At 34.1% G+C, this 72,089-nt stretch overlaps 5 protein-coding genes and 2 non-coding genes across 7 annotated transcripts; 2 read left to right on the top strand and 5 right to left on the bottom strand.

Annotated features, from left to right (window-relative positions):
• Positions 1-4,897: 4,897 nt before the first annotated feature.
• Positions 4,898-4,971, bottom strand: Trnas-acu. Its single transcript has one exon. It is a non-coding gene; the product is annotated as a tRNA-Ser (tRNA).
• A 14,446-nt stretch (positions 4,972-19,417) lies between these two features.
• Positions 19,418-36,848, bottom strand: LOC106673739. The gene is made up of 3 exons (XM_014405950.2): positions 36,747-36,848; positions 21,005-21,280; positions 19,418-19,962 (listed from the first exon to the last, which is right to left on the bottom strand). Exons 2-3 carry the CDS (start codon positions 21,238-21,240, stop codon positions 19,524-19,526), a joined length of 675 nt encoding a protein of 224 aa, XP_014261436.1. The 5' UTR covers positions 21,241-21,280; positions 36,747-36,848; the 3' UTR covers positions 19,418-19,523.
• Trnae-uuc lies at positions 28,032-28,104 on the top strand. Its single transcript has one exon. It is a non-coding gene; the product is annotated as a tRNA-Glu (tRNA).
• LOC106673693 lies at positions 33,862-34,693 on the bottom strand. The gene is made up of 2 exons (XM_014405879.2): positions 34,439-34,693; positions 33,862-34,378 (listed from the first exon to the last, which is right to left on the bottom strand). Exons 1-2 carry the CDS (start codon positions 34,678-34,680, stop codon positions 33,940-33,942), a joined length of 681 nt encoding a protein of 226 aa, XP_014261365.1. The 5' UTR covers positions 34,681-34,693; the 3' UTR covers positions 33,862-33,939.
• Positions 36,849-41,491: 4,643 nt separating the features above from the next.
• On the bottom strand, positions 41,492-42,365 carry LOC106673683. Its single transcript, XM_014405873.2, has 2 exons — positions 42,050-42,365; positions 41,492-41,990 (listed from the first exon to the last, which is right to left on the bottom strand). Exons 1-2 carry the CDS (start codon positions 42,289-42,291, stop codon positions 41,576-41,578), a joined length of 657 nt encoding a protein of 218 aa, XP_014261359.1. The 5' UTR covers positions 42,292-42,365; the 3' UTR covers positions 41,492-41,575.
• Positions 42,366-47,275: 4,910 nt separating this feature from the next.
• On the bottom strand, positions 47,276-48,662 carry LOC106673958. The gene is made up of 2 exons (XM_014406365.2): positions 48,394-48,662; positions 47,276-48,336 (listed from the first exon to the last, which is right to left on the bottom strand). The coding sequence occupies exons 1-2, from the start codon at positions 48,633-48,635 to the stop codon at positions 47,898-47,900; spliced, it is 681 nt and encodes a 226-aa protein (XP_014261851.1). The 5' UTR covers positions 48,636-48,662; the 3' UTR covers positions 47,276-47,897.
• Positions 48,663-53,666: 5,004 nt separating this feature from the next.
• On the top strand, positions 53,667-54,528 carry LOC112127710. The gene has a single exon (XM_024229053.1). The coding sequence runs from the start codon at positions 53,706-53,708 to the stop codon at positions 54,363-54,365; it is 660 nt and encodes a 219-aa protein (XP_024084821.1). The 5' UTR covers positions 53,667-53,705; the 3' UTR covers positions 54,366-54,528.
• Positions 54,529-72,089: the final 17,561 nt, after the last annotated feature.

The raw sequence follows: 72,089 nt of genomic DNA, 5'->3' as shown, positions 1-72,089 counted from the left end.
GTTTAGGTAATACTCGTAACTCTTTTCGAATAAGTTTTTAGAATATAATATATTTAGCGTGTTTGTCTCTATAAAAATAAAAAAACACTAAAGCGAGTAAAAAAAAAATAATTCCTCACCGAACATAAGGATATATAAAATGAATTCATTTATCCTAATGGGATAAAAGAACGGGAAAATCGCGGAATAAATTTAAATTCGACCAGGCCAGTGAGTTGCAAATAAAACCCTCCCTGGGTGCCAAACTCCGTAATTTTCTGTTTGCCAGCTGCCGAGTTGGATCTGGACTAATTAGAGTGTTGAGAAAAAGGCGGTACTTGAAACAATGCAAGTCTCCCTCGACGCTCTTCAATCCCCGAGCAAAGCTTTCATCCGTCTTTGTACAACTTCGCTGTTCTTCACCCGCTTTTCACCTCGCACTTTAAATGCACGTATACAAAAATCAGGTATTTTCAGCGAAACGATGCCAATGTGAGGGAGATTTTTTGAAAAACTTTTCAAAATATACACCGTCGGTCCGTTTCCTCTACGAATTTTCCATCAGCGCATATAACACAAAAAAGTTAAAAATGGGTTCGGATGAATATGTGAGTTTACTATACCATGCTGGGCTGGAAAACTGTGTTTCGATTTTTTTATAAGTGGCCAGATAGTTTTATTTTATTTTTTATTTCCATCCCACAACCCACAAATAAGGTGCATTTGTGATGAACTAAATTAGCAATACAAAAACCGAATGGTGAACATACAGTTTTCAAAGCTTTGCGTTAGATAGATACATGATGGTGCCTTTGATTTTTCTACATTTATCATACATTCATGGACAGTGGGTGTATAAATTCCATAACCTGTGCAGTTGTTTTTTCTCTCCTAATTCGTGTTTCCTCCGACACTAATTTAATAGGCCGGAATATGAAAGGGAAAAACCTGATTGTAAAGGCATGCCTGCAGATTCCTAGTATAGCCAATCCTTCCGCCTCCTTTCTCACATTACCTCGCGTTTTTTTTCTTTTTTATTAACGTTCTTGCTAAATTGTTGTTATGTGTAATGTGGACACTTTTATTCAAACAGAAAAAATATTAATCGTGATGTTTGTATCGGTGGTGATGGGCTTATCGTTCGATGGTTGTTTGCATAAAAAAAACGACTTCGAATCTTGGCCGACGTTTCGATTTAATTTTAAATCTTTTTCAAGGCTGTCGCTTGATATCTAAGTGTCCTATTTTTTATTACGTTTGTTTTTTATTATGTTAACAATAAGTAAAACATAATAAAAAAAGAAGACACTTCGATAGCAAGAGACAGCCTTGAAAAAGATTTAAAATTAAATCGAAACGTCGGCCAAGATTCGAAGTGGTTTTTTTTATGCCAACAACCATCGACCGATAACCCCATCACCACCTATACAAACGTCACAATTATAATACAACGGACATCAAAAGTTACAGAAAAAATCTTGTAATGAAAATAAAATTTCTCGTACGTTTGCGATTTTATAATGTTTATTGCGTTAATTATGTTAGAATGAAAATGGAACTGATGAATGATACTGGGGTTCAATTTAATTCTGTTCAATTTTTTGTAATATCAACAGTATAGAAAATATTTTTGATATGTTCAATTTGTACAAAAGAGTCATTTATGTATACTTTGTTTTAATTTGTTATTTCCTAATAAAAGTAAAGTATCTTAATGTCTAAATATTTTCAATCCAGTGGTATCAAAAACATCTACTTTTATTCAAATAAATCTTAATTATACTCTGGTGATAACTGATATTTGATAAATTAAAATTTTATAGCTCATTAATGAAAAACACTTTTCTGGAAGCGGCATATCTGTCAACATTTACAGGACCAAGAAAATCCGACTTAATCTTTAGACAAGAAATTTTTAAATTTGTCAAAATTTATGTTCTAACTATGTTTATATTTAATTTGAATAAGGTTCAGACTAAATGTGAGATGTTTAGTGACCGTTAGTGAATGATTATTTGCACATCGTGAGATGCGGTCTGGTGTGATATTGGACACTTTCAACACGACACACAAGAATGACACAACTACGCAAAAAAAACACTTTGAGAACTGAAGATGATTTCAATAAAGATCGAAACGTTGGCACGATAAAGAAAATGTTTTTCTAAAACCTACTCACATCAGACCGCACCTCACGATCTCCAAATAATCAGTTCAGATTAAAGAGTAAGATGTATGGAACATTTTTTTACTCACGAATAATCTAGACCTCGGTATGGTCTGATGTAAAACAAATTCAATTGCTATCAACTTCGCTTTCGGACTTTTTTCTAAAGACATCATCAAAGGAAAAAGAATTTTAAATATGTCTACAAATTGACATAATTAAATTTTTATTAGGTGGTTTCGAATTTCTTTGCAGATATACTGAACTGGTTGGGATTGAGTCCATTAAACAAAATTAACATAAATATGTCAATTTGTAGATATATTTAAGTTCGTTTTGGTGTGATGATGACCTCAAAAATGGCTTGGTTTTAAGTAAAACCTCGTGTTTTTCCCCCAAAAAATTATAAATCAAGAAATATCTCCCTTATTATTTAGAGTTGGTAATTGGTGGTTTTTTAATGTTGTATTTCGTGTTGAAAATCAATCTCTGAAGTTTCACACATTTTTCTGAACCACTTCGTTTAAAAACAATAATAATTTTTGTATAAAAAAGTTGTGTTAATACTCTCCAAAGTAATAATTTATTTCTTGTAAAAATAACTGAATTTACATGTACCGAGAAAGAAAGAAAACAATATAAATTGCTATACTTTGTGGTTTGAGTACAGAAACTCTCAAGTTTAAAACATAATTTTTAAATGTATAGTACGTGCGTTTTGATAAATCTACACTTTGCTATAGTTTTTAACTCATTTATTTTAACTCTGATTTACAAAGTTAAAGTCTAACTGTATCAAATTGAATGGAAATTTATTCGGCTTTTTGCGATGTTGTTGTAGCATTAACTTTAAATGATATGGTTTTTTTTATGGAAAATCTCCCCCAAAACAAATTACAAAACAAGAAATATCACCCTTGTTATTTACTTTTACTATTTTAGTTTGTAAAAATCTTCTTGAGTTTGAGTTAAAAATCGATCTGTGAAGTTTTACATATTGTTTCAGAATCACACCGTTAAAAAAATTACTTTCTGGTTAAAAATGTTGTGTGCTTACTTTCCAAAATAATGATTTTCTTTTTGTAAAAATAACCGAATTTACAGGCACAGTATAAAGAATGAAATCAATATAAATTTATGTTTTTTACGATCAGCACTACCATTAAATTAATACTGCGCCCAGTTAAAAAAGTTACATATATAAACAAAATTAATTTATAAAAACTTTCTCAAACTCTATTTTCCGGGTATGTCCTCCCGTTTTCGTGGATTACCTGGATTATTCCAGGTCATTGTTGCATTTTCCTGTGTACCTTTTTGTTGTGATATGTATTTTCATCTTACTATTGATTTATTTTTATTATTTTATTTTCTAATCGGCACACTATATAGTGGAATACTTATGTTTTGACGAAATTCATCTGTGTTGTTTATTTTGTTAATAATATAGTATAATCCTGAAGGCCAAAGTAAAATGTTAATTAAAATAATCCAATAAAAAACTTAAAACACATAAATATCACCCTTATTATAGAGAATTTAAAAGGCGTGAACATAAACTTTCATGTTACAATAGACCTACAGAAACACTACCATAATGTTAACTTTGAGACAGTATTATCAAGTACGCTGTACAGGGGCTTAGGTTAGTTTTTATAACATTACACTGTCTTTTTTTATTTGTTAATTTAAAGTTTAAATTAAAAGCTAGCTAAAAACATTCACGATTTTCTTGAATAGCAAATTGTAATGAACGAATTTCCAAGTGAGCTGTAAAGTTTACGTTTTAATTAGAAAAGTGTTTCTGCAGATACAAAACGTTTTATTATCCAGCACGCCTCCGTTCTTAAACATTTTTAAACATTTATTTTAAAAATACTTTTTTTTAATATTTCCCACGACTACATAAATCATAAAGTTGGTTTTTGTTTTTCAGAAAAGCACCAGATGTTCTGCATTAATAACAACATTATCTTATTAAAATTACACCTAGACAATCTTTGGGAAAACAAATCCCGATTTTTTTTATTGCAGTTTGTTCGATCATTTGCATATTAGAGAGGCAATAAATTCCAGATAGCGGATGGAGGATGGATCTATTAGCGACCGGTGTGTGGCAGGTAATGACATCTCGTCGTTCATTATGCACGACTAATTGCCTAGCACGATTTCCCAGGGGGAAAGGGCACAAACAGAAAAGAGCTAATCGATCATGTAGAAAAAATAGACAAAATATCCATCAATGACTAAACTGGAACATAAAAATTATATCATTTTTAATAATAATAAAGTGAGAAATATTCAATATTTTGATGTATTAACGAACAACATTGTAGCTTCTGCAAGGACTTGGTTAGCGGATTATATCACTAATTGGCTTTGAGTTTGGCTTAAAAAACCAAATTTGGTTGTAATAGGAGCCCACTGAACAATACAAGACAAAAATAAATTTATTCGATGTACATTGAATACATTATTCTGAAGAATTAACAACGATTTGGCTGTGGGAGGAGGATTATTTCTGACTGTGAAATCCTGTTATCGAATTTGAACTTCGTGGACCAAACAGATTTTTAGTGGGTGTTGGCGATTATTGGTTTTTTTCCAATCTCCACCAATATTAATTCCATTAGTGAAGATTTACCTCGTTTTACTTATTCAATCCATTATATTTGGTGGTCCGACTGACCAAATAACTTCTTTCAATTAATTTATATTTATGTAAGGCATCGGTTGAAATGAAAAAGTGAGTGTCACGAGCGGGATTCGAACACACGACCTTCGGCTCAGTACGCCGCTACTCTAACCACTTGAGCTATCGTGACCTCTATCCACTCGGACACAAATTTCCCATGTCAATGTAATTTAATTATAAGTATTTTGTGACTTGGAGGAGTGTGATAGAAGTTATATTAGTACCTCATGTGATAATACTGCACGTCAAAAGAGATTGAAATAATGAGAGAGAGAGAGAATGAGAATGGCAAAACAGATAAAGAAAAATACTTAAAGGAAATGGAAGTAAAAAAATGAAAAAGAGAGAGACAGATAAACAAACAGACAAACGTAGAGACAGAGACATAGATCAATAAGTAGATAGATAGGTAGGTATAGAGAGAGAGCGAAATAGAGAGAGAGAGAGAGAGAGAGAGAGAGAGAGAGAGAGAGAGAGAGAGAGAGAGAGAGAGAGAGAGAGAGAATGAGAATGGCAAAACAGATAAAGAAAAATACTTAAAGGAAATGGAAGTAAAAAACTGAAAAAGAGAGACACAGATAAGCAAACAGACAAACGTACAGACAGAGACATAGATCAATAAGTAGATGGATATGTAGGTATAGAGAGAGAGCGAAATAGAGAGAGAGAGAGAGAGAAAGAGAGAGAGAAAGAGAGGGAGAGAGAGAGAGAGAGAGAGAGAGATAGAGTGTGAGAATGATACGTATAAATTAATATGTATAGTACCGTTTATATCTTGCATGGTAATATAAAATGTTTACATGTTAATTATATATACAAATTGAGAAACGTAAATAACGCATAATAATAATCTAACGTTTTGTAAAAGTTTAATTTAAAAATAAATTATGGATTAGTTATAATGAGAGGCGTTATAAATATTAACGCTTCCTTTTCTTTATGCATTTCTCTTTATTCAATTTTTACCGTTTTATATGCAGATTTATACACCGTTCTAAAAACCATTTTGATCTTTCTTGCTTGTTATTTACATAAGATTACACTACATAAATATTTTAATTAACAAGCAATCCTCAGCTTTACAAGTCTTGCTTTCCTCCGTTTTCTCTACTGGATGTTTTCATTGTGTAAGTTTTTGAAACGAGATTTTGGGACAATTAGGTAGTTGCGAGATGTATTAAAAGAATTAAACGTTCTAGCGAATTACATCTGTTAGGTTTCATAGTCCGATTGACCAAATAAATTATTTTTAATTAATTAAGGCATTAGTTGAGATAAAAAATCAGTGTCACGAGCGGGATTCGAAACCACGATCTTCGGCCAGATACGCCGCTGCTGTACCACTTGAGCTATCCTGACCTCGATCCACTCGACACTAACTTCCTATCTCAACCCCACCTTTTGAATTTTCCCTCCTTTTTGCCATTTTTCAAATGACGCGTAATTTATTCTCGACTACAAATGAAATGGCCACGTAAAGATTTAGTGAAGATATACTTCGTTTTACTAATTCAATCCATTATATTTCCTGGCCCGATTGACCAAATAACATAACTAATATTATGTGTTGTGTATGTACCTAAAAATACTGATGTGCTACTGTTTGAAAATCTAAGTCGATCGAATCTAAGCATTATTTACTTCATTATGGATGACTTTGATCTTCCAAAAAAGCTTCACTTCTGTCCCAACCAACTTATTTCGTTAGACCCTTGATAGGATATGTATATTTCAAAATATACTTCTAATTTTTATCTATCTCAGGCAATGGAATAACATCAATTATGATGATTATCTTTTAGGTTTTATATTTTCTAATGCAGTAGGCGGAAAATCAATGGTCCCAGGGAAAATCGCTCTCCCTGTGGACCTATTTCATCCACCTTTGGTATTCGAAGTATTTTTTGATTTTGATTCAGTACTGCAGCAACGAAACTTCACGCTATGTAGTTGTCAAAGAACTTTGAAGTTGTGAAAAAATTCGATGCTCAAATATCCACAAACAATATTAATTATTATTATACTCTACTGAGTACAAATACTTTGATTGAGTCTACAATTTCTCACATTATATAAATTCACTTTTTCACATCCACATGTATTTGTAAAATTTAAACAATGTTTATAAATCCAGGCCCTGAAGGTGATGTCAATAAATATCGAAACGTTGACACGATAAAGAAAATGTTTTTCTAAAACCTACGTCACACCAAATCGCATCTCACTATATCCAAATAGTTATTTCACAAGGTTGTCATACTACTTTTCACTACGTCATAGTTTCCATATTATTTAGCTATGGCTTATGTCACTTTCCTCTTCATTTGACCTTCAGCTTACTAGCTTCATTCTACATCATATTTTTTGTTAGCCTCCATATATTTTATGTAAGGTCCTTAGCTATTATGGACATGAAGATATGAATCGATATGAAAGATTTATGGATCTGTCGTAAAACCTTTCTTTTACACTTCTTACAGAAAGTACTACAGTTTACTTTTCTTCTAAAGACTACATAAGATATCTTCTGGCAACTCTTCTCTATTCTCCGAGTTTATTCTTTGCAAACTAACTATTAGATAACATATATCACGTGAGTTTTTATAAAAGATATGGCCATTTTTAGGTTTCCGATTTTATTGTAAGACCGAGGATGGTACGAAATTAATTTATCACATAGAATCTGCTAATTAGAATTTCAATAAATAGGGGCGTTAAACATGGTGATATATTTTGTTTTCAAATTAAATACTCTGGTTTTTTCACTCATTTTGATAGTCCTGTCCATTTAAAAAAATGATAACGTTAGATCAAAAATTCATAAGTTCTTATTGGAGATATTGAAGTTTTCCTTCAATACCCGATAATTTCAACTGGTCTTGTGTCACTTGTTAAGACAATGAGAAAATTGAAAATTTATTTGAATAAAATATAAAATAAGTTTTTAATTGGAAATGAATTTATTTTAGAGATTAGTGACTGTTAATCGATAATTATTCAGATGTCGTGAGATGCGGTCTGGTGTGATGTAGGTTTCAGGAAGATATTTTCTTTATCGTGCCAACTTTTCGATCTTTATTGAGATCATCTTCCGCCCTGAATAGACCGCATCTCACGATATCTGAACAATTAATTTATGTTATTTTTCAAACCTAACTATAAACCACAACACTCAATAAATTGAAATTATCGTGTTTTCAATAAAAACCTCATCCTACATGTACTTGTAAAATTTAAACAATGTTTGATGATCCCCCCAGGGCATGAAGATGATCTCAATAAAGATCGAAACGTTGGTGTGATAAAGAAATATTTCACAGTGAATAGTGATGCTAGTAGGGATACTCTTGTTTTTTAAAATAATTTCGAAACCTTTTATAACTAGGGCTGTGATAATATTTTAACCCTGAACAATTTAAGGCGGGCTGCGATACTGTACTATAAGTTTTATAAGTTTTGATAAGCATGTCACATGATTAATCTTTAAAGAATACAAATTAATTGGATTTGAAACCCGCTGGCATATCGCTTGTTCTAATTGGCGCATAGCTCAATGAAAACTGAACTACCAGGATAGACCATTATTTTTCTTTGTCCTTTACATTCTGAAAAATGATAACGATCGAAAGATACATGGGCGGTCTCACTTGTTGCTACGGCTAACGACTACAAACCTCCCTCCGAGGCTAATGCTTTATTCAACATTCCTAGCCATCTTCCTTCCCGTTGGCTGCTGATGTTTTTTTTCGTATGTGTAACGCCTTCATCACTATAAAAAATGAAGGATGATCGTGAAAAAGGGTATCTCTCTCTTTCAAATAATTGGATAAAATCAATTTATTTTTGAGAAGTGTTTTAATTTTGGTCGAGTTATTGTCGTGTATTTTTTCTTGCTTTCGTATAAATATGCTATCTACCTGATGGGTTCTTTCTCGAAGACGTTCACTTCACACTCACACAAACATACACACACACATAAAAACACTCACTTTGTACCTATCTATCTACCTATATATCTATCTGTCTCTCTTCTCCGTCCCTCTCACTCCCACCCATTATCCCACTATCTCTCTCTTCCCGTCACTCACACTCTCTCTCTCTCTCTCTCTCTATCTATCTCTCTATCTCTATCTCTCTCTCTCTCTCTATCTATCTCTCTATCTCTATCTCTCTCTCTCTCTCTATCTATCTCTCTATCTCTATCTCTCTCTCTCTCTCTATCTATCTCTCTATCTCTATCTCTATCTATCTATCTCTCTCTCTCTCTCTCTCTCTCTCTCTCTCTCTCTCTCTCTCTCTTTATCTGTTGCAACCCTTCACTATCCTCTCTTATCACATCTACACGTGTTCACTTCCAAGAAACCTCTCCTTCATTACATCCCCAAGCCTTTGCTAATATTAATATTTTTTTAATTGAATCCGTCTCGGGATTTCATCGAAGATTCCCTAATTGGAAGTGGTTATTCCAGTTTTGTATTTGTTTGCTGTGTAATAAGTAGTATTCTTTTTAAAAACTAGTTTAATACACGCAAAACCATAATTGGAGCAGTCGGCAGGACAATTTTCGGGTTCGCGGCATACGAACTTTACTGTTTCATCAGTCAGAAAATTGCGAACACAATTCACCACTTACAAACATCATTTAATCTAGTTATGAATTTATTTCAATATATTGAGTGTTCCATAACATTTTGCAAACAGGGAACGTTACACCCAAGTATAGTAAATACACATCACCTCTATGAGGAACTTTCAAAATTTTTTCTGTATTATGCAACCCATATGCCTTTCGAAGTAAAATTAGAAAATATTTTGGAATATGAATATTTAACAAAGTCAGTTGTAAAATCCATAATAATGAAATCATTTATTTATAGCTTGTCAATACCTCTTAATTCAAAAGTAGAATACGATATGTAAATTTCTATTCAATACCTTCTAAATTAGGCCAAACTTATGTAACTGTAATTCCTGAAAACAAATCTGTATTGAAAGCAACAAAAAGTAAATCTTTAATTTTATTAAACAATAAATGTAAACATGTAAATCGAGGATTCCAATGCTACGAAGACGACGTATCTTATAACCGATCCAGTTGCGTCGAAGAAATTATGCTGAACGAGACGTCGACTTCCTGCACACTTGTCAGTCTGCACACGACAAATAACCACATCGAGCTGATAAAATAAATAAACAAATATTTAATCGTCTTTATTACGCCTGACAAATTAACGATTGTCACACATAAAGAAACCGAAACGAAAAACCTTCATGGAATCTACCTAATGAAGACGGAGTCCGCGACGATCTACTATAAAGGAAATCATCTGGCCTACGAATCGACATCTAGGGGACATCCAAAAATTCTGCCTAAAATCGAACCGATAAATTCAACGGCGAACCAACAGCCTCAAATGGAAATTCATTTAAGGAAATTTTCTCTCCAAGATATACTTTTGAATCCTCTAATCCTTGTAAATATCCACAAAAGTATTAATGACGATAATACAGGTTCAACTTTTATATTGTATTGCGTGTTGAAAATCATTATGTTAATTACTGTTTTTATAATTATATATTATATGCTTAAGTTCCAAGTTTGTCGAAATAAAATAAATAGGATAAATTCCACAAATGTTAAAACAGATTCGAATATGAAAAAAGTCGAATTAAATAAAATTAATGTTTTATCACAATGTATGAAATACAATTTATTGTACTGTATGGTATTTACCGTATATATTGTATAAAATAAAATTAAATACATTTAAATAAAATTGATGTTTTATAATCATATATTATCGAATTATATTGTATTAGGAGAAGGACTGGAATCATGACAACTATAAGCAATGTAACATGTAGCTTATTGTAATGTTGTATTATAACATTGTAATAGGGAATCTTAAGGTCAAACTTCCAGGTGGAAGTTTATTTTTTCAAAGGGGGAGGTGTTACGTACTCGCTGGACCCTTATCTGTTGCAACCCTTCACATTCCTCCCTTATCACATCTACACGTGTTCACTTCCAAGAAACCCCTCCTTCATTACATCCCCAAGCCTTTGCTAATATTAATATTTTTTTAATTGAATCCGTCCCGGGCTTTCATCGAGTATAGACCGAAGATTCCCTAATTGGAAGTGGTTATTCCAGCTTCGTATTTGTTTGCTGTGTAATAGATAGTATTTTTTTTAAANGCTTCTGTCTCAAATTTTCTACCTATCCGTCTGTCTCTTTCCTTCTCTGCCCCTCTCCCTTCCGCCTACTCTCATTCTCTCTCACTCATTCACTCTCCCTCTCTCTCTCTCTCTCTCTCTCTCTCTCTCTCTCTCTCTCTCTCGTTCCTTGCTCTCTTGGCGTTAATTATGCATACGCTTTACAGTATCGTACTTTATGGGAACCTAGATGGTCTTTTCCTCCGTATTGTGTGTAGTGTGAAAATTTGTCTCTCAATTCTCGCTGGGTTGTTCTGTCGGACGCATTTCGGCATACTGTCATTTTTAGTAACACCAACCGCAACTATATACTTAACCCACCACAAACACAGCCTTACAAAAATACTTGTTGCACATAGCTTAACAGAAATCACACTGTTACACTGAAGATGTCAGACAAACAAATTCAACGAGGAAAAGCCAAAGACAAGTAACGAAGAAATTTTGGGAGAAAGAGAAAAGAGTTATTTTCAACAAATATATCAGTGATCTTTCAACATGTGTTGTTAACTAGCAACCCAACCGTCTCTATGAATTACGCTAAAGTCAAAATTGGAGGCAAATGTTTTTTTTTTAACCAACGTCAAGGAGTGGTATCAAGCAGATAGGTGTTGAATGAAAGTGAATCGGAATCAGTGCAATCAAACATTTTGCGTTCTTACATAATAATATAATAATAATTCTACAGGTGGTCGTTCCCTTTAGTTTAGTTCAAATTTGTCCGTTCTTGTTAGTGTTATAGTAAAATGAGTACAACATTGGCATTATAACACGAAAAAACATTTGTCATCGGCTCAAAATTCCCCAGGTGGAAAATAGAAGAGGATACAATTCTGTTTCCCTCTTAATCTAGATGGACCCGTTCTGAAAGGAAGGAAGCCAAGAGAGGTATTATCCGGGGGAAGAAACGCCGGTCCTCATTAGAGGGATGTTTTCATGCGTGCAAGATATACCCCTAACGGGCCACCCCCTGCTGGGTCCTATTCTCTTAAATCCTCCGTGCAAGGAACACCACTTTACACATCTTTTACCCCTTACATTTTCCCGTGGCCCCTTCCCAAATAAACCGATACACTTCTTTATTACATTTTAAGGAAAAAGGCATCGTAATACCAAAGAAAATATTGAAGTAATTGTCCTTTAAAATTTTTAAACCCAATAACATATGCATATTCTTGGATTAATTTTACAACTTAACAAATATTATTTTTTTATCTTTTTTATATACGACAAAAAAATTCTGTTCTAAAAAAATAAATATCTGTGAAACTGAATTTTATCCAATTTTCAACATCTTATGGAATATGGATTGCATAATAAAATAAAAATTTATATCACTGGTCAGTGCCAATAATATAAATGGGTATAGATGAAAAAATTATGAGAATTTTGTACCTCGTCGACTTTTATAAATAAATGCATAAAAAATTATAGAATGAAAGTTATGTATACTAAACGGCATTTTGTCTTCATATGTGTCTAGTCTGACAAAGAACCGAGCAACACAATTATTTCTCGGTTGTAATCGACTCCCCTTTTTAAAAAATCAAATTTCAAGCAATTAAATATAAAATTTTCTTGGTAAATATAATAAATTGTGTTGTAAAGGGTTTTAACAGATTTTTTAACTTTTTAAAACAAATGTAGAGGCTTAACTCAAAGGGTAAAAGCTACTGCCTTCCGAAACCGCGTTTTCACACGACCTGTTTAGGACATGGTTGGAAAGTACGACATATCGAACTGCCTTTCTTGACACTTTAGAAAAAATAGTGGAAAAAAGCGTAGAAAATATTTTTAAAAATATTTATGCGCCAAGAAAAAAGAAATAAACTTGATCATACACGCCGACTTGAGATACAAGTTCAAGCCGTACCGCAATATGACTTATCAGATGTGAAAGCCTAAAATATGATGCAGGGACGATCTCAACTTGGCATGATCAAAACGTATGATGAAGATTGCGGAAATGATCGATTTGTAACACGAGTAAGGATAAAGACACTTCTCTGAAATTTAAAATAGCAAAATTGGAGAAAACGCCGTTGACATTGAGGAGGCGATTGAGCAGATGGATAATTTTGCTACATCTTTTTTTTTCAAGGCATTGCTTTTATTTAATTTGAAACATTTGTTTGGCCAGTTTCTTGATTTTTCCCTAATTGTTCAATTTTTTTTTTTTAAATAAGTATAACCTACCTTTACCTTTTGTACATATAAAGACGTTAGCTTCCGGCATACGGCTAATTCCATGCTGTAACATTTATTTTATATAAAACAGTTATTTTATTTTATTGTATCACAATGCACAATAAGCCATTCTCATTTTTTAGCACACTATTATCGGAGAGTTTAATTTCTTGTTTAATTTTTTTCTTGCACTACTTACAGCAAATTAAACATATATACTAAAAGTATTTAAGAATTGTCAAATATTTACAAATCAAATTATTGGTAGCCATGCAATGACATAAAATTTAATGAAAATAAACATTTTTGTTTATAAATAATATATGCGTTCAAAATTTTCGCTGATTTTTGCTTGCAAATGTTTAAAACATCGACAACCTTTTTTTAATTCAAGCAATTTTTATATACTTTAATGTACAATGTTTGGTGATTATCTTGGAATCACTAATTATCAACTACATTATTCAATATTAAATTTAATTGCTTATTAATTAAAACGTTCCAATTTTTTTCTAATCAAGGAAAGGCTAAAATACCAATTTGTTGGTGGTACTATGTCGAGAAAATTTTAGACTCGTGTTCAAGTGTTCTTGTCAATAGGCTTTATTAACATAAAAAATATTTTAAATAAAATTTTGGTAAATATATTTTTATTAAGTACGGTTGTATACCTAGTGCAAGTATTTAATCGAAAATCATTCGAATTAATGACATTAAATAAACATAAAATTCTAAAAACCAATGGTTCCAGCAAAGCAAGCTTTATTATTTTGTAAAAGAATCAAATTCATTTTAAACACAATTGAAAACCCTTAAATACGAATTTTTATAGAAATTTATAAATTTAATTTTGGGCAGTATAAGGCAATTTGCATTTTATCCATTGTTGTTAGGTGTTTCATTTAAAAATTCATAACCCCTCTGGATTTTATCCAAATTTCTATATTTTTATGACGACTGTTGTAAAGCCGAACTTGTCCACTTTCAGCCTAGGTCAAAAAAGTTTAGGTATTATCCTTTTCTAAGTCAGAAAAATATTAATTATATGAAATCAACAAAAACTCCATAAACGTTTTATTTTATTTCGCCGGTATTAATTTATTTAGAAAAACCACGTTTATTCCATTACGATTAATTTATAAGTTGAGTTCCAAAGTTATCATGATTTTTGATAAAATATACAATTGCTAAAAATAAATATTAAAAATAACGTATTCAAATGTAGTTTTAATAGGTGCGGAAAATGAATATAATTGTTTCTCATAAAAAAATAATTTAATCTACTTTACTCTGTTGATTGGTAAAAAATGTAAATTTCAATATATAGGGTGGTGCATTTGTCATAAGAAAAATTTGGTTCTGGTGCAATTTTCCTAATTTTATCATTCAAACGAATATCTCCGTAAACACTGAAAAAAATACAATATAAATTTTCAAATATTAAAGGAACAAACAAAAAATAATTTTTTTTATAAATAAATAATTAATGCTACAAAATCCACCGATGAGAAATCGAATTGTTTCGTTAAATAAAATGGTTAAAATAAGTTAAATTTTTAAAGCAAATAAAAAACATTTTTAAAGTTTTGAAAAAATGTGTTTACCAACAAATTCGTTTTAATTAAAAAATTTCACCCAAATAAATTTAAACTGGTGGTTCATTTTTTTTCTTATGGTGCATAAGACTCTTCATTCGACCTCCCCAATCGGTACTAATACTAATTTTTTAAACCAAAATTTAAAACATTTATTTGTATTGTATTGTGCGGAATAAAGTACTTTCCATATATCTTTTTACATACAATTTTCTGCCAGTTTAGAAAAATTCTAGACCTAGTAAACAAAAAAAAGTTTAATTAAAATGCCACGTCTCCTCTTGTTAGTGGAAAAGCTCATTAAAATGCAAGGTATTCTAAACGGTTAATAGATTCTGCTGATTGTATTTGAAATACACTTGACTATAAATTTAACATCAGAGAAATGCATACATTAATAACAAAGAGAAACATTTGCTTGTGATTTCACATTCGTGATTCTAAAATTCAAAATGATTCTGCCTGTTATAAATTATTTCAAAAGGTACAATGATATATAAAATATTCCCCTAACGATATATAACCCTTTTAGTTTTTCAAAAACGCCTCATTAATAGAGAAAATTTGGTACATAGAAGGAAAAATATTGTAATTTGCCTTTTTATGGTGCTGAAATAAAAAAATATAAGATTGTAAATTATCTAGACATGAAAAATAGTTGCAATTTTAATATGAGCATTTTTATTAAGAACCTGAAGGAACAACATTACAAACTAAATTTATATGTTTATAATTATTTTGAGGGAAGTATCCTTATCTTTTTTCAGATAAATATATTTATTATGCATATGTTGTTTGTTAATTTTTATAGATAATCCAAAATCTAAATAAAACTGCATGTCAAAGTCTTCACAGGAAATGTAAAATTTATGCCTGCCAATCTTAATCGTCGGATACAGCCCATTAAAATGCATTATATTGAGGTTGGCTATATTATTATTTACCTATTAAAGAGGTAAATTGATTATTCACGTGTTTTTCAATGTTTAATGTCACAACATAATGTAAAATAAACAGTTGATTAAAAACAATTTTGACCTGTGTGTTTAGGACTGAAAATGAAATTATTTTTCCAGGGTTTCATTATAAATAAAAGAATATTTGTGTTGTTACACTTATTAAATACATTTTACAGTTAATAAAACTTCTTTATTGTGTACAGTGTCATAAAAAAAACATTCAAATTGAGTAATATAACAAAAATAATTTATAAATAATAACGAACTTGTTATGTTTGAATATTGGAGATTTTCCTTATAACGCGACGCTTAGGAATTAGTTTTTAAGGAGAAAATACGAATACTGGAAAATTTTACTTACCAATTAGCGCGATGTGTATGGGAGTGCGAAGCATCTTGCTTGAGTCACGCACTACAACTGTCACAGAAAGGGCGCCGGATGGCTGGACATGCGCCAAACCAAACCAACCCCTCCAGCCGACCACCCCTTGCAGGATCCAGTCCCTCTTTTTAAAGGGTTTAGTGTGATTGACCACAAAATCTCGCTTTTCCCTCGGCCAACCAGCATCACGCGGAAGAAGTGTTTTTTTCTTATTTAAACCACTCAAACCACTTTTCTTAAAATTCAAATGGAATCCGTTAAGTATCTGTGGAATCCTTCTGTGAGGATTTCGTATTTTGCAAATAAAGCTTGTGGACTAAGGGGCTATGACACGAAAACAATTCTCTTTCGTCCTAACAAAGAAGAGCCGAAGAATTTATCAAATAAGAAGTGCGACTTTGGGCCATGCCCTGGTTAAATTTATTCTCTTATTTGAAATTTTCCTAACCAGCTCTGAAACTATTATTCAAACGTTGAGAACCACAGTTCTCTTATTAAAAAACACGATTTAGTGGTCATGTTTTCCTTAGATTAAATAATGTTTATTCTCCAAAATTATTTAAAACAATATTTTTATATATAACTTTTTTTTTAATTTATTTAGAAATCGTGAGATGCGGTCTGGTGTGATATAGGTTTCAGAAAAACATTTTCTTTATCGTGCCAACGTTTCGATCTTTATTGAGATCATCTTCAGGGCCTGGGATATACAAAGCCTTCGTTGGCTCTTTTCACCTCAAAGAAGCCGACGCCTTATATATTTTATAATTTATAAAAATGTCTTTTCTATACCGACATCCTTCCCCACCCCTTCAAAATCCAACGTATATAAACACAAAATAGTAAAATCTCACTGGCACTCTCGACACGCAAGAATGGCACAATTACACAGAAGACAAACACTTTGAGTGAGTAGAAATACTTTGATTGAATATATAAAAAATTTATTTTGCATTGTCTAAATTCACTTTTCTACATCCAAAATGTAATTGTTATATGTAAACAATGTTTGTAATTCCCAGGCCCTCTCAATAAAGATCGAAACGTTGGCACGATAAAGAAAATGTTTTTCTGAAACCTACATCACACCAGACCGCATCTCACGATTTCTAAATAAATATCGATTAACGGTCAATAATCATCATACGTTTTTTTAAACATAAGGATTTTAAAAAAAATCATTTTCTTCGTTGAAATGTTACTTTTTAATTCAAATCATTTAATGGGCGATTTAATATCGTTTGGTTTTAATTATGATTTGTTTATATCTGGGATGAGGAGTCATCATAACACCCTTGCAGATTTTGCACGCAGATTTTTTTACACGAGGATTCACGGCTTTTATCCACAGTGGTCCATTTTTTTCAATTTGAGGGGGGAACAGGCAAAGTTTAACGCAGAAAACTGAAAAAAAAACCATAATAAGCGTAGAAAATTTTGATCATCATTTGAAATATCGTCTTTTATAATTCACAAGATGTGGTCTGATTTGATGCAGGTTAGAAATTTCTTTTTCGTTCGTTTCGACCTTTATTGAGATCATCTTCAGGGCCTGGAATTTATAAACATTGCTTACATGTAGCATGTCAAAAAATGAATTTTTATCAATATATAAATTCAATTTTTCACATCCTTCATGTAGTTGTATAGTGTAAACAATGATTATTCGGAGATCGTGAGATGTGGTCTAGTGTAGCGTAGCTTTTAGAAAAACATTTTTTTTATCGTGCCAACGTTTCGATCTTTATTGAGATCATCTTCAGGGCCTGGAATTTATAAAAATTGTTTACATGTAGGATGTCAAAAATGAATTTCTATCAATATATAAATTCAATTTTTCACATCCTCCATGTAGGTGTATAATGTAAACAATGGTTATTCGGAGATAGTGAGATGTGGTCTGGTGTGACGTAGATTTTAGAAAAACATTTTTTTTTATCGTGCCAACGTTTCGATCATTATTGAGATCATCTTCAGGGCCTGGAATTTATAAAAATTGTTTACATGTAGGATGTCAAAAATGAATTTCTATCAATATATATACATTAAATTTTTCACATCCTCCATGTAGGTGTATAATGTAAACAATGATTATTCGGAGATAGTGAGATGTGGTCTGGTGTGACGAAGATTTTAGAAAAACATTTTTTTTATCGTGCCAACGTTTCGATCTGTATTGAGATCATCTTCAGGGCCTGGGATTTATACATATTATTTAAATTAAGAAAATACAAGTCAGGTGTGAAAATGAATTTATACAATGATGTACACAATATAGAAATTTTAAGTTTAATCAAAGTTTTTTTTTCTCTCTCAAAGTATGTGTTTTCTTAGAAGATGTGTCGTTGTGTTTCGTGTTGAGAGTGTTAGTGAGATTTTAATGTTTTGTATTTAAACATGTTTGATTTTGAGTGTAGATATATTACATTTATTTATTACATCCCAATATTGGGATAAGGGGGTAAAGATTGCAAAAAAAATCCTGCAGCACTGGCTACCCACCATTTTGAACATCAACCCAATTTCGATTTCAACAATCCAAAAATATTCAACACAAAACAAGCATAAACGTAACTTTTAATAAATGGTTTACGTGAACAGAGTAAAACACAGCATCAATTACAGAACAGATAATAAACCCAGCAGCAGCTACGCTTATAACATAAATCAAATTCAGCGTCAACAACATACATATCACGTACAAAACATATAAAACAATTATTACATTCCACACATCAAACAATTCTATGTAGTTTAAATCACGAACAATTTGTCTCTCCTTACCCTAATAATCCTGTATATAATAATCCTGAAAGGCTAACCAATACCAATGAATTTCTATCCCTACCTCCTTCCATACACGTTCAAAATCCAACTTGTATGAGCAAAAAACACTAAAATTTCACTAAGACTATCAACCCGACCCACAACAGTGATGTGACTAGACAAAAACACACTTTGTGTGAGTACAAATGTTGTGATGAAACTTAAAATTTCTATATTATTTACATCATTGAATGAATTCATATTCATATCTTATGTCTATTTGTATAATTTAAACAACGTTTATAAATCTGAGGCCAAGAAGATAATTTGAATAAAGCTCGAAACGTATTTAAATAAAAAAAAATTCTAACGTTCATCACACCAGACCGCATCTCCAAATAATCATTAATTAACGGTCAATAAATATTAATAATTTGAAATATTTTTCAAAATAATTTATTTCTTAAAGGTTTGAACATTTTACAGATGAAATCCACATTCTGTAATACATTGGAATTTTAACATAAATGTATTTATTAACAAAACTGTAATGAATCTATAACAAATATAAATAAATTTAGCCAAAATTAAAGTCCAACGTTGAATAGTAATCGGCAACGTTTTGACAGATAACAGGTAGATTTTTCTTGATTCCGATTGTCAGATGATAGTCCAACAATCTGAGTACACTATTTTTGAAAACGGACGTTATCATTTGAACAATGCTGGACAAGGTTCGGCTTACCAAGCCGGTCCGACGCGCGAGGGTCACCTTTCCTAGCCGTACCACTTTTACTTTTTCGAGTTTGAGCTGGCAGTTACGGTCCGGCCTGTCTTCGAAAGAGATGACGACGTGCACCATTGCGTTCGATATGGTCCAATGTAATCGGTTTGTCGTCGACATTCCGAAGAACGAGAATTGGCATTTATCGTAGACCAAATTCAACGAGTCCATACCCAGATAAAGGCCGATATATCGGGTCTTGCCAAAAATTTCATAGGTAACATTTCCTTTGCTGAAACAAATAACAAGTATGTAAAATATACAACACTAACCGAAAACATCAAAATGAAGATTGTTTTGGATGGTTATCGACCTTCAGAAAATTAAGTGTGAGGGATAAGATCTTCTGTAGAGGTTTTACGAATAAAAAAATGCCTTTGGGGCTGAGTCGAGTTGACAGTGGTTTATTCTTCCATCATCTTTTTATTTAAAAAACCCAAAATTAACATAAATACAGTGTAACATAATCTTAAGTTGTTTATTTACCTGACCCATTGTGGTGAAAGGAAATGTATAAAAAGTGCATGTGAATAATTAATTTATTATTCTTTTCTCCTCATCACAATGGGTCAAGTAAATTTACAGATTAATAATATGTTGTTATGTAATTGTGTGATTTTTTTTAATAAAAAGGCACTGATAATGGTGTGATAAACCACCGAAACCAAGGCACACCCCAATTTTTTTGCTTCATTTGAACTCCAAATAAGATCTTATCGCCCGTACATAAAAAATGAAATAGTGTACGTTTCGATTTCAGTCATGTATCCCCTTACGAAATACGTCAAATATTGGAATATTTTTAATTTCTTGAAAAAATGACGTTCGGTTCATTTAAAAGAGCATACAACACTGTAGATTTGCACTGCAACGGCAAATATAGATTTCTGTTATAGCAGGAATGAATGAATTAATTAATATTCGCTTTCCCTCTCTCACTCTCTCATTCTCTCTCTTTCTGTTATATTTAATTTATCCTGCTCTCTCTCTCTCTCTCTCTCTCTCTCTCTCTCTCTCTCTCTCTCTCTNTCTCTCTCTCTCTCTCTCTCTCTCTCTCTCTCTCTCTCTCTCTCTCTCTCTGTTATATTTAATTTATCCTGCCCCCATCACTCACTCTCTCTCACTCTGTTATATTTAATTTACCCTGGCCTCTCTCTCTCTCTCTGTGCTATATTTAATTTATCGTGCCGTTACAAAACTTTATTTATTTCTCTCACAACACAACCTTAATCTTCTACTTTCCGTCTATATTTTTTACGTTCGTTTTAACCAACCTTTTCTTAAGATCTGAAAAATCCACAAATTTCCCTTGGCTGCAAATGATCGAAGGTATCCACAACTTTCTTTGGTGGTTAAGTGGATAGATGAAATCCGGGAGTTTCACTTTGTTCGATTTGGCCTGCGACCAAGTGTCCACCTTTTCTAAACCGACGTCCAACAGGGAGTTGTATCCACCGTTTGTCATGTTGGCAATTGTGAACGCGACGACAAAGAAATCGCAGCAACCCATTTCAAACCTCTGATCACACTGGGTTCGTTGAGTTCAAAACCTAAAATTGATAAAATCCTTACATCATTGTGAGTAATCTAGTTTTATTACTCAGATTCCTAGGTAATAATCGGAACCTGATTCAGTAAAAAATGAATTTATTTAATCAGAAAGCACCTGTATTCTATTTGACGTCATTTCTTATCTGTAAATTAAAATGTCTATATTATTAAATCTCTCTCTCTCTCTCTCTCTCTCTCTCTCTCTCTCTCTCTCTCTCTCTCTCTCCTATTTTTGAGTTTGTTATTTGCTTGCTAACATTCATTAACATCAATTAAAATTGTCGAAACGAGAAAGCCCAGTTATTTACACAAATAAAATGGAGTTCCTTAATAACACTCTCAACCATAATATACGATTCTCAAAATATTTAATTGTAATTAAAAAAAAAAAACTTTTCAATCTATCATTTACAGATCACGTGGCTAGAAATCTAAACAACTTTCAATAAAAGGTAATCTTAAACCTTGAGCACCAGATTCACTGAGAGAAGCAATAATTGAAATTAATTCCCTAATTTTCGTGGTCCGATTTGCCAAATAATATTTTTCAATTAATTAATCTTTCTTTAAGGTATTGGTTGAGATAAAAAAGTCAGCGTCACTAGCAGGATTCGAACCCACGACCTTCAGCTAAATACGCCGCTGCTCGACCACTTGAGCTATCCACTTGGACACTAACTTTCCATTTCAACCCCCGCGGGATCTCCCTCTTCACATTGATCTTTATCTCAACAAATACCTTAAATAAAGATAAATTAATTGATTGTAATTAGTTTTGTATTGGAATGATTTATAATATTCACATAAAAATTTAATAATATACAAAGTATAATGGCATCGTTAATGCCGTCTGTCAGAGTTTGGCAGTAAGAAGGGAGAAATATTCACTTAGAATAAACATTAACAGTATGCATACAATAATTAGTACTTATCAAAATAAAAGAAACTATGCAGAAAAAACTACACTTCCCGTCAACAAAACCGACAAATCTGATTTTTGCACGAAAAACTTTTAAGTTTTGAAAATTCATATTTTCTCGGCCTATAAAACCCAAACAAGTACTAGGTCTCATTTTCAAGTTGTTGTTTTTTGGGAGGTGCATTTTGTAGTGAGTGTATATAACGTTTATATGATAGAAAAATTTGTGATTACAAAAAAATAATAACTAAAAAATAATGCTCCCTCTCTCTTTCTTTCTCTTTCTCCCGCTCTCACTCTCTATCACTCTTTGTAAGTTACTCTCTCAACCAATCTTTTTCTATCTTTGTCTTTCTTTTTCTCAATTTCTATTGGTTTCTCTCACAATCGCAAGCTTCCTTTTTCAGTCACTATTTATTAACGTTTTTTCGCCCTCTTTTCTTTTATTTCTTGCTGATTATATATTCCTTCCTCTCTACCATGTTCCAATAGCTATTAAATTTTCTCACAATATCACTCACCCTTTCTCACTCTCTCTCTCTCTCTCTCTCTCTCTCTCTCTCTCTCTCTCTCTCTCTCTCTCTCTCNGACTTACTCTATATCACTCACTCTCTCTCTCTCTCTCTCTCTCTCTCTCTCTCTCTCTCTCTCTCGCCTCGGTCTTACTCTAATTACGCTTCTGAATGTTGTACGGTTAACATGTCGAAGTGCGGATTGTGTTAAAAGGTTTCGCTAATAATGCGAACACGCTTAAAGTAAAATTTCCCCGCCAAATTACACAAATTCAAATGTGTAAACTCACCACTTTGCCTATGCGGTTCACCAGATGATGCAATGCACGATGCCCTTCACTGTGAAATCACATTAACTGCTGCTATAGCACTTAAGCTATCGTGACCTCGATCCACTCCGGCACCAACTTCCCATCTCAAATTCAAAAGGTTGGGTTGAGATGGGAAGTTAGTGTCCGAGTGGATCAAGGTCACCATAGCTCAAGTGGTAGAGCAGCGGCGCATCTAGCTTGAAAGATATTAAATCTGATAATATTTCAATACGCAATGCCGTTCTAGAAGTTCAAAATAATCACCTACAACCAAAGCTATTTGAGAATACACTTGAATTTCATAATTATTCATTTGTACGAGATGAGAATATTTATTCCTTTTCGCCATTAATACAAATCCATATTAACAATAATAGCGACCAGCCAAGACATAAATTTCATATAATTCCAATTTATTTTCTATGTTTTGATATTTTTTCTTTTATCAATTAAACAATATTTTTATTTTTTGTGTGGACTCTAGTTTTTTTAATCTTTCAATGAAACTAAGTAGACATATATTTTATTTTGATTTTTTCTTCTCTCGCTTCACACAAAATGACAATAACACTCACATACTCAACATGTTCCCATTGTAAGAAGAACCTCCACTTTACGTGTCTCGAGTACAAAACAGAACAAATTGGGTAAAAAACCAATAGAACGTTGGAAAGTCGGATCTGCGATACATGCGCAACATTTGGAATTAACCATGAAGAACAATTTTAAAGAACTTTCCACACAATTTGATACATTAACAAAACTCATAAAATCATAAACAATAGATTCACAACCCGGTAAACTTCAAAACTCTCCCGATGAAATGACTCTCACAAACTTCCAAACACAAGATGAGCAAGCTACCAATGCGAACGAGACAAACATACCTATTACACAGCCGGTTATCAAAAATCTTGTTTCTCAAAATTTACCAAATTATGTAGAACCAAATTAATTAAATTTCCGTTTTACGAACAGACACGCACTGGTCGATCGTCAATTTTCTAGACACATTATCCCAGGTCAGTCAGATAACACTTTGAACACTGAAGATGATCTCAATAAAGATCGAAACGTTGGTCCGGTAAAGAAAATGTATTTCTAAACCCTCCGTCACAAGACCGCATCTCACGATCTCCGTATCATCATTAATTAACGGTCACTAAACACAACACATTGCTAGTAAATTTTGAAATTACATGATTTCTTTCTTATTGATTTATTACGGTTAAATGTATGTAAATTTTGAAATACATATGATCAACTCGAAGCGCATGAGTGTAACAAAATGTTCGTTTCTCGTTGAGTAAGAATGATCAATTTTAATTAACCTAACTCTGCGAGATTTGTAAAAATAAATCGTTTATCCAATCAAAATCCCTGCTTATCAAACTCTCTCTCTCCCCCTCCCTCTCTCTCTCCCTCTCTATCTCATCTATCTCTCTCTCTCTCTCTCTCTCTCACTCTCCTCCTTCTCACTGTTACTCTTTTTATTTTTCTATCTCTGGCTATCTCTAACTTTCTTTCTCTCATTCTTTTCCTCCGTATCTCTTTTCTCCAGAGATAAAACACTTATAATATTTGTAGAAAAGCACTTGACATATCCGTTGAAAAGATTGTCATTTTCAGTTGAGCTTAACCGAAATAGAAGTTCAGATTTATATCAAACATGTTTTTTACAGGTTGAAAAAAGTACGCTGTTAGATACAATTTTCTTGAAAATCGTTTGTGATAAATTGATGCTATTTTTGGATCATTAGCTCCAATTCAGCCACCTTCAGAAAATCGTTCGCCAGTAAAATATTTGACTCCGCCTTTTTTTCTTAACACTATAAATGAGACTTATTTTCTTTTCATGCTCCAAGCCGGAAAACCCGGTCATATTGCACGATCATGTTAAGTATATTTTTGACAAATATGTAAACACGATGTTTAAGAAAAAAAAAGGCTGATGTTAAGAATAATAATTTGATACACAATTACAGTAAAAACTTAATATCATCAAAATATTAATTACTAAGTTTAAATTTTAATTGTACGTCATGTCCTCAAGCAGAAAAACTTGAGTTTGATTACAGGAAATGACTGACGGTTTTTGTTATAAAAAATGTTTCTATTCGTCATAAACCAAAATTTTAAACTCGTCATTAGCCTTATAACAAATCAGAAGTAGTTTTTTTTTTTTTTTTTTTTTTTTTTTTTTTTTTTTTTTTTTTACTAGCTCTGAGCACAATCTAGCTGCCATGCATTATAAGTGATATTTCACCAACAATTTCTCTACTTAACTGGTGAGCAAATAATTTAAAGGCAAAAATATAATCTAATTAGTTCTACTGTTATGTATTTTGTATTGTTTTGTTATTTACATTACAAATTGATAGTCGATAGTATTAAAAATCAAATTTTTAAATATGTTATTATTAATTCCATTAGATTTCTTGGTCCGATTGACCAAATTTTATTCAATTAATTAACCTTTGTGAAAGGTATTGGTTGAGATAAAAAAAAGTCAGTGTCACGAGCGGGATTCGAACCGACGACCTTCGGTTAAATATGCCGCTGCTCTACCACTTATGGTATTGTGACTTAGATCCACTCGGACACTAATTCTCCATCTCAACCCACCTTTCAAATTTTTCCTCCTATTTGCCATTTTTCAAATGCCTCGTAATCCATAAAAGTTATATAACGACAAAAGTTTTGTTTTCATCAAATTCATAGCCAGGTACACAATTTATGTTGTGTTAATCCTGTATCATTTTTTATGACTGTATTTTAAGAGTTAGATGTATCGACCATTTTTTTACTTACGATTATTCTGGATCAGATTTCGGTCTGGATTAAAAACCCAATTCAGGGCAAACTAATCTTGAAACAACAGAATTGTAACAGTAATTGGTCATGTTGAAATTGAGCCGTTCTACAAAAAAAATTGAAACCATTTTGCTTTCCATTATTTTCATAATTCCAGCCAACTTCGAGAATCAAAGATTTCGGTTTTTCTATTTGAAATGTTGTGGAGCTTGTTTGACTGTTTTTGACCTAGTCAATTTATCTACTATGAGGTCATTTATTTATCTGCTACAGCTTTTGCAAGATGTTGGTCTGTTCGTTTCCTTTGATCTCCTTGTGCCCTATTTCCCACATCAGTGTACGTGATCACGTTTGCCCAGGAGCTGTAGATGTATTACTCAATTCCAGACCGACTTTGGATTGAACGTGGAGGAGTTTAATTAATGCCAATCTTGCAGCTCAGCGGTCTGCGAATATATCTGTGCACGTTGTAATTTTTTTAAAGTTCTATTGCTTCGATTTCAGCTTGGTATTTTGACGGCTTGGGTTCTAAAGATATGGCTTAATCAAAATTTGGTTTAGACTTCTGCATCATACCATGTTCAATTGTAATAGACCCGTTTGTTAATTTCAACCTTTTCATTTTCTAAACATCAGTGTTTTGTTTTTATTTGAAAAACAATCTTTCAAAATTTTCTTTTAATTTCATTTTCTTTGACATTTTACACCTATCTTTTGTATTTTTGTATCTTTTTAAATTTTATGACGAGTTACTCTTATGTCGGGTTTTAACTCATCTTATCATAAAAGTACCAATAACTCTATGTATGTATGTAACCAAATTACTTAAATTCACGTTTTACGAGCAGACAAGCTCTGGTCGGTCGTCAACTTTTTCGACAGATTATCCCAGGTCAATCAGATAAATCCGGAATTGTTTCAAGAATTTTTCAAACGATTAGCTTCCATCCAAATGAATCCAATTATTAAGAGTTTGGCCAACAAACAGTTCTTTTCGTCAAGTTACCCTCAACAATTATCAATGAACTGACCACACCAGGACTGTCCCAATCTCCCATAAGGCATTATGCCGTCAAAAACTTTTTGAACCGTTCAGATATTTTTATAAAAGAATATTAAATTCGCGAAGCTTTTGACCAAGTTCACAGAAACTGAATTACTAGACGCTATATGAAGAAATTTAAATTTCATTTCACCAATTGCCCTGAAAGTTTAGCGGAAGTTCAAACTATAATCAGCGACGTCGAAAAATCGAGCTAGTCTGAAGAACCTTCCATTTTTTTCCTAAACAAACGTTTTCCCGGAATAGGTATTTTCTGGTGTCGCGAAATTGCCAAAACCTCAGAAACACCCCTCAACCAATATCCGATTCACCCCAAAGTTTCAAAGGAATGTCCTATGACCAGCCGGGAAACCAAAAACACACACTTTATTGCGAAATTATTAATGTGGTCACAAATCTTTTTTTTTAATTTTATTTTTAAATCGTAATGTGATCCACCCTCACATGAATTAGGAGCAAACAACACAGTTTATAACAATTTCATACAGTATTATGAAATTAGAAATATAAATTTCTCAATTAATAAATATGAATTTAACATAAGAACTGAAGTACAGATAATTAAAAAACTTAATGGATTAAAATTTGGATCGCCTTGTCTTGATGGAATAACAGTAGTATTTTTAAAAATAATTATAAAGTTTATTCTTAAAATTCTGTGTAATATATAAAAACTGCCACATGTCCTACTATCTGGAAAAATACATTGGTATCCACTCGGACACTAACTTCCATCTCAACCCCACATTTTGAATTTTCCCTCCTTTTTGCAATTTTTCAAGGGGGTTGAGATGGGAAGTTAGTGTCCGGGTGGATCGAGGTCACGATAGCTCAAGTGGTAGAGCAGCGGCGTATCTAGACGAAGATCGTGGGTTCGAATCACGCTCGTGCCATTGATTTTTTTATCTCAACTAAAAACCTTAATTACTTGTAATATATTAATTGTTCAAGCGGACTACGAAATTAGTGAATTTAATGATTAAAAATGAAGTATACTTCACTAAAACTCTCCGTGGCCATTTCATTTGTCGTCGAGAATTCAATCCGGTTACACTTTTGAAAAATGGCAAAAAGGAGGGAAAATTCAAAAGGTGGGGTAGAGACGGGAAGTTAGTGACTGGGTAGATCGAAGTCACGATAGCTCAAGTGGTAGAGCAGTGGCGTTTCAAGCCGAAGATCGTGGGTTCGAATCCCGCTCGTGCCAATGACTTTTTTATTTAATCTAAAAACCTTAATGAATTGTATTAGCATTTATATTAATAATAATTATTCCTACATTAATGAATTTCAGTCAGGTTTTAGAAAAATCCACAGTACACAAATATCTTAGTTCACCTAACTGACTCTATTATAAAAGCAATGACAACAGACTAATATTCATCGCTATAGATTTTAAACGTGCTTTTAATAGTTGAAATCACAAGTTATTATTATCCATTTTGAAATCTTTCAAGTTTTCTTAGGATACAATCCAACGGTTGGGATCGTACCTAAATTATTAGTTGTATCATTTTTGACAAACCTGAACCAAACCATAGATTATTCAGGCTTAATCAATTAAAAGCTTTGGGCTGATGACCATAGCTTTGATAATATTAAAAATACTAAAAAGTATAAATTAATTTATAATTACTGTGTGTTAACAATAAAGTGTACTCTTTTTTTTATCCGTTTAATAAAACAATAAAATGTACCAATAAAAATCTAAGATTAAAATTTGTCCAACCCTAATAATACTTCATCTTAGATTCAGTGCTCCTGTTACTGCGGTCTGAAGAAAATAACATAAGATTTAAATATGACAAAATTAATGTATATGACATATATTAAGACTAAGTTATTATAGTTGGATTTAGATCAAAAATAATAGCTAAATTTACTAAAAATACTACCAACTTCAAAAAGTATGTAAGTTATAAAACGACGTATATGTAGTTGGTATGGTATGGTAAAAAAGGATAATAGGAAGTGGGGTCCCAAGGCACTGCAGCCTTCTGGCTTATTGTACCTTCCTAGTTCCTTAGTTCCGTCAATAGATTCCTTCGATTATTTGTACTTCTTGTAGCAAATATTTTCCCATTTTTCTAGACTCTCTTCGAAAAGCTTATTTATTATTGATGACTTTGGAAGTTTGTTGTATGTCAAATTTAACTCTCAGATCCTATTTGCCCAGACTGTCGGTTTCTTCATTTCTTTCTATTCCGCAATGAGCCTTAACCCAGCCTAGTAGCACATTAAGATTCTGTTTCCCTAGAGTTTGAACGGTATGGCATGGTATGGTGAAAAAGGATACTAGGAAGTGGGGTCCCCAGGCACTGTAGCCTTCTAGCTTATTGTACCTTCCTAGTTCCTTAGATCAGTTCAATAGACTCAATTCTTCTTCTTAGAAGTATCAGGTAATTGACTGTTGCTGCTGAAATTTGATTCCCTACGTTTTTTCCGTACGTTAGGTTAAACCTCCATTGAGCTGTTGCTTCGTATTAGAAGTTGATATGAGTGGCTGTTTCCTCCTCCTCATTGCATAAACTGCAAATGGGATCATCGTTGTATATACACATATGAGGATGTTTTCTCAGATTCCAGTGACTGGCTAGTAGTCCTACCACTCCTCTGAGTTTAGCCCTCTCCAATTGCGAGCAGTGTTTTTGCCAGTCTCGGTGAGGGTTGTATCATCATAAGTTGACTATGCCTAGCACTGCTAGAGTTTATCCACTTCTCCTTTTGTTTTGCTTGGATCCATTCTGCGATGGAGGATTCTATAATTGTTTTTGTCATCCCAAGAATAGGTTCTGATCATAAGTATGGTCTTGAAGATCCTCCTCTGGCCAGACTGCCTGCTTTCTCATTATCCAAAATTCCCCTGTGCCCTGGCACCCAAGATATCATCAGGTAGTTGTGTTTCCCCAGGTTTTGAAGATTTTGGATACATTGACTGACTAACTTTGATGTGATTCTTTTACATGCTAATGCTTTAATGGCTGATTGGCCATCTGATCTGATGAGGACTTTTTGTCAGTGTAACCTCTTTTAAGATTTTCCAGGGCACAAGCATTGATGGCATGTATATCCGCTTGAAAGACCGAAATGTACTTCCCTAATGAGTTTGATTGCTCATGTTTTGGGGGAGAAAACGCCTCATCCGGTTCTTTCGTTGTTTTGGAGCTATGTGTAACCATATCATTGTATCTGATGGTCTCCTGTGTTCTTCTTCCCCTTTACAGTCCATTGAGACTTTATAGGAAGTTGTGAAGATTTTTTCCAGGAGCACATGTACTTAACCAGCACCTAAGTCAAGCGGGTCAGAGGGCCAGATTATCAATCCATTATTCTAGTGGCCAAAGGTGAAAAAGCGCCCTTCTATCATTCTAATCAAATACTTCAGTTCTTAGGCTAATTAAACCAATTAGTCCAATTATACAAGTATGTATATAAACCCTTGTATGTAAATAAAAGTCACTCTTACAGTAGCGTTCTGTCCATTATAATGTTGGTTCCACGATTATAAATTTTGGCAATAAATTTTGTACTTTCCTTTCCCATAGGACTATTAACTTCCATTATGAATATTGTTTTAACTCAATATATTTTAAACAATATAATTATATCAATGCTGCTTTTTAACATCTTGTTAAATGTTTTAGAACCAGCTTACCCACTAACTTTACAATACCAAGATTTAATAATGTAAAATATAAAAAATGTTTTCTTATAACAAGCTTGCATCTACATACTGATTTACCAGATGAAAATAAGGAAGTCTCCAATATTGAAGAAAAAAACAAGCTTTATGTAAAACTACTAATAAAGATTTTGAATTAATTAATCTTTTTTCGGTATTGGATGAGATAAAAAAGACAGGGTCAACAGGGGGACTCGAACCCATGACCCTCGGCTAAATACGCCGCTACTCTACCACTTGAGCTAACGTGACTTCTATCCACTGGTACACCAACTTCCCACTTCAACCTCACCTTTCGAATTTTCCCTCCTTTTTGCAATTTTTCAAATGTCGTGTAATCAGGACTCGATTCTCGGTGACAAATGAAATGGCCACGGAGAGCTTTAGTGAAGTATACTTCATTTTAAATCATTAAATTCACTAATTTCGTAGATTGGCCGATTAATATATTACAATTAATTAAGGTTTTTAGTGGAGATAAAAAAGTCAATGGCAAGAGCGGGATTCGAACCCACGATCTTCGGCTAGATACGCCGCTGCTCTACCACTTCAAGCATCGTGACCTCGATCCACTCGGACACTAACTTCCCATCTCAACCTTACATTTTGAATTTTCCCTCCTTTTTTAAAAATGGCTGTTTTTTCTTAAGAGGAATTTTTTTTTGTTAACAAGACTTTTTTTAAAGTTTGTTTCTATCACACGGCATTTTTTATAAATATAGCTTTTTATCGGATTTCGTAAGTTCAAATTATACATTTTTATTTTACGTGTGTGGTTGGAGATTTCCTTTTTGCCGGTTCTTGTTTTCCTTTTGGAAAAAACTTAGAATTGTTCAGTCGGGGACGACTAACAATATAAGTGATACCAGCTTTTCTTATCTCCCGGGGAAGAAGTTCCCCACCAGGGTTGTTTATGTAGCAATTTTTGCACCGTTACAATCTCATAAACTAAAGTTTTAAACTCGACATTAGCTTTATAACAAATCAGATGTAGGTTACATCTCCATCCTTGCGACCTCTGCAGAATAACGTCATGAACATAACATCATGAAAATAACGTCATGACAAAACGTCGGCTAAATTGCGGCCACAATGTTTAAGTTTTCTGTTGAATGCTAACCATAAGCTTCAGATTATTTATGACGTGTCTAGCTCAAGTGAATGTCAAAAATCGAATACATTTCCAAGTAGCCATGATTCCTCTTCAGCTATAAAAACGTGAACAAAAATTATAATATAATTAGTTCTGTTGTTATGTATTTTGTATTAATTTGTTATTTCCAATTTTTAAAAATGTTAATAATAATTAAAATTGTTCATTTTTTTTTTAAATAATATTATAAATTTGAAAGGAATGTCCAGGCAATCTACCTTTATAATAATTAAGGTAACGGGACTGTTATCTCAATGCCCAGCCATATTTAAGATTGTTTTGCTCTTATGACCTTAAAATAGGTCGAACGTTTGGCAATAACGATTGAAGTTGTCCGTTTAACTGGAGAATAAATAATGTATAGGGTAAATGTCGAACCTGGCTAGTGGTGTACTGCATCCATTATTCCATTACTATGACAAGAATGTATGCCGGGTTTACTCTCCATGTAACTCAAATAGTTTAATGAATTTATCTTTTTACTTATCTCGTTACAAGCGATAAACATTATGTCAGGTATTTGTTGAAATAAAAAAGCCCGTCACGAGCGGGATTCAATATATTTTTATTTCAACCAATACATTACATAAAGATTAATTAATTGAAAGAAGTTATTTGGTTAGTCTGACCAAGAAATCTATAGGATTTAATAATCAATAACGTTGTCAGAATGTTCAGGGTATCTGGAATACTAGTCTGATTTTTTTTTCTTTAAATTTATTTCACTGAGAACAAATATTCATTTTATCCACTGCGAACTAACCATCTGATTGTGGAATTAAACCTTCTTTACTTTTGCTTTATTTACTTTTACTTTATTTTACTATATACTTTTACTTTATTTTTGAAAAATGCCACTGCCCTTAAGTTAGTTCATTTTTCGGTGTCTGAACATATTGTTTTTTAATTTAGTTTACTGGCAACAAACAATTCATTTCATCCACTGCCAACTAATCAACCTATTGGGAAATTAACTCTTCTTTATTTTTATACCTTGAGAGGTGCCACTGCTCTTAAGTTAGTTAATTTCTCGGAGTTTGAAAAGTTATCGGGCCAATGTTTTCCTGTCACAACGACATGTTCCGACGTCTCTCCCTATTCGGGAAAAACAGGTAGGTTTCTATCTCAGTTTTTCACACTTTTGAGGTAGTGATGGTCAGCTGAAATGTCTATTGTTTTATTAATTCTAGCCTACTTCAAGAGTGATCATTTTTTTTTTTTGCTGCGGTTTTGAAGAACTTGTTTGATTTTTCACCTCGTCAATCATTCTAGTGTGCGGCCAGTCACTATCTGCTGCAACCTTATCAACCTTTTCGTGTAGAAATGTGTGGTGATTAGTGACCGTTAATCGATATTTATTTAGAAATCGTGAGATGCGGTCTGGTATGATGTAGGTTTCAGAAAAACATTTTCTTTATCGTGTCAACGTTTCGATCTTTATTGAGATCATCTTCAGGGACTGGTATTTATAAACATTGTTTACATTTTACAAGTAGCATTGTATAAATTCATTTTTTCATATCCTACATGTATTTGTAAAATTTAAACAATGTTTATAAATCGCAGGCCCTGAAGATAGTCTCAATAAAGATCGAAACGTTGGCACGATAAAGAAAATGTTTTTCTTAAACCTACATCACACCAGACCGCATCTCACGATTTCTAAATAAACTTAGCAACCTTGTTGCCCTTTTCGTTTCCTTCAATCCCTTTGTGCCCTATTGACCACATCAGTGTACGTGATCACGCTTGCACAGGAGTTGTAGATATGCTATTCAATTCCAGATCGACTGGAGAAATTGAAATAAGAGCGAATGTATAGCATATTAGTGTAAAATTGGAGTGGAAGAGACACCATTAAAAATTTTCTACTTATGATCAAACGAAACTTTTATTACCAAAATAATATTGAAAATTAAAATAATCAATTGCAATAAAACAATATTATCTCAGTGAACTCGCCTTAGTAATAGCGTACACTAAACGGATTATTGCATTTATTAGTGATTAATATGTTAATCTCACAGAAAACTAATTGCTCGGTGGTCTCTGTACATATCTGAACTACTGATAATGGTTGAATTTGAAAAAGAATTTACCAAAACTGTGGAAATATTTTAAGATCAAACTTTAACTCGTATTCCATGTTTATGCTTTTTTAATATACATCTATAAATCTCATAAGACACTACGTATAAAGTTTTGGATTAATTACGTGATAAGGGTGGAATTTTTGAGCACAAGTCTAATTTTGAAATGGAGCAACGGGCGGCATCACTTAATTTCTCAACGATCGAATCGACGACATAGTCCTGAAAGTGACCTACAGTCCAGTTTTTGATCTGTTCTTCTAGCTCATAGAAGTAATGACCGCCGATGTGAATGTTAAGATTTCCTAGGTTTTTAAGGACGATGTGATCTACGGAGGCGACGCACTGGGCACCGTGGCCTTTGAGCGATAACTGGAGTTCGACCGAATTGGAGTAGATTGTCGTATAGGCCTTCGACGTAATGTTGTTCTCCAGCCATGTCTTTCCGTAAGTTTTGACGTTGCACGATCTGAAGCCGAACTCCAAATTGCCGAATCCGAGTAGTACGTTCAGGGTCACTTTGTCCCCCTTGGTGGTCATGGTCGCATCGCTCGCCCTAACACAAAGCACAAAGTTAATTTTATATAGGCGAAAGTAACATTATAAAAATATTCACCTTTCTATTGAACTGGGGGATTTGACCCATCCGTCTCGACATCTGAGAATCCCGTTGAACTTGAAAACCGATATTACTAAATTCCAATGTTTATTCATGTCAGGGATCTTCATCGTGTCTATGGCGTCTTGTTGGATCAAAGATCGTGCAGATTGGAGCAACTGGTCAGTCATATTATTAAGAAGGGCGGTGTCGGCAACAGCCGAGCCGATTAATAGTCCGATTATCCATATAACACGCATGTCGGTATTACACTGTTCCAGATAAATTCCGTGTACGATTATATACTATTACCTTATCTATACTCAAAATCCGCCCATGCTTAGTGTGAAGTATACATGTCAGTTTAAATATTCAATATTATAAATACATTTCAATCAAATTAAGATTGTTTTCCTTCTATTTTGTCAACTACGTTGACATTGCCCGTGTATTTATTGTTGATAAAACCACTTGTGAAGTCTCATTTTGAAATGCAATCAAAAATATCAGAGGAAATTCGGTTTACATTTGATTTAAGTGAAGACGATTTTGACTACATGATGTCATAACGATTCCAGATCACGGGAATCTCAGTACACGGACAACATTGACAGAAGAGTATCATCAAAACTATTTATATTTCCAAAACCTAAAATTGCGATAACGAGATCAAACACTCTATTTCCAAACGGGTTCACAGAACACCGGGAGAAGTGAAAAACCCTGCTCATGCCATACACAGAGAACTAACAAACCCTCGTTTAATTCAGAAAAAAATCTACGACTAAACGACTACACTCTATCAAAAATACATTTTGAACAAATGATAAAATAAGGAAATTTAAACAATTATTATATAACTGTGGCATTGCCAATATCAGCTCCTGAACGTTAACCCATTTCATTTCTCACATTGAAAATATTTTTTTGAAAACATGTATTTTTATTTTTTTGTAATGAATACTAGCTCTGGGCCGAATCTTGCTGCCATGCATTATAAGTGATATTTCACGAACAATTTCTTTACTTAACTGGTGAGCAAATAATTTAAAGGCAAAAAATATAATCAATTAGTTCTACTGTTATGTATTTTGTATTGTGTTGTTATTTATATTACAAATTGACAGTCGATAGTATTAAAAATAAAAATTTTAAATATGTTATTATTAATTCCATTAGATTTATTGGTCCGATTGACCAAATAACTTTTATTCAATTAATTAACTTTTGTGAAAGGTATTGGTTGAGATAAAAAAGTCAGTGTCACGAGCGGGATTCGAACCGACGACTTTCGGCTAAATACGCCGCTGCTCTACCAGTTGAGCTATCGTGACTTCGATCCACTCGGACACCAACTTCCCATCTTAACCTCCCCTTTCAAATTTTCCATAGTTTTCCATTTTTCAACGTCTCTTTTTACCACAAACAATATCTTTCATAAAGATCATTTAATTGAAAAAATTTGTTTGGTCGATCAGATGAAGAAATCTAATGGATTTAATAAGTAAAATGAAGTATATCTTCACATTACACTTATTCATTACGCTTCATTACGCGGCATTTGAAAAATTGCAAAAAGAAGGGAAATTTCGAAAGGTGAGGTTGAGGTGGAAAGTTGGTGTCCAAGTGGATAGAGTCACGAAGCTCAAGCGGTAGAGCAGCGGCGTATTTAGCCGAAGTCGTGGGTTCGAATACCCTCGTGACATTGTTTTTTTTTTTTTAATCTCAACCAATACCATTCATAAACATTAGTGAACATAAATTAAAATTATGCTTTTTTTGTTTAAAATAATATTATAAATTTGAAAGGAAAGTCCAGCCATCTACATTTATAATAATTATGGTAATAGGATTGTTATGTCAGTGATAAAATATCTCTTTACTTTTTTACTTTGCCAATATAATTTCGTAATGTTAAAAAATATGGTCTTTTTCTTGTTGTAAATCTACGCCGTTTTATCCATGTTAATATAAAAGTTATATAGCGACGAAAAGTTTCATTTTCATCACATTCATAGCTAGCCAATGCATGTTGTTTAATTATTCAGAAATCGTGAGATGCGGTCTGGTGTGACGTAGGTTTCAGAAAAACATTTTCTTTATCGTGCCAAGGTTTCGATCTTTATTGAGATCATCTTCATAAAATGTAACGATAAAGAAAATGTTTTTCTGAAACCTACATCACACCAGACCGCATCTCACGATTTCTGAATAATTATCGATTAACGGTCACTAACCACCGCACAATGCATGTTGTGTTAATCCTGTATCATTTTTTATCATTCTATTTTAAAAGTTAGATGTTTCGACCACTTTTTTTACTTACGAACAATCTGGATAACAATAAGGTCCGGATTAAAATCCCAATTCAGGGCAAACAAATCTTGAAACAACAGTATTCTAACAGTCATTGGTGATGTTGAAATTCAGCCGTTCTCCATACGTAAGTCGGGTTTACCCTTCACGTTCCCCATATAATTCAGAGATTTTTTTTCGTAATAATCATTCCCATTACTTATCTCGTTATAAGCGATAACGTTATTGTCAGGTTTATCAGATTATCTGGAATGCTAATCTAACAGACCTATTTTTATATTTTTATTTTTACTTCACTGGAGATAAAAATCTCACTACTTCCATTGCTAGCTAAAAAATCAATTGTGGAATTAACCCTTCTTTATTTTTACGAGTTGAAAAAAATTAATTAAAGGGTTAACTACGAAGGATATTTGATGGGTATGTACCAGTCTGGCTAGAGGTGCTATATCATTCAATGACTCTGATAAGGACTTAAGTCGGGTTTACCCTCCATGTACCTCATATAGGTTAGAGAATATTATGTTTTTTGTAATAAATCTTTTTATTACTTATCTCTGTACATGCGATAACGTTATTGTCAGAATATTCAGGTTATCTCGAATAATAGTCTAATTGACTTATTTCTTTTTAAGTTTAGTTCACAGGCGACAAAAATCTCATTTCATCCACTGCGCACTAAACAACCGATTATGGAATTAACCCTTATTTACTTTTAAACGTCGAAATTACCAACTGTTATGGTTGCAATTCATTTTTTAGAGACGGGACAGTTTTTGGGCCACTGTTTGCTTGTTTCAAAAGTCATGTTAGATGTCTCTGCCTATTTACAGCCAGAATCGGCGGATTTCATTCTCGGTTTTTCTCATTTTTGAAATAATGATAAGATTGACAACGGCCAGCTGGAAGGTGTTATATGTATGAAATGAAATTATACTCAAAAATCTAAATGTTTACTTTGTAACGAAGAAATTCGATCCTTTGCAAATATCGCAAAAATCTTCCTACCACTGCATATTTCAAACCAATTAATTTCCATCCTGCCACATTCCATCCAACCCTTTTCACCGACTAAACAGCCGAAGGATTAAAGATCTTTTCAATAGTGTCAATGACGATGTGAGTGAAAAACTATTTTAAACGCAATTTTTATGACACTATCACCATCTACTTATTGAGCGCGTAGCAGAAAGGAGTTTTTCTCCTGTTGTAGCTTTTGCTTATATTTTGTTGTATATTATTTTATTAATTTCAACGTTTTATTTTTCTTAATATCTTTGTTTTATTTTCATTTGAAAAACAATCTTTCAAAATTTTCTTTTAATTTCATTTTCTGTGACATTTTACACCCATCTTATGTATTTCTGTAGTTTTTTAAATTTTATGATGAGTTACTTTTATGTCGGGTTTTAGTTCATCTTGTCATAAAGGTAGCATTTAAGTATGCCATTCACGCGATGTATGTATGCAACTGAATGTCAATTTTATTGCTGAAATAGTGCAGGTATGTTTCCCAGTATGAATTAGGCATACCGATCTTGTCATTTCTTTAATTTATTCTGTATCTTCTTTTCTATTGTTTTTGACTGCCATCTAATAGTTGTTTTCTTTCTTTGTTGTAAGTATGGTCCATATCTCCTAATAACTTCACACATTTGAAAAATAGATGCGATTGTTCGTCTGTACCATTATTTATGTGGTGTTTTATTTGAATTTTTCTACGTAAATAAATCCACAATAATAAACTTACTATTCTTAAAAGTTTTAATATCAAAAAATTTCCGTTTAACAAATTATTATTATTATTTATTTTTATTACAATTTGTAATTATTATTTACAATATGTAATTTGCGGATACATGAACTTATGTACAACTGTGTTTTTTTTTACAGTTTACTCGGAAAGAAGGTCGCGGGGCCATTTCCTCTTAAGACGCCTTATGGGGTTGTAGGGATGAGTTCTATCGGACAGGGATTTGGCAAGTCTATTTGGATGGTGGGAGAGTTTTTTGTGAAACTAGGTAAATTTTTGGAGAATAAATTTGTGGATATAAGGAATTTGAACGTCGTTGTGGAGTGTAGCATTTGAGACATAATAAGGAGCGTTTCCAATGGATCTGAGGACTTTAGATTGAAAGGATTGGAGAAGTTGGATATTGGAAGGTTTAGCGGTTCCCCACAGTTCTATTCCGTACGTCCAAATCGGTTGTAGTAGTGTTTTGTAAATAGTAAGTTTGTTTTTTGTCGATAGTTTAGACTGTCGTCCTATAAGTCTGTGCAGTAGTCCATACCGTCTGTTTAGGTTTTGTCGTGTCAGTCGTGTATGTTGATTCCACGTTAGTCGTGAGTCTAGGTGGAACCCAAGGTAGCGAACGCAGTCGGATTTGGGGATAGGAACGATACTGTAGTATATAGTGAGAGGAGGTTTGCTTCGGAGTGTAAATGTGACATGGACGCTCTTGCTTTCGTTCATCTTCATTTTCTATGGTCCACACCAATCTGCTATACATGTGATATGCCTCTTGTGAAGCAACTGCAGGATCGGGGTTAGGCTATAGTACAGCTATGTCTTTGGCAAAAGGTTTAGTGGGAATATCTGCAGTATAAAGGATGTACAGGATTGGTCCGAGCACACTGCCCTGCGGTACTCCCACGGCCAGAGAGCAGTATTCGGAGTAATCTGATCCTTGTCGGACCCGAAAGTACCGCTCTTGGGTAAAGAGTATTTGGAAGGACACGCTTTAATTTGTACAGGGTTCCATGTGCCAACACGGTCAAACGCTTGTGCCGTATCAAGGAAAGCTCCCATACAATATTCTTTGCGCTCGAGGGAAGACGATATACCATAAACAACGCGAAACACCTCCTGGACTGGTGTGGGAGGAAGCCAAACTGATGATCGGGGAGGAGGTTAGACTTTAATTGTGGCAATAGCCTTTAAGGTGAATTTTTTCAAATACTTTGTACATGATGGGAAGTAAACTATCGGTCGATAAGATGAGGATTTTTGAGCTGGTTTGCCAGGTTTCAGGAAGAGGATAATGTTACAATATTTCCAAACTAACGGAAAATGGGTTGTGCGGAGTTCACAATTGTAGAGGTATGTGAGGAATATAATGGCTTTTTTAGGGAGTTGTTGGAGAATTTGGGATGTTGTCAGGTCAATACCAGGAGCTTTGCGGTTCGGTAAACGAGACAGGATATACTTGACGTTTAACAATTAAATCGACAATTATTGATTTGGCATTCAATTTTGTTTTCAGACGTTTTTCTTCCTATTACTTATGGGCCATACTGGAGATTGCTGGTACTTGTACAACTAGAATGATAAGAGAGCTAATGTAAAATTGGGGCAAAAATGACACCAGCAGACCTTTTCCGAGATACGATAAAATAAAACTTTTAATAAAAAATTTCACAATATTGGAATTTAAAATAGTTTATTGCAATGAAAATATTATTATATCATTTTTTTCAATTAATTATTTTTTTAAAGTAAGGTGTTGGTTGAGATAAAAATGTCAGTGTCACGAGTGGGATTCGAACACACGACCTTCGGCTAAATACACCGCTGCTCTACCACTTGAGCTATCAGGATTTCGATGTTCTTCTTTATCTCAATCAAGACCTTACCTAGAAAGAATAATTAAACGAAAGGAATAATTTGGTCAATTGACCACTAAAACGTAAAATTATTAATATTTAATAAAGAAAAGAAGTATCAAGTATCATCAGCCCGAGGCCACGTCATAAGTCGCTGAAAATGCAATCCTGATTACACGACATTTGAAAATGGCAAAAAGAAGGAAAATTCGTCGGTTATGTTGGAGGTCGGTGTCCGAATGGATCGACGTCACAATAGGTCAAGAGTAGCATTGTATTTTTGCTATGAAGATGTATTTTATGATTTACCAGGCCCTGATGATGATCGAAATAAAGGTCGAAACGTCGGTAAAAAAACATGGTGGATTTTTGGGTCACTATTTTGCAACATGGTTTGACTGAAATTTTGCTGGGTGGCGTATTTTATATACCCCTAACTGCGTGTGAAACTGTGTAGTGAAGATTTTTTTGTAATTTTGGAGTTTACAATGTCCAATGTTAAAAAAATAAAAAAGTTATGTGACTGTTGCTGGTTTTAACTCCCTGTCTGGATGAAATGCTGCGTAGAATATAAATAAATACTTGAAGTGGATCGAAGTCACGATAGCTCAAGCGGTAGAGCAGCGGCGCATTTAGCCGAAGGTCGTGGGTTCAAACCCCGCTAAAAGACTTTTTTATCTCAATCAAAACCTTATAGTAAGGTAGTATATCTTCAATAAAACTCTTCGTGGCCATTTCATTTGTCGCCGAGAATCAAATAGATTACACGATATTTGAAAAATGGTAAAAAGGAGAGAAAATTCGAAAGGTGAGGATGAGATGGGAAGGTAGTGTCCGAGTGGATCGAAGTCACGATAGCTCTAGCGGTAGAGCAGCGGCGTATTTAGCCGTAAGTCGTGGGTTCGAATCCCGCTCGTGACACTGACTTTTTTATCTCAATCACGACCTTACATAGATAGAATAATTAACTGAAAGAAATAACTTGGTCAATTGACCACTAAAACGTAATATAGATTAATTATTATATCATTTAAGTCACATTAATGTTAAGCGACACCAAAGAGATTAGTGCCTTTATTAGTCAGTAACAAATTAATCGGGATTAGGGAAAAAATATTTCTTAAACGTCTGTTTAGATGTTTGAACAGCTGATCATAGTCGAATTTGAAAAAGATTTTATTGCGTGTATATATATCTTATAAGACCCCACGTACAATTTGTGGATTTATTACCTGATCAGTGGGGAATTTTTGAGCACAAATCTAATTTGGGAATGGAGCGACGGGCGACATCACTCAATTTCTCGTTTATAGATCCGACGGCTTTGTCGTGGAAGTGGCTCGCTGCCCAGTTTAAAATTTTGTCTTCGATTTTGTGTAGGAGTCCACCGCCGGTGTGAATCTTGATTTTTCCAAGGTGGTTAAGGACGATGTGATCTACGGAGGCGACGCACTGGGCACCATGGCCTTTGAGCGATACCTGGAGTTCGACGGAATTGGAGTCGACTTTCGCATTGACCTTGGACGTAGTGGACCCTATACGGTGAGCTTTGGCCTGGCACGATCCGAAGCCGAACTCCAAATTGCCGAATCCTAGTAATACCCTCAGGGTCACTGTGTCCCCATTGGTCGTCATAGTCGCATCGCCCGTCCTAACACAAAGTTCAAAGATAATTTTCTATAGGCGAAAGTAACATTATAAAAATATTACCTTTGTAGAGAACTGAGGGATTTGACCCATCCGTCTCGACATCTGAGATGCCCGCTGACCTTGATGAAGTGCCATCTTGTTTTCCAATCGTTATTCATGTCAGGTATCTTCATCGTGTCCATGCCGCCTTGTTGGATCAAAGATCGCGCCGATTGGAGCAACTGGTCAAACAGATTATTAAGAAGGACGGTATCGGCAACAGCCGAGCCGATTAATAGTCCGATTATCCATATAACACGCATGTCGGTATTACACTGATCCAGATAAATACCGTGTACGATTATATACTTTTATCTTATCTATAAACAAAATCCCACCTTGCTTAGTCTTGTTGAAATAATCAATTAAAAGTGCATTTCAATTGAAATAAATTGGCTTTCCTCGTATTTTTTCAACTACATTGACATTACCCTTGTAATCCAGAAATTAATTGATTGACTTTTAAAGTTTAATTAAAAATAATTAATAGAAGAAATCAGTTGGAATTGGGGTTTTGTTTGTTTTAACTGAAGAAAATTTACAGTTTACATGTTGTCATAGAAATTCCAGTGAGATAAGTGCAAGCAGACAAATTTGTCAAAATTATTTCGTCGAAACTATTTTTTCTTCTAATATACACAAATTTCAAAATGGATTCATGCAGAACGAGATATGTTAAAAATATGTCAGAGGAAAAAAATGTATATAAATGGTAAGGTTAAGAAGTTTAAACAATTAAACTGTAACTTGTATTCTTGGGTACAAGCAATCGACGAATTTCCTTAAACGTTTATTTAAAAAGATGGAAATTATACGAAATAATAGTCAGCTGTGACAAATATACAAACTAATTTTTGAAACGTTTTCTTTATTATTATCTACACTTGTATATGTATTATATACAACCAAAAATTAAATAAACCAATTATTTAACTATCTACGATTGCAAAACAAAAAACCAAGCAAAATCCTACAGCACTGGCTACCCACCATTTTGAACACAAACACAATTTTGACTTAAACAATCAACAAAAAGAAACAACTTTTAAGAAATGATTTACATCAACAGAGATAAACACAGCATCAATTAGAAAACTGACACGTGTAAACTCAATCGCGGCTACAACCTATAATAATCCTAAAAGGCTAGCCACGACCGAACCATTACCCAGGTTTTTCTCATCGTCGGCTCCATCCACCTCAAAGAAGCCAACTCCTCATACAAAAATGTCTTCATATCCTAATTTCCTTCCCCTCTTCAAAATCCAATGTATATATACATAAAACAGCAATATGTCCCTGGCACTCTCAACAAGACACACAAGAATGGCACATCTACACAGAAAACTAACACTTTGAGTGAGTACAAATACTTTGATTGAATACAAAATAAATATTTATTTGCATTGTATTTTCCACATCCTACATGTATTTCTTAAATTTTAACAATGTTTGTAAATCCCAGGCCAAGAAGATGATCACAATAAAGATCGAAACGTGACCGTTAGTCAATAATTATTCAGAAAACCTGAGATGCGATATGGTGTGATTTAGGTTTTAGAAAAACATTTTCTTTATCGAGCCAACGTTTCGATCTTTATTGAGATCATCTTCGGGGCCTGGGATTTACAAACGTTGTTTAAATTTTACAAATAAACGTTGGATGTGGAAAAAAGTGAATTTATACAATGCAAAAAAAATATATTTCTTATATTCAATCAATGTATTTCTACTCACTCAAAGTGTTTGTACGCAGAAAATAAACACTTTGAGTGAGTAGAAATGCTTTAATCGAATATAAAAAATATATTTTTTTGCATTGTATAAATTCACTTTTTTCCACATCCTACATGTATTTGTTAAATTTAAACAATGTTTGTAAATCCCGACCCTGAAGATGATCTCAAAAAAGATCGAAATGTTGGCATGATAAAGAAAATGTTTTTCTGAAACCTAGATCACAACAGACCGCACCTCACGATCTCCAAATAATCATCAACTAACGGTCACTAAACACAATAATATTAATAGTGAAGTCTCTAGTTTTATACCATGATTAATGTAAGTATTTTGAAGTTTGTTCCGATGTTAAAATGTCAAATTCATATTTTTCTATATGTTACTCATCTGCTTTAAAATCTCTTATACTAAGAAATACCTACTCAACATAAATTACAAGCAATTCGGCCAGTAAGGAGATTCCTTGATTTTTTTAACCCTCTGTAAAAATGGAGTAAAAGAACTTCGATTATTTTGAATACATCAACTCTTTAGAGTGCTTTTTGTTTGGAAATATAAAGCAATTCTGGAAAGGTATCAATTTATGTATGAATTATATTGATTTAACCCGAACCTGTAATCTTGAGGAAGGGCTTCCAATGAATCGGATATCTGCACTATTTGCTTAATTCTTTAACAGAATTTAAGTCGGTTGTGAATATAATGTATCTTGCTTTAACTTTTCAAATTCACTGAACCTCTCGAAGAATGTGCCATATCAAGGGACGAGGTTGCCAAGACTTGGGAATTTTCGATGTATCAAAGGAAAATTTGGACTTGTTTTACAAGTCCGAAAGTAGAATGGGTGGTAAAAATTACCGACTACCTCTAAAATATGTGTAATCATCAAGGCCTTTGAGAAAATGTTGTGAACTAATGACCTACATCAATTACGCCCATCCAACGTAGATCCTGTTATTTCTAATCTTGTGATACATAAAAAAATAGTAATAAAAAGGATACATTCCGGGCAAAACAAGCCATACCGACCTAACAATAGGTCATAAATTGCTGTGTTCATACGGAATATCTAGAGATCTTTTTGCTCGACTACAAAAGTTATCTATGTGAAATGGTGTTAAAATTAATAGCACTAGGTCTGAAAATTTTCAGTCCATGGTCGCGTGTCTTCAAGGTTCTCTTCCAGATCCAATTTTATGTATACTTATTTATTTAGAAATCTTGAGATGCGGTCTGGTGAGATGTAGGTTTCAGAAAAGCATTTTCTTTATCGTGCCAACGTTTCGATCTTTATTGAGATCATCTTCAGGGCCTGGGACTAACTCAAAGTGTTTGTCTTCTGTATAATTGTGCCATTCTTTGAGCCATTGCCACAAATACTTTGAGTGAGTAGAAATACTTTGATTGAATATAAAAAATATATTTTGCATTGTATACTTGCATACTTTTCCACATCCAAAATGTAATTGTTATATGTAAACAATGTTTGTAAATCCCAGGGCCTGAAGATGATCACAATAAAGATCGAAACGTTGGCACGATAAAGAAAATGTTTCTCTGAAACCTACATCACACCAGACCGCATCTCACGATTTCTAAATAAATATCGATTAACGGTCACTAATCACCACACATTTATGTATACTATTCATAAATGGCATAGTTGATAAACTAAATGGTAATTTACTGCTGCTGGCATCTCACGATTTCTGAGTAAAGTTCGAAGCGTTGGGACGATATAGAAAATGTTTTTCTACGTCACACCAGACCGCATCTCACGATCTCCGAATATTTATTTAACTAACTCACATTTCCACCGTTTCAATAAAGAAAGACTCATTTTGACTCATTAGGCAACCCACATATTAGAAAATATCCACATGAAAAAGTTCCGCTCTAAATAAGGGATGCTCTAGTTCAAAGCTCATGGACGATTAGATATCAGTCATGATTCATTTGTTGTACAGCTTTACAAAAAATAATGTCGTAAAACTGTACATAACAACTTGTAAATTACAATTTCACAGCCTCATAAAGGGAACTTTGTGTTTGAGGGCTAAAAACCTAAATGATCAGGCTTGTTGTCAATGTGATAATTATTTTACATTACAGCAGTAAAATTGAAGTTAGATCTCGCCTGAAAATGAAAAGATGTGTCATGCTTTCATATAACGAACAGCTAGTTATGACATGATAAAGCTAACACGAGAATTATTCATGAAAAGCTATCTTTTGTCACATTTACGATATAAATGTACGAATTGTAAATCATAACTATCACTTTAAAAATTTTCATGTTTTAAACATAAATTTCTATACAAATTCATATTTGTGGATTGGTAATAATAATTTAAAAGTTTTGATGATCAAGATATATTTCTCGAAGGCGTACCGAACGAACTGAATATTTTCTTTTCTGCAAACTGTTTTTATTACTGATTTTTATAAGAAAAGTAGTATGATGTAGAAGATAAAATTTTAATCTGCTAGGTTAACCTTCGTTTACTCAAAAACTACGGAGATTAGAAAAATGTAAAAAGTTGTTATTTTTTAAACGGGCTTCATCTATTCCACAAACACAATTTCACCTTATTTCTTTAATTACTTATTTTTTATTAAACATTAAAAGTTGTTTCATCAATCAAATAATTTGTGGATTACAAGGCTAATGTCAATGTAGTATAAAATACAAGGAAAGTCAATTTAATTCAAATGAAATGCATTTGTAATTGATTATTTCAACTGCCTGTAACTACAACTGTCTTTTCATCCGTGTTTTCCTTAATCCAGTACATCACACTTCATAGCCTACTTCTTAAAAATAATATTCACTAGTTTCGTGGTGCGCTTGACCAATTAATATATTTGTATTAATCAAGGTTTTTCGTTGAGATAAAAAAGTCAGTGTCACGAGCGGGATTCCAACCCACGATCTTCGGCTAGATACGCCGCTGCTCTACCACTTGAGCTATCGTGACCTCGATCCAACTAACTTCCCATCTCAACCCCAAAAAGGAGGGAAAATTCAAAAGGTGGAATTGAGATGGGATGTTAGTGTTCGAGTGGAACGAAGTGGTAGAGCAGCGGCGTATCTAGCCGAAGATCGTGGGTTGGAATCCCGCTCGTGACACTGACTATTTTATCTCAACGAAAAAACTTAATTAATAAAAATGATGTTTTACAAAATTATTTTACATTTTTTTCTGCATTCGTTTTGTATTTCAAAGCATTGTTTAATAAATCAGTCGATTTTTTTTTAACCTGGCATAAAAAACTGATATGCTGGATCATATTAATGAGATAACGACAAGAACTGATCCAAGGGTACAATAACCCTTATGTGAACTGCCGAACAAAAATTCCATCCTAGAATTAATATGGACACACTCACTGAAGACTTCCAGTGGATGTGTCGCCAAGTTAGAACGTTTCAGCCAAACGCTGGAAATAACAATTCTTCTAAAATTTCTAGGTTCTTTTTTTATGTATGAAATGAAACTACATTCAAAAATTTAAATGTTTGTTTTATAACGAAATTACTCGATCCTGTTTGCACAAATTTCGCAAAAATCTTCTTATCGCTAAAATTTCAAATCAAATAATTTTCATCCTGCCGGCTTCCATCCAACCCTTTTTACCGGCTAAACAGACGATGTAGTGCACATTTTTTAAACAGTGCCAATGGCGTTGAGAGTGAAACATTAAAAAAAAATCTTATGCCACTTTAAATCAATAAGTATTTTCTCAACTGTTTATAGATTTTGCTTATATTTTATTGTGAATTTTTCTCTTGTATAGTTACACTGTAAGAGGTAGTTCTAATAAGCATTGATTAAACAAAAATAAAAATAATGGGTTTATTAAAAATTATTCTTTACCTTATATTACGAATTGTATTTACTAATACTTATTCTGATGAGCTTGAATAGTGTCCTTTTTCAAGATTCACAGTCAAACCCAGTCCATACTTAAATACTAAAATACACTAGGAATGTCAATTTGTTACATTACAAAATTTATTCATGTATCACTTCATATTAATGATCAGTTTAAATTAATATATAATTGAAAATGATCTCACATTTATTATCACATAATATGCTGGGTTTGCTCTACATTTCGTTTTAATTCATTCAGTTGGATTGTTTTGCAAGTATTTTAGAAAACCTAATGATTTGTCGCATAATCCGACTGGACGGCCAAGTAGGTCTTTTATGTTTCTGTTGATTAAATTCATGGCATCTTTTCGAAAGCGTCTAGCCACCCAGTTCAGGACCTTATCTACTACTCTGTTAATAAGACGGGTTCCGGTTTGAATTTTGATTCCATCGAGATTAGTGAGGTACACGTCTTCGACGTAGATATCGCAATCTTTTTCGTATTCGTGAAACGTAAACCTGAGATTGACGGCTATTGTGCCGACGGTCATCTTCACTCTCGTCTTGGTAGTCGGGATGAAGTTAGATTTAACCTCGCAAGTTCCGTAGCCGAACTCCAAATCGTCGAACCTAAGTCCGACACTAACTGTTATGTAGTTCTCCGTTATGGTTACTGCCGCGTCGGACGATCTGTCAAAACACATAAATTATTCGTTTTCGATGTTCTGATGTAAGTGTTTAATTTACCTTTTGAAAGAATTGAGAGAACTGATATATCCATCGCTACATCTTAGCTCCCCATTGACCGTAATAAACGATATTTTTTTCTCGAAATTGTAGTTCACATCTGGTATATTTACAATTGCATTGCCGTATTCTATCAACTTATTACGCACGCCATTAAGAAATTGGTCGACGTAACCGTTCAATTCAGCCGTGTCGGCCACAGCCGATCCGACAAGAAGCCCGATTAATAAAACGACTCGCATGTTTCTTTCCTACTGAACTAAATTTATCTCGCATCCATTTTATACTACTGTTTTTCCTATCTGTAAACCGAAATGGGCATGAGCGCACGTTTTAGAATATTATCTCATTCATGTCTGATTAATTTTTGCCGCTCATAAACTAATAATAGGTTACAATAACACATAATGAGTGAATCACACTTTTTATATTGTCCATTAACGTTTTAATATTATTTCTGAAAATGTGAGCTTTATAGTTCTCTGTCTTCGCCAAGCAAATAACAAATGAAAATATTATCCACGTAATTATTTGACACCATGTCCCTACCTAGGGGTTATTTGTTTTATGTGGAAAGAGGGCTGGATTTATGAGAAAGGTAACAATAAATATTTATTCAGAAATCGTGAGATGCGGTCTGGTGTGATGTAGGTTTCAGAAAAACATTTTCTTTATCGTGCCAACGTTTCGATCTTTATTGAGATCATCTTCAGAGCCTGGGATTTACAAAAATTGTTTACATATAACAATTACATTTTGGATGTGGAAAAGTGAATTTATACAATGCAAAATATATATATTTTTTATATTCAATCAAAGTATTTCTATTCACTCAAAATATTTGTCTTCTGCGTAATTGTGCCATTCTTGCGTGTCGTGTTCCACATGATTTCTGAATAATTATCAATTAACGGTCACTAATCACCACACATTGGTAACAATAAAGTATTTGGGTGATTTCGGGCTTTTTTAGGTCGAAATGTAAGCGGATTTTGAGCCAAATTTATCATTACCTCTATCCCAATTTGTGAAAGTGTAAAGAGAGGATGAAACAAGAGTTTGGTGGTTTTAGATGCACAGGTGATATCCGTCGAGGAGCAAGTAGAGATTTTGCGGCTACCTCTTTTATCCTTGTGTATTCCAGATTATTAAGTGGAAGAGGGATTAATGAAAAGGATTAGGATGAAAAACTAAGTTGAGTTTTAGGTCGAAGTGCTGGACGTTTTCAGGCTACCCCGTGATGCTTTTATGTGCATAGTTCTGTATTGCTGACATAAGTAAACCTGTGTCATTGGTCGGATGAAGTATTAAACGTTTATACGATATTATAACAAAGAACTGCAATTACATTTGAGCTGTTTAATATTTTAAGAACAGGTGCCTCTTTTCCTCACTTTCTAAACATTCTTTTGAAGTTGGAAAACCTTACGAACAGTCAACAACTTTACTGTCCCAGATTCCTATATCATACACGTGACATAAAAAAAGGGATTAATTTTGGCTGGTGTGCAAGTGATTTTAGTCTCTTAAGTACAAAACACGAATCAGTCTGCGACTGCACAAGGAATCAAGTTTACGGTTTTCGGAGCCAAAACTAAATCTATAGTGAGATTCTTAAACGACATAACGAATACGGTTACAAAGTTAATTACCATTTTCCTTTTTTTTTCACACTATCAATAAAAATAAATTAGTGTAGTGGGTTTTGATCACGCCCATGTAACTGTTATGAAGCAATTTGATAATAATAAAATTTTATATAACAAATCAAATTAATTAGGAGATTGTTATCAAAATATAACTTATATATTTTAATTAATTGTTGTCACTCGTAAAAATAAATGCTAAGTAGCTGCTGAAACAAAAATAAAATAAAATCTATCATTCTTTTACCCAGAAAAGTTAAAGAATTTTTAGAAAGGAAATTGTGTCCAAGTAAATATTATTAGCACTCAATTAATTAAGGTTTTTAGTTGAGATAAAAAAGTCAGTGTCATGAGCGGGATTCGAACACAACCTTCGCTTGATACGCCGCTACTCTACCACTTGAACTACCGTGACTTCGATCCACTCGGACACTAACTTCCCATCTCAACCCCCACCTTTTGAATTTTCCCTCGTTTTGCCATTTTTCAAATGTCGTGTAATCTATTTGACACTCGGCAACAAATGAAATGGCCACGAAGAGTTTTATTGAAGATATACTACCTTACTATAAGGTTTTGATTGAGATAAAAAAGTCAGTGCTACGAGTGGGATTCGAACCCACGACCTTCGGCTAAATGCGCCAGGATGATACAACCCTCACCGAAACTTCTTCGGAAACTGGCAAAAACACTGCACGCAATTGGAGAGGGCTAAACTCAGAGGAGTGGTAGGACTACTAGCCAGTCACTGGAATCTGAGAAAACATCCACACATGGGTATATACAACGATGATCCCATTTGCAGTTTATGTAATGAGGAGGAGGAAACAGCCACTCATATCAGCTTCGAATACGAAGCAACAGCCACAGAGAGCTTTAGTGAAGATATTCTGCGTTTTTACTTATTAAATTCATTAGATTTCATGGTCCCATTGACCAATCAATATCTCTCAATTAATTAAGATTTTTAGTTGAGATAAAAAAAGCTATCCGTGGCCATTAGATTACACGACATTTGAAAAATGGCAAAAAGGAGTGAAAATTCAAAAAGTGGGGTTGAGATGGGATGTGTTCGAGTAGATCGAAGTCACGATAGCTCAAGTGGTAGAGTAGCGGCGTATCAAGTCGAAGGTCGTGACTTCGATCCACTCGGACACTAACTCCCATCTCAACCCCACCTTTTGAATTATCCCTCCTTTTTGCCATTTTTCAAATGTCGTGTAATCTATTTGATTCTCGGCGACAAACGAAATGGCCATGGAGGGCTTTAGTGAAGTATACTTCATTTTAATTCATTAAATTCACAATTTTTCGTGGTTGGCTCGACCGATTATTATCATTCAATTAATTAAAGTTTTTACTTGTGATAAAAAAGTCAGTGTCACGAGCGGACTTCAAACCCAAGACCTTCGGCTTGATACGCCGTTGCTCTACCACTTGAGCTATCGTGACTTCGATCTACGCGGACACTAACTTCCCATCTCAACCCATCCTTTTGAATTTTCCCTCCTTTTTGCCATTTTTCAAATTTTTATCTTCGAATCCCGCTCGTGACACTGACTTTTTATCTCATCTAAAAACCTTAATTAATTGAATGATATTAATTGGTCAAGCGGAACAAGAAAAATAATGAATTATTAGCACAACTACAGTCGAATAATAGTAGCATTTAAATTCGCGTTATGTGATTTCTTATGTTGGAAGGGCATAAAATGTCAATTTTTAACCTAGTTTACCTCCCATTTAAAACAAATTTAACTAGCAACTCGTTAATAATTTACACAAGGAAACGCACAACTCATTATAATTGAGAACTTTATAACGATATAGTTTTAGAAATATACTTTTCTAAATGTTGAAGAAATTTTTGTTAATTTTTTAGTCTTTCCCTGAAATCACCTCCATCCTCCGAATGTTTTTCCATGTTTCTCTCTTGTTCTCCGTAAATTCGTATATCTTTTTTTCTCAATTTCTTTTCATCTTATTTTGTTTTCGGAACATTTGTTTATCCCAACCCAAGAATTACTATCAAAGCTCATTTTTGAAGTACAAAACCGTATGAAGTAGACCCCATATCACGGTTCTAAAATCCAATGCCACATTACAGTTGACATGAAAAAGACTTAATAGGCTGTTAGCAGTTGAGACTCGTATATAACTGGTTTCAATCAAGTCTGAAACACCAATCATTCAAAATACGCTCCAAAATTCAAGACTTATGGGTTCGTAGTTAAAACGAATCGATAGTTAATAGCTTTAATTCAATAAATAGCTCAACAACATAAAACATAACGTTCTTCTGGTCCTTCTTAAGTAGAATGGAACGTTAGTTTAGAAGTTCTTACCAGTCGTCACTTCTTCAGGTTCGCCTCGCAACAACCAAATGAACCCAAAAACCTCACCTATTCACTATGTCCAATTGCCCGCTTGTACCATTAAGGCGAGAGGAATTTCAATACAACGAATTCCTCTCCGGCTGAAAGTTACAATGAATGATTTAGAATGACACGTCAAACTTATTAATAGACAATTAACAGGGTGTACTTTTTAGATGGCCCGACTTCAATTTATCTTGAAATAGTGACGCTGTAAAACAAAAAATAATATTTGGGAGAAAAAGTATACAGGGTACTTCAGGTTCAGTTCAACCTCAAAATATCAAATACGAGGGTTAAAAATAGCAAATCTTTTCATCTTTAGGCAAGGCAGGCAGTACAAAGATGAAATGTGATTAATACATGGCAAACCAAATAACTGTTTTTTTTCAAACTTTTTGTCACAAATCACATCGTTTTTTGATCAATTAAAGATCCGATTGCATCGTTGTTTTCAGTGTAAAAAAATCCTTTAAAATTATGTGCCAGGATGAAAAAAACTTGAATGTTGAACTTGGCCTGAGGCACCCTGTATAAGTCTCCAAAAAAGGCGAAAATTTGAAACTAGACTAAAAAATACTCAACACGTTTTTTTTATTTTTAGTGACATTGCTTCAAAAAAAAAAAAAAAAATTCAGCCGAGCCATCTCAAAAGGACACCCTGTATAGAGTTAAACAATTTCTGGTGCGTATATACTTCTTATAAAAACGTATTACCATCTAAAATTTCATTGGAACTTTTTCGTAGCTGAGCTATATGCTAAAACTATAAATATTCAGATATCAGTACCTCGAATAATATTTTGAAATCATATAAAAGTGTTGAATTTTTAATTTTATTAATATGATTTAAGATGTTGAATAATAACTTTTTAATTAGTACATGACAACTACCAGAATTATATGTTAATTTTACATAATAACTCTCTATTACTAGAGAATAATATAATTTTTTTTATAAAGTTATCGTTTGAGACACCGAAATTGTAGTTGCATATGAAGCCCTTCAGTAAGAAAGGAATTACCTATATGAAAGCTTACGTTTATAGATTTGTGAAAATCGTTTGATAATATAAAACTTCAAGTGTAATGTAAACCTTTAAAAATGATAAAATATTATTATCTTAATTGGCAATTTTAATCAACCAAAAAAGCCTTTGTAACAAGGTAAAACAATTAAAAACCTGTTAATCAATTTTTCTTTGATTGTCACTTGATTTGATTACTGAATTTTAGATAAAAGACTGGCGAAGCGAAGTGTTGGTCAGTATGTCATGAGTAGTCTGCAACAATGTTCCGCTTTTTAAGTATAATTTTGTTTGTGTACAGCGTTAGCTGCGATCAGGTAGTTATCAACGATGCTGTCGACCAGCTGCTCGAATCAGCAAGGGTCCTCGTGAAAGCCAAAGGCCGGGACAAAATCAAATTGCCATCGATCGATAAGACGTTCGAAAAAGTTGTTTTCAAAACGGTGAAAATCAAGGGTGAATTTCACGCGTCAGGAGGTGTCTTCGAGGATACGACGTCCCTGGTGAGGAAGGGCGACGTCACGATGAAAACCGAAGGGAACAAACTGACCCTCGGGGCGAGCCTCGGATTCAACCGAATTAACGTCGACTACAGCCACTACAGCTTTAAACTTTTGGCGCTCCACTCCGAAGGTTCGATTCACGCCTCGTGCGCCAAAAATGCTGCCACCGTTGTTCTATCCATTGTTCACAGTGGTCCGAATTGCACCGTCGAGTTGCAAAGAGCCCAGATCGATTCACTCGGCAGCTTCGACGTCAAGATGACCGGCCCGGGCGATATAAATAAACTGGGAACAGTGCTTTTTACTTGGGTTCTCAATCAATTTGATCAACTCATAACAACCGTCATTAACCTACAGTTGGAACAAACTTTGAGTGAGGCCTTAAGGAAAGTGGACCTTTGTGAAAAAATTCCGTTTTAATACTTTAAAGTCATTTATTTGCTTTTACTACAAATTATCTTCTCTAGTCGAGTAATTTCACCTGTAAAAATATTTCATAACTATCAAGGTACAAACCATTCTGAATAACAGCAGTTAAATTTATATTGAACTTATTAAAATAAATCTATCTGAATAACAATAATTCGTTTTTTATGAAAACAACATTGAAAACATGAACGTGTGCAAATGAAATAAGCATTAAAACAATAAAAACCTTTTCATTGACATACAAAGTACATATATGTTCTATCTATACTAAGGTCAATTCATTCAATTTCAGATGAAATGCCATGAATTCTGCGGAAATGTAAAACACAAAACAAACACAGAGAGTTTAGATATTTTAAATTTTTTTTTATTATTATAAGGTTTTTTAATCGGAGGATACCGACAATGAAGTCATATCAGCTCTAACGCACTCTGGGGAACGATTGGGTAGTCGATATATTGCCATCGGTCCTCTCACTTAGTCATTCACAACCAAACAAAATATGGCACATATAAACTGTACAGGAACACATTTATACATGAATTTACAATTATTATCGATAGTGAAACACCCTTGTTTCCGTTAAAGATCGGGGACCCACCAACATACTCTCGGTACTAAGGGTGTCTTTATGTCGTGTGCTTGCTTACCTGCATCCCCCTCACCAAGGCTTGGCACTTGTTGACCAACGGTAACACACGAGCAAACTTTATTGAGAAATCGTGAGATGCGGTCTGGTGTGATGTAGGTTTCAGAAAAACATTTTCTTTATCGTGCCAACGTTTCGATCTTTATTGAGATCATCTTCTGGGCCTGGGATTTACAAACATTGTTTACATTTAACAAATACATTTAGGATGTGGAAAAGCGAGTTTATACAATGCAAAATCTTTTTTTTATATTCAATCAAAGTATTTCTACTCACTCCAAAATCCAACGTATATAAACATAAAACATGAAAATCTCACTGGCACTCTCAAGAAGACACGCAAGAATGGCACAATTACACAGAAGACTTTGAGTGAGTAGAAATACTTTGATTGAATATAAAAAATATATTTTGCTTTGTATAAATTCGCATTTTTAAATAATACATTTATCTATTATTCTTCCATGTGTTGAAAGTGAATTACGTTTATTGCTCAAATTCTCGTTTATCCTGATACAATGCTAGTAGCTGTTAGAGTGTGTATAATGCTAAGCGTATTTTAGCATAAAGACAATGAATTATTAGAAAGGCAAGTAATCGACAATAGAGTGAGGCTAAAACAGCGGCATAATTAATAGCAGTGACCCCTGTTCTGTTGTCTTGGCTGCTTTTAATTTAATTTAACCCGCTCGTGCCTGGTAATGGCGGAAAACCGAACGTCCTCATTCCTCGTACTTGTGATGTACGACTTGGTGTGAAGCAAATTATCATGAGGCGTAAGTAAAAGGGTGGACACTTGCTTCACCACATTTCGGATGACGAGACATTCTGAAGTGTTTGGTCGTCGTACTGTTGGAATATTATAGGAAAAATTCTTTTTATTAGTTTCTAGTCAAAATTTTTAAGATGACATTCAAAACTGTTTTTCATAATATAAAAATATGCAATTTTGCAATATATCTTTCATTTAAATGATATTTGTGTGGGGATTAGTAACCGTTAAACGATAGTTGTTCAGAAATTGTGAGATGCGGTCTGGTGTGATGTAGGTTTTAGAAAAATATTTTCTTTATCGTGCCAACGTTTCGATCTTTATTGAGATCATCTTCAGGGCTTGAGACTTACAAACATTGTTTACATTTAACAAATAATTTAGGATGTGGAAAAATATCCTATACAAAAAAACTATATATTAAGGTATAATGTATTGTAATTTTTGTAAGATGTTGGAAGCGGCGGGACGACGCGCCGGTTCGAAGATCTTTCTTTATTTGCTTGCTTTTCTCAGCAGTATTTTCTCAAATTTATTTAATCAAAATTCCGCTTTTTAAATGTACACCACTAAGCAATTCATGAGAAGTGGTCAAGAATGAAGTAGTTTAGAAAAACACCTTTTTAATTTTTTCCTAACTTTCAACCTTTATAGGAGTAATCTTCAAAGGGGGTCTTTGCCCTGAAGATGATCCGAATAAAAATCGAAACTTTGTAAACAAAATTAAAAAGTTGTTTTTCTAAACTAACTCATTCTTGACCGCTCCTCACGAATTCAACAAACACTTAGACAACTGGTCACTAAAAAAACTGACACTGATAATAATAGTAATACTCTAATTATTCTTCTCCCCAATAGCTATTACTTTAAGAAAGGGAACCCCGATGGACAATGGGTAACCGAAACGTTACTTCATGTAAATAACATCACTGATAAAATTAAAGATTTCCTCAGAGCCGTTTCTTCATCCCTGTCCATGATGCCTAGTGTTTTCCATAATACGTTGAGTATATAAATGGCATGAAACCACATCAAAGTATAAAGATAGAGATAAAAGAGGCCTACTACACCTCGACCTCACTAGATCTATTGTGCTCCCCTGTTATTTATAACTCACTGGCCAGCTTTAGGTTATTAACCAGCTCCACAGCTTTGCCAGCGGCTCCTTAGTGTAGGATCTTGTTTGGGATTTTTCTGGTCCTAGTTGCAAGAACCTGCACCTACATAGCCCTTTAATGTGTTCTGCGGTCTCCTCCTCATCCTGGCAGTATCTGCATAGTGTTTCTTCTGTCTGTATTCCCATCGGGTGCATGTGCTTTTTAAATGGCAGTAACCAGTCAGGAATCCACCTAGGGAGTTGTAGCCCACTCAATTTGGAACTAAAGCGACGACGGGTGGTAAAATGTGGTTAAGGCTCGGGGCCATGAAAGAAGGGCACTTCTTGTCCTCATCCACGTCCCTGTCTCAATCCAGGTTCCATCACACTTTCCTGTGACCCCTCCCGACCCTTGGTTACAAGGGGGGGTTTCTGCACACTAAATAATGGTGCAGCCCTGAGGGCGTGGACCTCTCTAAAGAACAATCAGTACTCGTGAAGGCTTCGGGTCGGCATGGGCGGCGGGTGCCTATCAGAGGCACACGATGGTTAGGGTACCAGATCCTGTCTGCATAGACGGGGGAGGGTGCATAACCATCTGTAGTAAGGAATAACAGAAATGTTCCAAAATCCAGCCCCTGTTACACTGGAAATGGATTCGTAGTGGTACGTGGTGACGCCCCTGGCGGGAACTTAGAGAAGAGGCTGTCTTCTACCTGTGACTTTTGAACGAAACTTCCGTATGACCACTGTTATACATCCGGCCTCACGGGATACGGCGGATCGGACGGCACCGTATAAGCGTTGGGGACGCTATGATTATGCTGATAAGTCCTTCGAATGAGTGAGTAGTAGCGGATAGGAACGGGTAGTGAATCGGTCGCTCCTACTCGAGTATGCTTTGCACGTAGTAGGCTGAGCTCGATTGGAGGCTTTTACCGTAGGCGGTTAGCGTCCTCAACGGGGTGGTTAGCAATTCCACTTTAAACAAAACCGCGGCCGGAGCGGATCCAGTAGTTTCTACGCTAGAGAAGCCCCAAAATTCTGGGAGATAGAGTGGCCTTCTCTAGCTAGGGAGCGCGCGGGAGACCAAGCTGATGTATTTTGGCTTAGGTAGCCCTTTGCGCGTGGCTTAATGCAGACCCGACCACTCGGAAAGGGCAATCGGGGAGCGAAGTAGTATTGGGCCTTCGGGGCTGAGTTGCCTCTACACCAATGCTGCAGCAGTAACACCATTCTGTCGTATGTGGAGGTGCGTCAGCTCTCATCTTGAGAATCAAAACGTCCAATAAGGCCGAATAGGCTAGGTGCGGACGTTAAAAATCCTCATTGTCCTTTTAAGGACGACCAAGTATACGGGAAAGCATGCCCAGTCAGGAGTCAAACCATAATCCTGATTCGGTTACGGTCGCCTTCCAGTAATTCTTTTTTAAGTTTTGCAGATGATCCTTCTATGAATCTCTTCGCTTTTCTCATACCTGTGGTATTGTTCCACGTGGTTTTGGACTTATTAAGGATCCATTTTAAGATGTATCCTCTAATGTGGCAGGCTGCTAGGCCGCAGTAGGGTTCTGGGCCCAGAGAGTCCATGTCGGCTCCCTTTTTGGCGAACATGTCAAACTTTTTGTTCTCACTATGCCCCGAATGTTCAGGGATCCATGCCAGGATCATTAGTGTCGCTGACTTCCGTTCATTCCGTTCCAAACACTCTTAGCATTCGCTTCGTATGAGGCTAGTGCCCTGAGTGCTACCTGGCTGTCAGAGAAAATGGTTATCTTCCGGGAATGCATTCCTAGCCTTTTTATTTCTCTGGCGCATTGTTCAATCGCTATGATTTCAGACTGGAAAAATGTAGCATACTTACCAAGGTTTACCGTCAGTTCGGTCATGGGATTCATCCCGAAGACCCAGCTCCAGTACCCTTGTCGGTTCTGGAGTCCTCAATATGCCAGTAGAAATTTGCCTTTTGTGGTGTTCCTTGGCCTATTCTTCCCGTTCCTGTATCAGTACTTTGTACTTTTGGTAAAGTTGTACTTTGGCATATCTAGAATGACATCTGCCTGTATCTCCTCCCTCAGTTTCCATTGTTTATTTACATGACCTATCCTAGCAGATGTGGGCTGCTGTTCTGGCTTCTCCTTGGATTAAAATGTGAGTGTGGGAGGTTTAACAAAACTTCCAGAGCCGCAGTTGGCGTTGTGCTCATGGCACCAGTGACTCTGAAACATGCTTGTCTTTGGGTGCCACTTAATAGCCTTATTGTTTTGGCCTGAAGATTTTGGTCCACCACAACAACATTGCATAACATACTTTTGTATATTATGCTTTCATACATGCCACAAAATTTTATTAAAAAAAGCCATTTTAGATAAATTAAGAGAAAGGGTCAATGTGCTGGGGTAATATGCATGAGCCCTAATGCCAATTATTGTCATCATTATTGATCCATGATATCTCCTGTTTTATACAAGTAAGGATGTGAGATTCTAGATTATATCATATCTCGAAAAAACATTACGTTATTACTGTACTGATGCGTTGAAAGTGACGCCTTTGAGAATTGGTAGGTTAAAGACAGCAATCAAGGCCATATTTTCTTGTACAAACAATAATATTATAAATCTTTACCTTCAATTTGTTTTGACGTAGTACACATATTTTTGGTATTTTAAAGTTAACCTGTCCATGTTATTCTTGGGAGATTGGAAATACCTTGCGTGAACATTGAACGAAGCTGCATATATTTCAAATTATTTGATAGTGTACAACTTTTTAATCATTACAAAAGTGACAGAAACCAAAAAAATATCATTGGTTAAACTATTATAAATGTTTTTGTAAAATAAGTGATAATAAAAATGTTTTCTTATTGCTCTTTACAAAGTTATACATTGATTCACTGATTAGAAAATTATTTTGATACATACATTATAATAGATTTCAACGAGATCATTGCTTAACGAAATAGTAACTTTTGACAGATGTCGTTTTCTTTCAATGCTTGGGCGGCAACATTTTTGAGATAGACCGAAAGAAAGTTCGCTATTGCAAGTTGTTTCAGGTTTGCGATATTTTGAGCCAATACGCTCCAAAGCCAATCTGTCAATAGAAATCCAAGGCCGGAAATTTGGACGCTCAATTTTCCGAACTTCGTCACTTTGAAATCCTCCAAAGTCGTTTCACAGAGAGTCTCTCGCATTTTGATGGTGATTTTCCCGTAGACCTCGTTCTCGCCGACGCCGATGTTCAATTTACCGTGCACCGATAGAGGGAAAAGGGTTACCTTGAACTCGTGAAAGCCTAACGAAAATTCATCCAGACCGAGTGACATGCCGAGAGTGAGCGAGTCATCTCCTTCTTCCAGTTCAAGATCGCCTCTTCTTTTCAGAGTAGTCACGTTTTTTACCCAGCCTCCTTTTCCAATGATCTCACCTCGTAATAATTCAGCGTAGTTCCAGTCAAGGTGGATGTCCTTTAGTGCAACCTCTTCACTATTCCGGGCGAATTCGTAGATGAGTTCGTCGATAACTGATTCCATCCCATGTCCATCGTCTCGTTTTCTCAAAGAATGCCCCTGACTCAGGACGAACACGGAACAGACTATCAAACCGATCCTGTACATGTTGGAGACAATAAGAATAAAGGAATATCCACGATCAACCCTAACCTTTATATATAGTTCATTAAACCTAATATGACGTTTTAAAGTACTTTTTTTCTACATTAAGATAACATAGACGAAGAATTCTATCGAGTGGATTTTGAACTGCACACTCTTGAAATCATTATACAACTCTCCGATTTAAATATGCTTTGGATTGGGTAAAATATTTAAGTTTATATTTAAAAAAAATATTTTTTTTATACTTTTACCCTTATTAAACATCATTTGCAAAACTCACCTGCACAGTATTAAGTTCAAATTAACATAACTCTTTAAATTATTTTATGTGTGATTGTGAAACGCGTTTAAAGAGATAAATAAAGTTTAAATTATGAATTTTAATTAATTTTTTCTTATCTTGAATTGTTAAGAGTTAATTAAATTTTATTGTTTTTTTGATAATGACGTTAATCAATCCTGTAGCCAGTTTTACCCTTGAAAATCATTGGATTGATTACGGAAGGTTATGGATTATTTTTGCACCCGATCTTCTGTAAAATTTTCATCCTATGCAGGCGGTTGTACTGGACTCTTAACATCACAACTTTATAAAAAGTAAAAAACCTATTTATTTTGCTAGGACAGGATGGTAGACATAATTGCTTCCTCGACCAGTGCTTGCTCTGGAAACTCATAAGCATCATACAAATAACTAACACGTACATCCTTTCACGCAGTGTCGAAGTGGGTGTCCGGCAAGGCAGTATCCTTGGTCCTATTGACCGTGCAATATACACTGCAGACATTACTATCGATCCTGAACCATTGTTTCTCACATATGGAGATCCTTTTAGCATGAAGAAACCTTCAAGAACTCGACCCCTGTTTGAAACCAACAAATAACCTTACCCTGTGCTGTACCTCCTCGAACCTAATACAACACTCTCATCAACCTATTTTGTCTGCGATTTGGGACTGTACATCGAAAAAAAAATCACATTTGAATAAAAAACTAGAGCAGAACCGAAGCTATAAACTACTCAAAATACAACTTGACTCATTAAGTGGGGCTACAAATAATAACATTCTTGACAGGTTTTTATTTCTCATAAAATATGCAACGGTGATATTGTGACGAGCCTTGCAAAACTACAAAGTTGACCGAGTTAAAGCACAGATAAAGCAACCAATCACGCACCTTATCCTGATCTAACACTGATCCGAAGAACAACTATCAGCTTCTCTCCTGGGCTTGATACACCTATCCTACCTCTTTCTCATTTGAATCTCTGATAGGGACTGAGGGCGAATTAGACACGAAGTCCAGGATGTCCGGGTCGATCCCACGTCGGTCCGGTACGACCCTGTCACCATCTGGTCCGGTTCGCTTTGCGGCAAAAAATGTTCCTTTATATATAAAATTATTGTATGGGAAGAAAGTGGTGTTTTTTTGTCTCAGAATCGAATTTTTAATTTTCCTGACTTGATCAGCTCTCTTGTAATGGGATTTTTGTTATGGGTATTAGGTCAATAAATGTAACTAAATTAAAATAAGTGTTCATATGAAAATTTGTGATTTTTCTTTGTGTGGATTTGTTATTTCTAAGGAAGTCTCTCTGGACTGGAGCCCAGGACTACTCGGCGAATGGTTATTGCAATAACGTTTTCCTCAGTAAAATTTTTGGCTCAGGGAAAATACTGCATGTTGACAGAATTTTTTTTTAATTTTAATAATTGTTTATAAATTGTTCATTTAGATTATTAGTAAATCCATTAGGTTTCCTGCTCCGATTGTCCAAATAACATCTTTCAACTATTTATTCCTTATGTAAGTTACTGGTTGAGATAAAAAAGTCAGTGTCACGAGCGGGATTCGAACTCACGACCTTCGGCTAAATACGCCGCTGTTCTACCACTTCCACTTGGAACCAAACTTCCCATCTTAACCCAACCTTTAGAATTTCCCTTTTTTTTGAGAGAGAGAATTTTCTCATGTCTGTATTTTATTTGATTCTGGGCGACAAATGAAATGGCCACGGAGAGCTTTAGTGAAGATATACTTCACTTAACTTATTAAATTCATTAGATTTCGTGGTCTGATTGAGCAAATAACATTTTCCAATTAATTAATTTTTATGTAACGTATTGGTTGAGATAAAATAGATTACACGACATTTGAAAAATGGCAAAAAGGGGGGAAAATTCGAAGGTTGGATTGAGATGGAAAGTGGGTGTCTGAGTGGATCGAAGTCACGATAGGTCAAGTGGCAGAGCCGAGGCGTATCTAGCCAAAGGTCGTGGGTTCGAATCCCGCTCGTGACACTGACTTTTTTACCTTGAGCAATACCTTACATAAAGATTAGATTATTATGTTTCGGTGTATTTTTTATGTTAGTGCATATCCGGTTTATGGTATATTGGAAAAGCTGTTTAAGGAAGGTGCGTCGGTGGCCTCAACGGTTTAGGCGTTGACACAGCGTTCATCACTGTAAGGTAAAGGTCCCGGGTTCGAATCCCTGCATTCGAACCCGACATACTTACGAATGGGCTTGTCAAAAAACACCGGCACCCAGAGGGTTGATATAACTTCTACTGTTGCGCACCCTCGTAAAAAAAAGAAACAAAGTGATGTTTTTTAATTTTACTCTGTCTAGGGCGTAAATAATAAACCCTCCTGATTGTTAAGTTGGTTTTTCATTTTTATTTCCCCTTTCCATTAATGTAATTTTACTGTACATCCTTTTTTCAGTTTTGGCTTGATTATTTTGCTGACCTAGTACATTGTAAATGTAAATAACCACATTAACGGAAGAAACCTGAGTTTGACAAGGACAAGGTTTTTCAGGAAAAGTTTGATCTGAAAACACCGTATGTGGCTGGTTTCATCCTGGCAAAAACCTAGTGGCCTTGCGTGGAATGAAGTATGTAAGTCCTAAAAAATAGTTTACTCTCTTATTCTCTTTTATTTTATTAAATCTGTTTTATGGTATAAAGAAGAAAAATATTTTTAGTCCAAAAAGTCCTCATTACTACCTCCCGTCCTGGAGAACTTTGGGGATATAAAATGGGGTGGAGTCCAACTCAGTGATAATTCTTTTGCCTTGAAATATTTTTTTATGTGGAAATTTTCCCTTCGTTCCCACCAAGTTCTTCCGGGGAGCTCCAGGAATAATTTCAGTCAGTTTCCTATAATTCGCGAGGCCCGTCGCTTAATTACACTTTTAAATTAAAACCCATTTACACCCTCAATAAAAAACAGACGCCTCCTGTACCCATTATTAGTATAACCAATCTGGACTTAAGGAATCGAAATGCGTAAAATCACGTATTCAAAACTCCAAAGAATCCAGTCACTTGAGCGGATTTTTTCGAAACGTTTACAAATTTTCATAATTCTTTTCCACCCTTACATCTTCACAGACATCCAAATCCTCCAGCCTAGAGTGCTGCCACAGGAGTGGAATTAACCATTTCTCTACAATTTTGTAATAAAAAATAATAAAGATAAGAAGTTAAAGTACCATCTCGTTGCTGTAACTTAGTGTTAATTCACAGCCAAAAATTATTATTAGTGGTGTTGGTTGGCTTTCTATTAGAAAAACACAAGTAAAAATTTTAACATAGGTTAACATTATATATAGGTCAATCGTGAAAATTATAAATTTGCCATTTTTCAGCTATTTTTCGTGATGAAAAAAATGAAAAAAATTCAATGAAAACAAAATCAACATAATTTACACAATTTATAAGGCAAATAATATAATAGAGTATGCCAAATATACAGTATATTCAATATATCTAATTTATAAATAGTTGCAATTGTACTATCTTGTTATTATATTTAATAACAACATATTAAATAATTACAATGCATAACACAGTATTGCTTTCTAGCTCAGACCATATTTGACACATAGGAACTTGTCGATTTTAGAATGGATTTCTTGCCACATCATTCCTTCGCACCACGAAAAAAAGAAGAGAAAGCTTTGGTGAAACCTCAATAAAACTATGAAGTATTAAAACAAAAGTTTGTATAGTATTTGTACTAAACGAGAACTGCAACAAGCACATAAATCTAACTTTTTAAAGACAACGTCTCTAATAAAAACTTTGGAAATTCACATGTAGATAAACACACACATACAAAGATAATGAGGTTTAAAGTATTGTGTACACTAAATTTTATTAGATTTTAATTAACTAGTTAGATTTCATTTGGATAATTTTGAAAGGAAAAATTTTATTCGCCTTCTTTAAAGGATGAAACTCAATTTTACTTTGCAGCAATTAAATTTAGTGTCCTTTTGACCAAATTACTTCTTTCAATTAATTAATCTGTTTACGTAAGGTTTTGGTTGAAATGAAAAAGCTAGTTCCCGAGCGGGATTCGAACCCAGCCTGTCTTACGTAAAAAGATAAATTAATTTACCTTGAAGTTTGAAAATGTGTGTATTCGTTGTTATTAAAAAAAAAAGGAAAAACAATAAATAGAAATAACAATGGTTTAATGAAGGATTTATTAAAATGCGCTTTAAAAATATATATTTGATCTGGTTTTTGAAACAAAATAGCCTCAAAACAAATAATATCACGTTTTGTTTGAGGATTTACAAAATTCAACAATTGTCTTAACTCTACTTTCGTCAACAGTATGGTCCGTTGTGGGTCACAGTTTACCACCAGCCGCCTGTAAGTAGAATATGATTAAGTTTAATGGTTATGCCGTGGTGGTTCCAGAATGTGTGGCAAAAGAAGAGTTAATAAATTATTGTCAATACCTCCACCGCCTCCACCGCCGCTGGACCATCCTCCTCCACTGGGTTTCCATCCACCCCCGCCTCCTCCAGATTTCCATCCGCCGCCGCCACCTCCGGATTTCCACCCGCCACCTCCTCCTCCGGATTTCCATCCACCTCCGCCTCCTCCTCCGGATTTCCACCCGCCACCTCCTCCTCCGGATTGCCAACCGCCACCACCTCCTCCTCCGGATTGCCAACCGCCACCGCCGCCTCCGCCGGATTTCCATCCGCCACCTCCTCCGCTGGGTTTCCATCCTCCTCCTCCGCCACCAGACCATCCTCCATGCCCTCCACCTCCTCCGCCTCCTCCTCCAGACCACCCTCCGTGCCCGCCACCTCCTCCTCCTCCTTTGATTGTTATGATCTTAACGACAGCATGTTGGGTTTTGCCACCCCCACCGTAGCCACCGCCGCCGCCACTTTGCCATCCTCCCCCGCCACCTCCGCCTCCACTCTTCCAACCTCCTCCTCCACTTGACCAGCCCCCTCCTCCACCGCCACTTGACCAGCCCCCTCCTCCACCGCCACTTGACCAGCCACCTTTGCCCTTTGACCGACCTAAAAAAAAAGACAGTGATTAGTATATTGTTTATTATTTCCTCCGCGTTTATCCAATATGGTACATTGACTACATATAATCTTTTTGAAGAACATACTCACGCCACCATTTATCATTTCTATCAATTGCTAGTTCAAGCAGTAATGTATTATACGCAACTTATCAAAACTTGGTAAATCTGAACGACAAAAAAATAAATTTAATTATTCAGAAATCGTGAGATGCGGTCTGGTGTGATGTAGGTTTCAGAAAAACATTTTCTTTATCGTGCCAACGTTTCGATCTTTATTGAGATCATCTTCAGGGCTCAAAGTGTTTGTCTTCTGTGTAAATTTTGAGCCCTGAAGATGATCTCAATAAAGATCGAAACGTTGACACGATAAAGAAAATGTTTTTCTGAAACCTACATCACACCAGACCGCATCTCACGATTTCTGAATAATTATCGATTAACGGTCACTAATCACCACTTCCGATTAAATTAGATAAAAAGTTAAAAAAAGAAGTAACTAAATGTGAGTCGGAACTATATTTTTAAAAAGATTGAACAACCCACTCACACCACCAGTAATCAGCACGCAAAAGAATTCGTAAAATTCCTCACTACTTCAAACCGAATTTATTTTTTCGCCTCTTCAAATGTGTATTTCTTATTGATTTTACTTTTATCAGTTCTCACTGATTACTATGTAAAACTAAGTTTCTAATGTACAACTTCTCGGTCATAGGTACAACATTAAATCCGCTGCAAGCCCGAATCGCTGTAGGAACGAGCGGTTGTTTCTGTACCTTTTGAAGCCTTATGTCGGCTCGAAGGTTAATCTAAAAAGAATATTGGAAGTTCGATAATTTAACGTAGCACAAGAATTGTCGGTTATCGATCGAGAAATGTATCCATTCAGCAGTCCACTATCCAAGGAAGCCCTGTTTTTGTTATCTTCTAAGAAAGAGATAAAACTCTTGTGTCGAATGCCAGCACAGCATGAATAATTTAAAAACTTACAACCAATTGCAAAATAAAAACCTTTTCATTCAGTATTTTTATATTATGTTCGTGTTGATTTGTTGTGTTTAACCGTCACGAAAAATCTCAAATTTAAAGATTTTAAGGCAGCTGTTGAAAAGTACGATTTGCAATATCGACAATCTGCGTGGAATACATAATTTCGATAACTAGCATTGCCTGGTATACATTATGGCTTGAAATCAGGATCACTGCAAAACCAGTTAATGAGTACACACCTTTTAATGATATAGTTAAAACACTCACTCTTTCTCTATTTTTTATCAATAAACATTGTCTTAAAACTAATTCTCTTAAGTACGACTTGACTTAAATAAAAGTTAATTATGTACCTGACAAAGATTCGTTGATGACCAGCGTCAAGACGAGCGCACAGCAAAACACCTGTAAAACATTTCCAGCAAAATTACTCGTACGAATAAGGAAAAAAAATCGGCCGAGAAAGGAACGACAATGGGAAAAAGGAAACGCCGCGTAACAGAAGTCACATTTCTGACGGGACGAAATAAGGCTCACAATCAGATTGGTCACACCTCGTGAGTGCGGGTTACCGAAACACATTCGACATAACCCATTTTTCTTCCTTCTCGAAAAAAAAAGATTTTTTTTTCTCAACTAAATCGAAAACTATAAAATGAGTTGAAAGCGGAAATTACTTAGGAAGCGTTTTAAGAACCGACAGGGAGAGTTTATGTGATAATAATAACGTAATTCCTGCCTAAGAGAAGTACTTAACGTCCATCTACTCTTCTGGTACTGCAGAGGAACGGGTTAAAACAATACTTTTGCCATATGACTAAAAATTTTAATGGGCTGCTCTGGTCTCCAGTTAACGGGGAAAATTCTCTCTTTGAAGTACGATTGAGCCTACTAAGATCAGGCCCTAACCTGTTAACATACATGAATCAGCCCATCAGTTAATGGGGCTGAAATAAAAATTATTTTAACTTGTCTAATAGTCTCATAGTATAAATAAAATATATATAAATATTGTCTGCTTTTAATCATATTCAATTTATGGTAATAAAATATTTTAGTAAATTTATTTAATAGGTTATGAATATATTTGTAAACTAATCAATGAATTAATAAATTTATATATTAAATTATTATGTATTATGTTATGAATAAATCATTTTTATTCGGAAATTTTAATTTTGATTATTACAGTTCTACATTTTTTTAAAACTGTTTACGGTTTAAGTTTTTCTGTTGAACTTTGCCCAAACAAAATTAAATTTTTAAATGTATGTAAAGTTCCAATCTTCGTAGAGGTCATTAGACAGGTGAAAACAAAGAAGACTAAATGGGAGTAACATATAATTAACAATTAATGTAATAAAATGATGCCAGCATACTATGGCCATGTGCTCCATAACCTTAATCCCAAAACGCTTTTACAATAGTTTTCCATGTTAATCTTTTTCTTCAATCTTGGGAGAGTATGTTTATCATTTTATTGCATTAATTGTTAATTGTATGTTATTGCAAATTTATTTGAATTCGTTATAAAATAAGCCCTGATGATGGCACTATAAGGTGCCGAAAGCTAGGTGAACCCAGCATTTAGTCTTCTTTTTTCATATGTCTAATGACCTCTAGGAAGATTGGAATCCTACATAGATTATCTGAAGGTCGATCAACAAACATCATATTTATCAGTATATTATGCATTTATGGAATGGAGCAACTACGCCCCCCCACCCCAAAAAAAAGTTTCTCCTCATCGTGTCTAAAATATTGAAATATATATTTTCCAAAATGAAATGGACTTTTTGAGAAAAAGTATATTTTTTCAGGAAATCGATTTGGCGAAAGAAAAGGATTAAATATGATAGATATGTACAAAGAAAATTTATACTGTGTTTGAAAATTGAACTTTGACACCGCCCATTTAACGATATCATCGTAGATAAATTGTACGTAAATGGAATTTGAGAGTTGGCAATAGTCTTATCAAATTTCTTTTCTTAAAGAGCGTAGCCAGAGGTTAAAGTTGTAAATTATTACATCCGGTGACATAATTGTAATATATGGGCACCCTCAGGGTCTTAACTGGATCCGAACCTGTTTATAATATTTGTATATAACCTAAAAAAAATTTCTTAATAATGAAACGATATATAATGTATTCAAATTGACGACCAATTATGGATTTTAAAGGAAAAAATGGGAGAAAACTAAATTTACGTGGGGAAAGATGGGTTTTCGGATGTACAACTGTTTGTTCTTCTTTTTATTGTAACTCCACGTCTACCCAATGAATCTGAATTTTATTATGAATTTCATTTTCAAGAGTCCTTGAATTCTGGTTAAACGACAAAAATCTAGAATTTTACTGTATGTCAGCGAGTTTCACAGTTTGGTCAGAAATAGACAAAAAGGTTGCCAATTTTCAGTGTAATTTTTCCAACATCTATTTGATCTATTACATTTACATCTATTACATAATTTTATTTTATTATTCTACAAAATACCATAAAAGTTTTTTAATTATGTTGAATAGTTATTGAGAAAAGCTTACCAGAATGTTAAAAATGATAACTATTTCAAGAGATTTTATGATCGAGTTCGATTTTTTCCTGATACTATAAAATCTACACCATGATAACGTTACACGTCGATTCTTCTTGCAGTACGGTGTTCGATTATGTTTTCAAAAAGAAGTTATTTTTATAACAGAATTTAGATATAAGAAAAGAGCTATATTTTGAAGGTTAGATGTTCATCACTAGGACACTAGATTCGCCAATTAAAAAAAAAAAAAAATTAAAAACACTTGGAAAGCTTCAAATCTACATGGATAAGTTTCATTCTGCAATAAAAACGATTCAGTTTAATTTACAATAAACAAAACTATTATTTTGTTCTAAAAACCGATCTCAACTTCCTTAATTAATTTTGAAGCCATATCCTTTTTGATAAACGGGTTTTGATGAAAATTTAATAAATGTAGAAGTAAATAAACATACAAAAATGTAAAACCAAAAAAATTGAAAGTCAACAACCGCAAGAAATTTAGATTCACGAGGTTTTGTCATGGACATCCATGTATCACAAATATGTTCGAATTTGTCTTCTTTCTACTCCTTATGTCAAAAAAAGAATATCTCCTCAAATTGTAAAAAAAAAACTCATGGCTTTAGGATAGACATGCATTATGCATATGATTTAAGACATTGGGATTGTTCAACCTTCTGCTGGAATCTCAAAATTCCGTAGGGTTAATGAGGTTCAGACAACAAAATTTTATAATAATTTTACAAATAAAATAATTAATCTTGATTTTAAAATTTCGAAAATACAGAATTGGCTGGTGCTTTCTCTGGAATTCATGTGTGGTACGTATCAGAAAATATTATTAAATTATTTGTTAAAATTGTTTTATTATTAATTCAATTATTCAATATTCAGTTATGTTAAATAATAGTATTAAACTGATAGTGAAGTAAATCTTATCGATTATATTAAAAAGGGTTCGATAATAAAATATCTTTTAAATAAAAGGAAAGGCTAACTTTCAAATAAGCTACAACGCTGCCACAAAACGAGCTTAGCTTAATTACCAAAAGCACCAGCGAAATTCGGCTAAAATGGAAAACAACTCACCTTCATGTCTTAAACTTTCAACGAGAAAAGTGTTTGACTTACTATCCCTGGCATCTGCTTTTATATACTTTCACCGTGGGTCCAGGTGAAAAGGAGGGGAACGGAAAAACTGAATGAACGACTCCCTCTTCCAGGTAGTCGAGAATCCAGAGAATAGTACTACTCCATTAGGGCAATTGTTATTCGAGGGTTAGAACGGTTCAGTTGAAAATCCGACCCCATAAAATGGCAATAAAGATGAATTTTCTTCGGTTTATATCACCCTAAACTTGAGTTTATAACAGTTGGGATTAAGGAGATTGGTCGGTCCGTCTGGCAGTGCTAGGTCGTACTTATTTTATTTCCGAATATCTTGTTCACACTACATTCAATATACACTCGTAGCGTAAATTAACCTATTTTTTAAACTAAATTTTGACCAATACAAACCCCTAAATTATCCGTAAAAACCAAAATACATTTTAATATTAAAGACAAAGTTTATCATTTTTCCGCAAGATGAAATAAAAATTTGAAAAAATATTTTACGATTTTAACCAACAAATAAAAAATCTGTCCGAATATATCGTAAGTACTTTTTATATTAAGTCTGCTTCGCTGTTGCGGTAAGTAACATACATTTTAAATAAATCTGTTTATCTTGGAGTTTGGAATATGTTCAACTAAACCGTACCAGATTTAGGTTCGTTTAAATTTACTTTTCCGACTAAATTAAAAATTATGGATATGTATATTTGTGATACATGTTAAACTGTAATTGCTTGTTAAATGACCAAATATTGAAGGTGGCCAAACGCAGAACGTGTTTAGCGGTCCAACACAGCGAGGATAAACGCACCAAAAATGATATCTTTCTTACGTACTTTTTGTATAATAAATTTCGATCACTTCGGAAAAAAATCACTAATAAAATCGACTGTTTTAACTTGAAAAATTAATTCTTAAATATATTTTTACATTTCGTTAGCAAATTCATCTAATAAAGTGTCTTGTTAAATAAATTACGTGTTTATTAAATCCTGTTTTTACTAATTAATTGTTAACAAAATCTATTGTTTCTCATATATTTTCGGTTTTTTTCCAAACGAAAACTTTATTTTACAAGGCATTCAAACAATTTTCAATAATTTCAATAATAACTTTTTTCATACTTGTAATCATAAAATAATTTTAAGTGAAATGTTAATTTTTATACTAGAAATAATAATATTAATGAATTTGTTAACAAGTTCCTCAAGTCACATACTCATGCCGTTAATAGAAAACAGAAATAGAGAATGAGACAGAGAACGCGACAGATAGAGAATGAGAGATTGAAAGACTGACTAAGTTAAAAAAAGTATGGGGGAGAGTGGCAAAAAAAAAGAGAAAGAGAGAGAGAGAATGATAGATAAATAGATAGAGAGAGAGAGATAAAGAGAGAGAGAGAAAGAGAGAAAGATAGAGAGAGAGAGAGAGAGAGAGAGAGAGCGAGAGAGGGAGAAACAAACAGAGGGNTCGAGAGAGAGAGAGAGAGAGAGAGAGAGAGAGAGAGAGAGAGTGAAGACTGAGAGATTAAAAGAGAGTATGGGAAAGTGACATAGAGAGAGAGACAGATAA

Source organism: Cimex lectularius, unplaced genomic scaffold, assembly GCF_000648675.2.
Source record: "Cimex lectularius strain Harlan isolate CLEC.00 unplaced genomic scaffold, Clec_2.1 scaffold123, whole genome shotgun sequence".
NCBI lineage: Eukaryota > Metazoa > Arthropoda > Insecta > Hemiptera > Cimicidae > Cimex > Cimex lectularius.
This window is presented reverse-complemented; position numbering and strand designations above follow the sequence as displayed.

Bases quoted from the DNA above. Each gene is read 5' to 3' on its own strand.
- LOC106673739 (XM_014405950.2), bottom strand. From the start codon at position 21,240: ATGGGTTGCTGCGATTTCTTTGTCGTCGCGTTCACAATTGCCAACATG. The intron at 19,963-21,004 runs GTTGGTTAAAAC...TATTTGTTTCAG, and splicing joins TTTTCAGATCTTAAGAAAAG to CAAAGGAAATGTTACCTATG.
- LOC106673693 (XM_014405879.2), bottom strand. From the start codon at position 34,680: ATGCGTGTTATATGGATAATCGGACTATTAATCGGCTCGGCTGTTGCC. The intron at 34,379-34,438 runs GTGAATATTTTT...GCTTTGTGTTAG, and splicing joins TCCCCCAGTTCAATAGAAAG to GGCGAGCGATGCGACCATGA.
- LOC106673683 (XM_014405873.2), bottom strand. From the start codon at position 42,291: ATGCGTGTTATATGGATAATCGGACTATTAATCGGCTCGGCTGTTGCC. The intron at 41,991-42,049 runs GTAATATTTTTA...ACTTTGTGTTAG, and splicing joins TCCCTCAGTTCTCTACAAAG to GACGGGCGATGCGACTATGA.
- LOC106673958 (XM_014406365.2), bottom strand. From the start codon at position 48,635: ATGCGAGTCGTTTTATTAATCGGGCTTCTTGTCGGATCGGCTGTGGCC. The intron at 48,337-48,393 runs GTAAATTAAACA...GTGTTTTGACAG, and splicing joins TCTCTCAATTCTTTCAAAAG to ATCGTCCGACGCGGCAGTAA.
- LOC112127710 (XM_024229053.1), top strand. From the start codon at position 53,706: ATGTTCCGCTTTTTAAGTATAATTTTGTTTGTGTACAGCGTTAGCTGC.